Genomic DNA, 68666 nt, shown 5'->3' with positions numbered 1-68666 from the left:
AAGCGGGCTTCTTTAGGCACCCATGATAGGTTAACAGGAAATCTAATACAAGCCTCTGTCTGACTTTCCCTGTTGTTTTCCCCTACAGATGAGGGCCAGGTGTATGCTTTTGGCTCAGACTATTATGGCTGCATAGGCATTGACAAGGCTTATGGCTCTGAAGTGCTGGAACCTCTGCAGCTGGACTTCTTTCTCACCAACCCTGTGGAGCAAGTGTCTTGTGGTGATAATCATGTGGCAGTCCTAACCAGAAACCGAGAAGTGTACACGTGGGGCTGCGGGGAGTATGGTATGTGCAGCTACGCTACTTCCTCGGAGCTTTGAACAAATCCCAGAGAGAGGGCCTGGATGGGTGTACGCAGCCTAACCTTTCCAGGTGGTGGCTCTGCTGCAGATGCTTGAAGCCGGAAACAGGTGGAGAGTGCCTGGGGTACCCTTGGAGCCAATAAAAACTAAATGTCTCATGAGCCCTTTTTCCCGCCCCCAAGTTATAGACTGAGAGGTGGGGACTGAGCCCTTGAGATCTGTCCCTGGCAGAACTGAAGCAATGCCCTTTGTTTGGAGGAGGTACCCTGGGGAAGGCAGCCCTGTATCCCCAGAAGTAGGGCTCCTTACCTGTAGGGGATTCTCCTGGAAGTAGGGATTCCCCTCAGTCCTGGGAACACCTTGTTTGACTATTTCTCACTACAGTTTCTGTTGATATAGGGCGCTTGGGTTTGGATTCGGAAGAGGATCACTACACTCCTCAGAAGGTAAACTTCAGCACTCTCTTCCTGGAAAACCTTTTGGGCACTGATCCAGGTCGACATGAGTCAATTTCTGAACATTTGCTGCCAAAGGCTCTCATTCCCTTGAGGCATCCCAGAATTAGGAGAATTCCCTATTCCCTTATTTGCTTTACTAATCTTTGATTCCAGGAGTCATGGCACCTCTCATTTTTCCCGAGAGAGGATGTATTATTTCCACAAAGTCTAGAAAGGGGTGCTTCTTTGCGTCACAACTTCTAGCTCCATTGCTCTAACCTTGTTACAGAGATGGCAAACGCTGATTCTGAAGAATGTTCCATAAGAGAGCAGCAACTGCAGGAACTATTGATCACTGGTAAACTCCATGCCCCAGATCTCTAGAGGAAAATTGCATCTCTCTAATCTAGAATTCTTTGGTTAATTCAGTAAAAATAAGGGGGGAAAAAAGATCAGATTGATATAATTTGTCAAAGGTTAACTGAAATTAAGCCCTCCTGAGACGAGGTGAAGTTCTGTCATGGATTAGAAACCTGATGAGAGACAGAAAACAAGGAAAGGACAAACTTACTAATATGTCTAAAGGGAAAATTAATAAGTAAAGCTATTAATAAATAGTGCTATTATTCTGTGCTGTGACTGATGTTGCTTGATATGTTTAATGATCATGACTATAGGGATGGAGAGACATGATAATTGTTAGATGACACAAAGTGATGTAGTGAGTGAATACTACAGAAGTCTGAGGACCTTCTGGTGGTTCTAACAAGGAACCAGCATATGGTCTGAGCACAGCTCAAATGTTCTGTGATTAATTCCTCACTTAGAAAAAGGTCTTGGGCCTTACTTTTACCAAAAAGATACTACATAGAATCTTGTTCTCCCCTCTCCCATGTGGCTTCCACCAGTCCAAATTCAATAAAGTATCAAAGAATTACATTAAATAGAAAAGAAGATACCAAAAGAATTAGAACTGTGTGCGCTTTGGGAGTTGGTCTTAAACTTTGAGGGTATCTAAATCACTTCCTGATAAAATAACCATGATTTCTGTTAGAAGGTTTTAGGAAGGCTGGATAGGATGCAACGAAGATCAGATGTTTAGAAGCATGGGCTTCAGGTCATAAGCCAGACTTTGACAGGAGGAGGCAACTTCCTTTGTGTGCAGTTCCTTCTATGGTGAAGTTACTTGTACCTTTATCCAAAGCATCTGTAGTGGCTGTCAAGGGCATCACCTAGACCAAATTCACTGGTGCTGTAATACAGTCTGTATTTCCTGTGGTTTAGGTATGGGGTTTAGTCGCTGGCTTTGGCTCTACAGGCATCAGGATTTGATTCCTCTGGGGTCTGCTTTCATTTAGGTGGATGTTCCAAAGACGTTGAACATCGTTTCAGTCCACTGTGGCTGTGATGGGACCTTCCTGCTCACCCAGACAGGCAAGGTCTTGGCATGTGGACTCAATGAGTTCAACAAGCTTGGCCTGAATCAGTGCACATCAGGGATCATCAACCATGATGTAAGTGCCTCTGATACCCATGTACCTTTTCCTGGGTTGTTCTGTAGATGAGGTAGCATGGATTCTCCAATTATAGCAAGCAATCCATTGCCATGAATGTACCCATCCATAAGGTTCCAGCTCACAACTCCAGGTATCAAGTAGTATGGTAAGAGGAAATCATTTTGCAGCCTCAGTGCTGCTAATGTCTTTTGTCTCACTACTGTGGTGGTAAAGCAGCATGTTACCTACATTTGGGCAGTTTATATGATAAAAAGGAAATTTCTGCCTGGTTGTGTTTTCCAGTATTTTGTAAGGGGTGGCAGGGGGAATGGAGAATGTTGTGGTCTACCCTCACCTTTGTGGACAGACCTTGTCTTGTGAGTGTGTCCCTGGTGCTTGACTCTGGGCCTAGCTGATTGTCTGGTCTCTTTCTTCAGACTTACCATGAAGTGCCCTACACCACTTCCCTTACCTTGGCTAAGCAGCTCTCCTTCTACAAGATCCGCACCATTGCCCCAGGAAAGACGCATACAGCCTCCATAGATGGTGAGCCTCACTCACAGTGCATGGGCAGCTGAAGAAGAGCTCCACTTCCCCACACTCAGAGGAGCCCATTAGAGTTGTGTTTATATGCACAGACTGGGCTGTCTGTGCACATAATGCTAGTCTATGTTCTGTGATCAAAATTAGTGAGATGGCAATTGAACTAGCCCTGTAAATTGGCTGTGTACCTTTTTAGTCCAGCTACACTGAATGCATTAGTGATACCTGAAGCTCAGGTAGTGACTGAGATGAGTACTGGCCCCTCAGTACTGAGGGTCCTAGGTTGGGTCTGTCCCCCTTACGACTGGTAGAAGAAGTTCATGCTGGAACAGGTATGTATTTCCTGGAGCAGTGATAATCAGAGGTTAGTTCAGTCATCCTAAATGGAAGAGAGCTTGGCTGTGTATGGGGTAGGATAATACCTTGGCAAGCCAAGGTTTAGCTTTATAACATGATCAGGCACCTTGGTTTTGTCCTGCTAGAGTATGTTACCCAAAGGACAGGGAGGAACCACAGCACCTGGTCAAAAGTAGCGAGCAAAGAGAACGAATTGGGCAGGGGGAGTTTCCAGGATTGAAGTAATCTACATTGGCTAATGGCACCCTCTAGCATATGTTGGTTATAGGTGGATGTTGCCAGTTCTGTGCATACGTGGCTGCTTTCTTGTTTTGGGTTCTCACTGCCAGTATGTCTTTGTTCCTTCTCTCAGAACGGGGCCGTCTTCTGACCTTTGGCTCCAACAAGTGTGGACAGCTTGGTGTCGGTGACTACAAAAAGCATCTGGGAATTAACTTGCTGGGAGGCCCCCTTGGGGGTAAGCAGGTGATCCGAGTTTCCTGTGGAGACGAGTTCACCATAGCTGCTACTGATGGTGAGTGAGCATTTCTGAGGGTCCAGTAGAAGTGTCTGCTGGTTAGTCAAGAGACTTGCAGCATATTTAGTGTTGAGAGTGGTTGGTTTATCATTTGCCACTTGGAACAGCACTGAAGACAGGAAAGGGCAGTCCTCCAGATTTAGTGTCACTGGAGCAGAGTAGTACAAAGTTTTCACTGCTGCTGTCTTTAGAGCCACCAAGTACCACTGGAGATTCACCTGGTAGACTTGACTACACACATTTAGCTTTCCATTGGCAAGCTTAGGCAGGTAAGCTATTTGCTATGCCCGCTTTGAGGCAGTAATTATGGGAGAAGAGGTGGAAGTCTCTGTAATGAGCTTGGTATATAAGGGCCCCCCTGTGGGGAAATGAGGTATCTGAGGTCAGGCTGATTATTGCATTCCTTTTTCCACAGATAACCATATCTTTGCCTGGGGTAATGGTGGAAATGGGCGTCTGGCAATGACACCAGCGGAGAGACCTCATGGCTCAGATATTTGTACCTCGTGGCCTCGACCCATCTTTGGATCCCTGCATCATGTCCCAGACCTGTCCTGCCGGGGCTGGCACACCATCATCATAGTTGGTGAGTGTGATTTATAGGATATTTCTTAACACGGTAGGCAGTGTTCCGAGGCGGTGGTTCAGTAGGGTTTCCCTAACATGGGCTACAGTGGAGATGTCAGGATTGTTTTTGAGGAACTTTTCAGTGAGCCCATGTCAGTCCTGGTGTTGGAACCCTATTTTGGTTTGTACCAACTTCTACAGTTTCTCTAGACCCCTAAACTAAGGGGCTGTTCTTTCTCTCCACAGAAAAGGTGTTGAATTCTAAAACTATCCGATCCAACAGCAGTGGTTTGTCCATCGGTACTGGTGAGTAGCCATCCCTGAAAGTTGCATAGGTTGTTTGAACGCTGGAGTTGCTGGGTAGCAGCAATCTGAGACCATTTTGGAAAGTTGTAGGCTTGGGCAGTGGCCCTGTCAAAGGGATATCACTATGCAGTCATTTCCCATCCCACCCTCACTGCTTTCTCTCTGCATGGGGAGGGGGCTGGTTTGTCCCTTTTAGTGTGAGGAATTGGCTGATAGTTCGGGACCTTCTTAATTCATGGATTTCATGGTTTCTGCAAGATCCAGGCTTGTCCATGAAATCAACAAAAAAACCCCAACAACTTAATAAAGGTAAAATGCTGGCTCCCCCGTGGGAGCCTAGCTAGCAGTCCTCACTGATGGGAGGGGAAGGTACCAGCTGCCGGGGTGGCACAAGGAGCAGCAGAAAAGATGGCTACTTCCCCCTGTCCTTTCTCCTAATTAATACTAGAGATGCAGGAAGGGCAATCATCAATCAAGGTAGCAGCCTGCCCCCCAGGCCCCTCTGCCAATCAGCGTTGAGAGATGGGGCCACTATGAAAAGAAAAATTTATGACATGATCAACCCATGAAAACTGATAAGTCCCTGACCCACCCCCTGTGATTTAGGTAGACCCTGCTGATGGTTCTCTCCACAGCATGGAAGCACCTCTTAGAAACACCATGATGTGTTTCATGATGTACCCCAGTGTGATGCATGCTGCTTGTGTAGCTGCCAGCAGAACTCTTCTTGCAAGCCAAAGCAGGTTCTAGCCCGGATAAAATCCATGGAACTATGAGGACTGAAACTAGTGTAGCTGAAACTCCTGAGGAACAGGAGTCTGGCAGCAGCTATGCTCCCTGATCTGGAAGGGAAAGTGAATTGTGTGCAGTGGTTGCTTTTTTCTTGTCTGCTAGTGGCTCAGAGCTGCACAACAGGTGGAGGAGAGGAGGAGGAGAATGAACGGGAATCTGAGACACCTGATCCAAGCGGAGGCTTCCGAGGAACCATGGAAGCAGATCGTGGAATGGGAGGCTGGATCAGTGCCACCGAGGCTATGGGAAGGAGCAGTGCTGGCAGCAGCTCTTGCCCTGGCTGGCTACGCAAGGTAAAACTGCCTCACAGAGTTCTTTAAAATCCTAGGGTTTGAGGTCAAAGTTTGAAAGAAGAACAAGCTGCCGCTCCTTCTCCAAAGGGTCCAGGTCAGAGAGGCTAGCCTCGGAAGTCTCCACAGCCTCTGTTCTGTCGCACCATATAGCACAGGAAACACCCTCATCACCAGACTGACTTTCTCTGCCCTCTGTGTTCTGAGGTGGTGGCTGAAATGCTCTTGCAGGTGGGATCTGCCAGCCAGCTACCCCACACAACATGCTGAGGGATTCACCCCAAAGGATGACATGTCTGGGAGCCTACCACAGTTCCAAGCTTCTGTCCAGTTCAGAGGGTCTTCCCATAGGGTTACTTCAAACAATAGGATGTGCTGTGTGAGGAACCCTTATGTCAGTTGTTTTCAACCTTTTTAGACTCAGGAATGCCTCAGAAAATGCTGGGTGAGCTTTCACTCACTTTTTGACCGTGGAAAAATAATACAGCCAGTCTTCTATTGCGAAGAATTCAGACACAGCAAGTCAGAATGATTTTGACACTATGGGTTCCTGTCTGAAATATGTAGATTTATCTTGTGAATCATATGTAGATGTTTGCACACCTACCAGTGCTAATGTTGCATGACAGTCATACAGGGCACCCTGGTTGAGAACTTAAGCCATAGTCTTTTTCCACCACGAGAGGGTGCCGGTGTGCTAGCTGAAAGTTACAGGTTGCTGAGGGAAGTGAGACAGACCTGACACTACCCTGTTTTTTCCTCTGTGTCCAGGAGCTGGAAAATGCTGAGTTCATCCCTATGCCCGACAGCCCCTTTCCTCTGAGCACAGCTTCTTCAGAGCCAGAAAAGGAGATGTTCCCCTACCAGGAACTGCAGGGACTCAAAGTGGCCTCTGATGTGTCTACCGAACTCAGCAAGCCCAAGACAGAGGGCTGGGTAAACATCCACCTCTAGACCATGCCTCCCTTAATGAGTGACAGTGAACCAAGGGGCCATCAGTGGCAACCTTAAGAGTTTAGAGGGAAGGTGAAGAAAGAGCTGTGGTTAGGCTAGGTAATGATTGGATAAAAGAGGTAACAGGTGGTTGAAATTCAGATGGTGCTAAATTTGGAGGGACCTGCAAACACTAGTGAAGGAGAGAAGGGAATGTAGGCACTTGGACTGGAAATGAAATCCATTGTGGGGACATAGACCGTCCAGACATCCATGGAGGAGAGACCAGGTAAGCAGGAACATGTGAGCTGGAGAGGGAAGAGTGAGGAGGGTAGTGAGTTCTACAGGAGTTCCTCCAGGAGAACCTGTCCCTAACACACTGCTAATGACAGTTTCTGCTTCTGGGAAATGGGGTTGGGCAAACACAGACTTCAAATGGTTGGGAGGTGAGGCCAGCAGCTGAGAAGAGGGAAAGTAAAAAAGGTCATGTTCCAGGCTGAGATTGGGAGTTGGCAATGAGTAGGGTAAGTCTGCTGGCTTGCTGCCTGAGGCTTTAGGATCCTGGCCTCAGCTGTGGTGCCATCTTCAGTCCCTCATTGTGGCACAGGCAGGCATTGGAATAAGGTTTCATACACTTCAGGCAGATGCAGGCTCATCTCCTTTCTCTGTTTCTGTAGCCCACCCACGCTGAACCAGGCCTGCCCTGTGATAGAGTGAAGGCAGCAACTTCAGTTGCGGGTTGCATGTGCAGCACGCTGCAGGCTGAGGTGAAGCGGCTGCAGAGCTTGGTGTTGCAGTGTCTGACAGAGCAGCAGAAGTTGCAGCAGGAAACTGTTCGTCTTAGTGCCCAGCTCCAGCTGTTCTGCAAGGGGACAGAGGGAATGCAGCAGGTGAGAACACTCCTTAGGCTCAGGCAGTCAGACTGCTGCTTCAGGCTGAGGGCCCTTGTGGTTCTTGGTAGGTAGGAGGGGACAGAGCTCTGATACAAGATCTATTTAGGCTCTGGAGGTTGGGAAGGGGAAGGAGCTCTGAAACCAGTCTGAAGTCATCAGGTTGTCCGGCAGAGCCAAAGGTTGTGGGGTTAAGATATCTTGTACCTGTCAGTCTCAGCTGACATGCAGCTACTCTGCCAATAATCTAGCTGTAATAAAGCCAGGCTGTTGAGTCTCTGGGGCACCTGATTTCTGTGGGTGAGGAGGAGTGGGTAGTTCCTGGCAGCATGCCCAGCTTGGGACTGTTATAGTTAGAGTATTTGTGTCTTGTGTGGCCATTAGCTGAACTGTGGTGGGGGTTACTGACGAGTTTTGTCTGGACATCAGGAGGCTCATTCCAAAGGAACACAGACAGCCAAGGAAGAGATGGAAGTGGATCCGAAACCCGACTTAGATTCAGATTCCTGGTGTCTTCTGGGAACGGACTCGTGCCGCTCCAGCCTCTAGTCTCCCAAGCCCACTGGGTCCATCCAACTTCACAGCACACTAACTGAATGCAGAGAGCAGCTTTCCTGGCTTCAGGTCACTCGCAGATAAGGAGTGAGGCCAGAGGCTCCAGAGCAGCACCCATGTATGTTCGGAGGGGAGGCACCTCCTTTAGATATGAACTAGGAGTGAGTTTTCAGAGGGGCAGGGCCCTGAGCTCCAGGCCACAGCCAGCTCAGTGATCCAAGGCGGCGGCAGCAGCTCCTTTCTGTACCTCATCTGTCAGTCCTACCCGTGAGGCAAGATGGCCCCATCATGGCAATGGCTCCAATAGCAGCTTGTTGCCCTTTCATTGTTTCACTGCTTCCTGGGAGTTGCCTTTGGGACCCCAGCATTTATCACTGTACCTCTAGATGAGAGAAGGAGAGCCACTGTGTACTGAATGCCAATGCTAATCTCCGTGGCTTTAGAGGAGTGAGGAACTCCAAGACCCCCAGCCACTTTGACCTGGGGCAGAGCCCCAGCCTGTGGGGGCAGCTCATCTCTGCTGAGGGGCAGAGGGAGCACTGGATGCATCTCACTCTGGATCCAGTGGAGATCTCCTCAGCGGGAGATGGTGGCAGATAGCATGTCCCTAGCTTGAGTTGAAGCTTCTGGCCATGCAGCTGTGTCCTGACCTGTACAGATGGGGTCAAAGGCTTTGTGCTAAGAGCCTAGCACTCACCAGTGCTTCCCCCTCCAGGCAGAGAATTGAAGCAGGTGTTATTTCCAGCTGTAGCAGAGGGAACAGTCTGAGATGGAGTTTCTGGTTCTCCATTTCTTACTAGCTGCTTCATAACCCCATACAGAGTTATCTATATCTCAGACTGAGGCATGTATTCATTGCTTCATCTGTTGAGCTTGTTTGGGGTGCCAGAGCTCCTTTTACTGGCAAGTTTCTCAGAACAAGCCTGTAGCTGCCCCTGCTTAGTCTCTGCTCTGCTCTGCTCAGCCACCACCATAGCCAGTCTCTGTGCTGTGGTGGAAATAGTCAGTATTTCTTTTTTTTCCAGTGTTTCAGTGAAGCTGGGCGCAAGTTCCCCCTCAGAATGGGTCTTGAATGCTGTTTATACAGACAAGAGCATTCCCTGTGGTCTTGGTTCTGAGTGTGCCCCTTCTCTAGCAGCCCTGGTTTTGTTCTCCATGGGGATGTGGAGTTAAGAAGAGGCAGTGGTCTGCCACTCTGGGGTTTCCCTTTCCCAGATTGTTTAGCAAATTGCTTTGGAGTGAGCCTTTGTGGTGGGAGGGGCCTCGATGGGGTACCTACTCCTTTCCCCTGCCTTAGGATAGGGCATCCAGGGAGCACAGGTCTCTCCTGTCATTGGTGGGGGAAGGCTGTGCTTCCATTATCTCCCAAACCATCCTGGTCACTGGGGTGGCTAGTATTGCCTTGAATCTTTTAGCAAGGGCTATTCTACCACCTCCCTTAGCCTCTTCCTTTTCTGTAATCTTGTTCTTGGGTGCTAAAGTTTTCCTGATGGTTACTCTCTATCCAGGGATGGATGCCAAAGCATTCTGTTTCTTTGGGCCTTCTCTGGGGCCTAACCCATCTCAAAGCTGAATCAGCCTTTACCATGCAGTATCCTGGGAAGTTATGTACCAACTTTTCAATCCTGATTGCTGTAGGGAGGGTAGGAGAGAGGTGGCCTGAGGAAGTCCCACATGCCAGGACTCCTAGGGTCACTGTGTTGCTTAGTTGCTCATGTGACTGCCCTCCCTTCTCCCTGTGCATTGGAGCCAGGATTCTGATGTTGCTGATGTTGGGAGAGGAAGGAACATACTATGCTGCAGCAGTGGCTTTGAGAAGGAGTGAAGAGCTGAGGCTGAGCCATGTCTGATTAGCAAGCACTGAGCTGATGGGAATTGCTGCCCTGCAGCACACTGCTATCCTCATTTCTCAGTGCTCTGCAGCTGGGAAATTAGGAGCACAGACTGGATTTCCCTTGGATCTAATGGAGGGTTTGGTCCCCAGCAGGGGGTGGCCTGTGCTCCATGATGTCACATGTGCCTTAGAAGATTCATGCTAGCCAAGCTGTGCCTGTTACAGACCACAGATTTCACCAGCCAGCTATGCAATCAAAACAAGTTTTAACCCAGCACCACGTCTGGGGCAGGGAAGTGAAGGGCAAGTGGGCAGAAGTGCCTTTGAACAGTTTCAAAACTGTTTTCCTCCCCTTCTTGCAGTGCTAGCTCCATTTGTCAGTCTCCTGCTAGTATTGCTATTGAGTTATTGTAGTGGAATACACCTGCTCTGACACTCTGGCTGAAGAACTGGGTTGTCATTGTCTTTGAAAGGTTAAAGGGTGGAGTGGTTTGGAGTTTCTGTTTAAATAAATGTTTAAACTCATTTTTCTGTGTCCTGACTCTGCCAGAAAGTTGGAGGGGAGGGGACAGGGGTGGAGGGAAAGGAAGGGAATGTATTAAAGCATCAGTTAGATGCAGGTTCCTCTCCAGGTGGTCTTTCAAACTGTCCCTGTTGAGAGGAGGAAGACGACAAGATGGCAGATACTCATGTTTGGGGTGGGTTTGCAGAACTTCATTAAAAGAGGCTGTTCACTGGAGTTGTTTCTTGATTCTCATTTTCTGATGAAGATGTTTGTACAATATGGGGAATATATAGTAGGAAGCACTGGGCTCAAAAAGGACAAGAACTGTTACTTAGAAGAGCCTGCAGTAGTGTTCAAGCCTGTGGAGACAGCCTGGTCTCATGGGCACCTGCTCAACAGCTCTAACACTGTTACCAGTTGATTCCCTTTCTGGGTTTAATCAGATGTCTCTGGAATCCCCTAGGCGCAGGACAGCATGTGTTTGGGTTTTTTTGTTTTTCTCTTTTAGTTTCTTGCTTATGAGAGTGACAAACAGTGATGTCTGCCTGAGAGGTGTCTGCTCTGACCTTCCTAGTGATTCAAGTTGGCTTCAGACTAGCTGACTGGGGAATATGTACACTGCGGTCACTTGTGTGACTAATGTAGTCCTGAACTAGTGTTTCTAAACAACCTGAACCAAGAACTCATCAATAGGATGAAGGTGACAAGCCAATTACTACTGCTGTAATTCCATCAACTCCAGTGGGGTTCACCCAGCAGACCAACAGCCTGCAATTTAAATGTCCCTTTTGACTTTTTGGCCTGATCATTATGCGAGCGGAAGCTTTTATTAGATATTTATCCCATGATCCCAGCGCGGAAGCCCCATTATCCCTACACTCTTGCCATAGCCACCAGTTTCCTCCCTCTGACTTGGTTGCAATTAGGGGTCATCAGTAAAAACACCTTTGGTACATTGAGAGAGAACAGGGTACAAGATAAATTAACTTAATTAAAAAATTCACAGGGGCCTTGGGCTGCTCCTGTGATGGCCCAAGGGTGTGGGACTTTGCCTACTTTTGTTCAGGGCAGATTTTCTGCTTCTCTTGGGAGACTTCTACCTGTCAGAGGCGAGAGTGATTTCTTGTATCCAGCTCTTGATTAATCCGGTTTAATCTGGCCCACGTTTACCTTCTCCAGGCTGCGCTGAGTTGGAAAATTTGCTGGGGTTTAATTTTCCTACCATGTCTTCCTTGTTCTTCCGGTCCATGCTCGGATTGTGTGCCCTCCATTAGCACTGACTCTGGTTCTTGCACAAGAATGCAGGGGCAGAGGGAAGATATTGCCTTGCCTGGCTGCTCTCCAGGCATATATGGAGATGGGGAAGAACCTTGAAAGTGTGTGAGTTTTAAGTATCTCAGGGTTCCCTAACTTAATAGATTTCATAGACATTAGGGCTGGAAGGGACCCTGTGAAATCATCAGGTTCAGCCCCCTGCCCACGGGGCAGGAAGTCAGCTGGGGTCAGATTGACCCAGCTAGATAAGCATCCAAGTGTTTCTTAAAGGTATCCAGAGTAGGTGCTTGCACCACTTCTGGGGGGAGTCTATTCCAGATCGGAGACTCGGATGATAAAGAAGTTTTTCCTTATGTCCAGTCTAAAACAGTCTTCCAGCAGTTTTGTCTTCGCTTGAGGTGCCCTGGTGAATAGACGTTCTCCCAGTTCCTGATGCACACACCTTACATACTTACCGGCTGCCACTAAGTCACCCCTGAGCCTTCGCTTCTCCAGGCTGAAGAGTCCCATGCCTCTCAGCCTCTCCTCATAAGGCCTCAACTTCTGAGCAGCTGGAAGCCAACCACCACATGGGCTCCAGACCTGAGAGTCGCTCCCTGCCACATGGGCAGCTCATTCCAAGGAGTGGAGGCAGGAAGTGGAAACCAGAGGAAGGAGGGGGAGCCCAGAGATTCCTGGTGGCTGCAGCAGCACAAACCATGGGGGAATGGGAGCCAGGCAGGAACTTGTAGATGGCATGTTAACCCTTGAAGATTAGATAAAGTTTATGGGGCATAGGTTGGACAACCCTGGACTATGTGATTAAATTATTTAATGTTGGTCCTCGATCACCTGAAGGCTCTGGCCCAGCTCTGGGAATCTTATCAGTCCCAGGGGATGCTCAACCATGTGCATGTTGGCTGAAAAACTCTCCTCCAAACATCAGTATGTGCCTACTGGTGCTTGGCTCCCCTGCCTCCTTTCTGCTCTAAGCAACTGTTGCCAGAGCAGCAGTGAAGGGGTTTCCCCTCCCACCCTACTCTGGTACGGATGCAGTCAGGTAAACCATGTCAACCTGAGGTCTGTTTTTTAAAAACAACATTACCGATCCTCAGCCCAAGAAAGAGGCCCAGGATTTTCTAGAATTCCAGCACAAATGATCTGAAACCTTTGTTTGGCATAAGGCAGGAGCATGAGATGAGTCTGCCTGCTCTACTTTTGGTCCTGAAAGTGAATGGGACTAGGTAGCTGGGGGAGAGAGATGGGTCTGTATGAGCTGGCATGGAATTTATTTACATTATTTTCTAAATCAACAGTGTAAACTTGGCTGCTTATTGCCCTCTGAGAGGAAACTACCTTCCCTAGCTTTGCCAACCAACTGTATTACTGGTATTGTATTACCATCCAAGGTGGAAATGGGGACCTGCGCTCACCCCCAGCCCTTATCCCGTAGCCAGGTGCCAGTATCTATAGGTGGATAGGGCAATAGGTACCTTCAAGAGAACTGCTGGCAGTTACTTTCCTCAGCACAAGTATGATGCTAACACTGTGTCATGGGTGACTACAGGGCTCTGGGGGCCAGGCTTAGGGAGACGGGCGCAGGTGGTCTTTTCCTCCATCCTGGTCAGAGGTTGCAGTAGGCATCACTATGCTTGCATCAGAGAAGTCAACCTGCAGCTCAGGAGTTGGTGCCATTGTGCAGGATTTGGCTTCCTGGACCACAACCCACACTTCCTGGCAAGGGACTTCCTGGGACGCAATGGACTTCACCTTTCAGCAAAAGGTAAAAAGTCTTTTTTCCAACAGGTTGGCTGATCTCCTACGTCGGGCTTTAAACTAGCTCAGATGGGGGGCGGGGAGGCAGAAGAAGAACATCAGGAACCTGCAATCCATGGGATGTCCAGTACAGCATGGGTAAGCAATGAGCAGGTAAGCAATAAGGGGCCCATTGGGCATCAGAGCTGGAGGACAACAAAGGTGCCAGTCACAGGGCTCGAGTGCTTATACACTAATGCTAGGAGCATGGGGAACAAGCAGGATGAACTAGCACTCCTGCTTGCAGAAAACACTTATGACTTAGTGGAGTTAACAGAAACCTGATAGGACTCTACCCATGACTGGGCAGTATACATTGAGGGCTATAAGCTGTACAGAAAGGATAGTGTAGGGAGGAGAGGGGGACGGGTTGCGCTCTATGTCAAGGAGCGTTATACATCTACCCTTATCAAAATGGAATTGGAGGAGGAAAAAGTAGAAGGATTGTGAGTTAGGATATATGGAGGTCAAGGGGAAAGGGATTTGGTGGTAGGGGTCTGCTACAGACCCCCACACCAAGGTGAAGAACTAGATTTGGAACTCCTGAGACAGCTCTCAGAGACCATAAAGACAAGGGAAGCGGTAGTCATGGGGGACCTAAACTACCCTGACATCTGCTGGGAGACGCAGACAGCAAATTCCCACCATTCACACAAGTTCCTATCCTGTGTGCAGGACCTCCACCTGATGCAGGAGGTACATGGTCCCACTAGGGGGAATGCCTTACTGGACCTGGTACTGGCAACAGGGGATGACATGGTTGGGGACCTACAGATCAGTGGTCACCTGGGTGACAGTGATCACCAAATAACAGAATTCACTGTAAGGCGTAGAGTGGAAAAGGTAACTAGTAGGGTGGAAGTGCTAGACTTCAGAAAGGCTGACTTCAGTGAGCTCAGGCATTTAGTCAATAACAGACTGCAGGGTAAGAGATTTGGTGAGATGGGACCCCAGGAAGGGCAGCTGTGCCTTAAGGAAGCGATCCTTTGGGCACAGAGGGAGACGATCCTGATGCAGGGGGAAAGGGGCCAAGAGGCTTCCTTGGCTAACCAGAGAAATCCAAAGCGGCCTAAGGGCAAAAAGGGGGGCATATAAGCAGTGGAAACAGGGAGAAATTGCTGAAGAGGAGTATGCCTCCTCAGCACACAGTTGTAGGGAGGCAGTTAGAAAGGCCAAAAGTTACCATGGAGCTGAGGATGGCAACCCAAGTTAAGGATAACAAAAAATTGTTTTTCAGATCTATAGGGAGTAAAAGGAAGGCCCAGGGTGGTATAGGACCACTACTGAATAGGCAAAAGCAACTGGTGACAGGCAGGGGGGACAAGGCTGAACTCAATGAGTTCTTTACCCCAGTGTTCCTAAACAAGGGGCAAGACAAGTCTCACAATGGGATGGTAGAGAGACAACAGCAGGGCGCCAGACCACCAAGCATTGACCCTGAGATAGTCCTTCCAAGCGACTCTGCACTGGATGCGTTTAAGTCAGCAGGCCTGGATGAGCTCCATCTGAGGGTACTGAAGGTGCTGGCTGATGTCATTGCACAGCCACTGGCAAGAATATTTGAGCACTCATGATGCATGGGCCAAGTCCCAGAGGACTGGAAAAGGGCCAGTGTGGTCCCTATTTTCAAGAAGGGGAGGAAGGAGGATCCAGGCAACTACAGGCCAGTAAATCTCACCTCCATCCTTGGTAAAGTCTTTGAACAGATTATTAAGGCTCATATATGTGAAAGCCCAGCAGGAAAAATTATGCTGAGGGGAAACCACCACAGGTTCATACCAGGTAGATCATGCCTGACTAATATAGTCCCTTTTTATGATATTACAAAACACCTGGATGCAGGCATATATCGTTTACTTAGACTTCAGGAAGGCCTTTGATACGGTATCCCACCCCATGCTGGTGAACAAGTTAAGAGGCTGACTTGGATGATTACACAGTCCAGTGGGTGGCAAGTTGGCTACAGGGTCGTACCCAGAGAGTGGTGGTGGACAGGTCAGTATCAACCTGGAAGGACATGGGCAGTGGGGTCCTGCAGAGCTCAGTCTTTGGACCGATACTCTTCAACATATTCATCAGTGACTTAAACAAGGAAGTGAAGTGTACTCTGTCCAAATTTGCGGGTGATACAAAACAGTGAGGAGAAGTGGACACACTGGAGGGCAGGGAACAACTACAGGCAGACCTGGACAGGTTGGACAAATGGGCAGAAAACTATAGAATGCAATTTAATGAGAAATGCAAAGTGCTGCACCTAGGGAGGAAAAATGTCCAGCACACCTACTGCCTAGGAAATTACCTGCTCGGCAGCATGGAAGCAGAAAGGGATCTCGGAGTCCTAGTGGACTCCAAGATGAACATGAGTTATCAGTGTGACAAAGTCATCAGCAAAGCTAACTGCACTTTATCATGCATCAGCAGAGCATGGCAAACAAAACCAAGGAGGTGATACTTCCCCTCTATTGGGCACTGGTCAAACTACAGTTGGAATATTGTGTCCAGTTTTGGGCACCACAGTTTAAGAGAGATGTGGATAACCTGGAGAGGGTCCAGAGAAGGGCTACTCATATGGCTAAGGGCTTGCAGGCCAAGCCCTACAAGGAGAGACTAGGGCACCTGGATCTCTTCAGCCTCCGCAAGAGAAGGCTGTGGCTGCTTATAAATTCATCATGGGGGCGCAGAAGGGAATTGGTGAGGCTCTACTCACCAAGGCGCCCCTGGGGGTCACAAGAAATAATGGCCATAAGCTAGCAGAGAGCAGATTTAAACTGGACACAAGGAAGAACTTCTTCACAGTTAGAATGGCCAAAATCTGGAATGGGCTCCCAAGGGAGGTGGTGCTCTCCCCTACCCTGAGGGTCTTTAAGAGGAGGCATCTGGCTGGGGTCATCTGAACCCAGCACACTTTCCTGCCTATGCAGGGGGTCGGACTCGATAATCTATTGAGGTCCCTTCCGACCCTAACATCTATGAATCTGTGAATTTCAGTTGGCCCTCCTCAGACCTGGGACATCCTCTGTGGCAGGCCTGACGTGGATTATGAGGGAGCTTAGTAGCCTCTGTGTGTGACCTGCTATTTTCCAACAGAAAGAGCGAGCCCTCAGGTGAGTGTTAAACAGAATGCTGAGGACCAATTTGCTGATCATAGTTGGTTTTCCCTCCTGCTGCCAGCCTATAGCAGCATGTTCTTTTCCCTACCTATGAGACATTGTGCTCTTGGACTCTTTGTACAGTCACACAGGGAGGACTCTGGAACCAGCCAGGAGCAGGGGTGGAGATGGAAGCTGCTCTGACCCACTTACATGCTTAGGAAACTGCTGGCCGCAGCTCAAAGTACACAAACTTTAATACGCTGTCCATGGCTCCTTGTACATGGGACTATCTTATACCACAGCAGCCAGCTTGGCGAAGGGTGACAGCACAAAATGAGGCTGTTAGAGCAGCCAGGGCAGATCCTGGTGAGGCCAGATCCCATTTAGCAACGTCTCCTTTGGGGTGGGGGCGGGGGTCTGTTTTTGATAGTCTTGCATTTGGGAATGTGTCTCTCAGCCACTTTGGGTGCAAAGCGGCGGCTGCAGTGGGGGCAGGAGACGTAGTCTGGGTTCTCTACTGGGGACAGCGGGGGCAAGTCTGAGAGCTTTCCCCCTCTGGACAGCACCTGCTGCACCTGGCGGGCCTGGCGCAGGGTCCGGATGAAATACTCATGCTTCTGTCTCCAGTTGTTTGTCTGAGGTGGCTCATCCTGCAAGGTAGGAGGTGCAGTTAGTGCAGAAGGAAGGAGCAACAGCTGCGCTGGCTCCAAGTCCAGCCTCTACTCACCCTCTTATTGGGAGATTCCCCCTAGCCCTCGTGCCCCAAGCCCACCTCAGTGCAGAACTCCCTTTCCCCCAGTAGATTCAACATCCTCTCACAAAACTTCACCACAGAAGAGCTGGGGGTAGCTGCTGCTTCTACATGCTCCCTTCAGCTTAAGGGTCTCACAAAAGGAGCAGGTTGGAGCTTAGGGGCAGTTTGATGGTGCTGGTGCTACTGTCACAGCTGTGAACCTGGGGCAGTTACATGGGCATAGAGAAGCAAACGGCAGAGCACTCAGTAGATCACAAACAGAATTTCCCACTGCTAGGGAGTCTGCAAGACTGCCCAAGGATATACTTCCCCAGGGACTGCTCTGGCACATTCACAGTGAAGGGAGAAGGACTGAGGCATGCTTCGGTGCCTCAGGCCCAGGTGCTAGGGACCACACGAGAAACTCAGTAATGAGCAAGAAGGCTTCCCTGTGAGCAGGCTGTTTCATAGCTGTACCTTGTGTGAACAGTACAGACCCCACTTTCAAGGTATTGCTGCCATGAGCTATAACCTTGATCTGGTTCATTGCCAATTTCCCCAAGAAAGGGTTAGATGTCAAGGAGCCTGAATTGAGGGGGTGGGATATGCTACACATTATTAAACAAGTCTAATTCCAGGTGCCTTACTGCAAGACCTGAAGGAAAGGGGAGTCTGAGCAAAGGCAGCCACAGAAGGGTGCATGTTACCTGTGGGATGTCTGAGGCCTTCCATTGCCTAAATTGCTCCAGTTCAGTGCCCTTGGCTCTGGCCTTGCTTGAGTCAAAAACTTTCCTTTTGGAGCCCTGATTTTTGCTGCAGATGTTCATGTGCTTCTCCAGCCTAAAGCAGAGAAATTGGCGCCTACAGAGACCACATTGTCCAAGCTCCCCTTGCTCTGCAGCAGTGGGGGCCTGCACATACAATGGCTCTGCTGCTTGGTAATGGCTTAAGTCTTGGTGGGAGAGAGCTGCTGCAGATGGAGCCTGGCTATAGTTCAAAACCAGCTCTGGGCGGGAGGCCAAGCTCTCCAGAGGGATGTGGTCTCGAATTTTGTTATTGCTGGCTACCAGCCGTTCTTTCTTGAGTCTTTCCATGCCCAGTTCCCAGGGAAGGAAACTGATGCCAGTCATAAGACTGGCACCCTCTGGAGACTGCCCCTGGTTATAGCAACCCTCACTGGGTCTGGTAGTAGCTCTGCAAACATTTTCCTTTCTTTCAGGCATCTTTCGTGCCTCTGTTGGCACCCCTGTTGCCTTTCTCTCCTCCACCTCCACCTGCTCCCTCTCCCTCTGGATCCTCCTGAGCTCCTCCTCTGTTCTCTTTAGCTTCTCCCAGAGGAGGGCCTCTTTCCTGCGGATCTCCACTTCCATGCTCTGTCCAGCTGCCTCCAACCTTTGAATGTAACCCAACTCTGGTCTGTCCAAATGAGAGGCTGAATGCTTAGGGTCTGCTGACCAAGGTGATGCCTCTGTATCCAGCAGGGCCCTGGCTGTTGTAAAATTCCCTTTGTTCGCTGAGCTAGACCTGCTACTGGGAGACCCCTCCATGACTTGGGGACTTCTGAGCTGACCAGCACTTGTCACTGGAACACTTCCAGCCTTGCGGTAAAAGACTGGTTTCAGGGGGTATGACCGGTCCACTCCTCTTCGCCTGGCTATCCATTTGCAAGGCAGAGTATTGGCCTGATTGGTAGGGTATCTGCTGTGGGGTCCTGCAGAGTAGAAGCTGGCCTGCCCAGGGTCCTGTTGTTTGCTCCCAGCAGAGAGAGAGCGTGAATAGCTCTGGGCTTCGTGGGTGCACAGACCCTTCAGCCTCTCCTCTTTGTCATGGAGGAACTGCTGCTGAAAGTTGTTCTTCAGGTGTTCAAGCTGGGTCTGATGCCCAAGGGGCTTGGAGTGATACCTCTCCTGCCCTATCAAGGGAAGACCAGGAGACGCCACCACAGAATCCACGTGTGTATACAAGGCCAGCTGTAGCTGAGCCATTCAGTGGCTGTGGTAGAGCCTGGGGGCAGAAATAGAGTAATTATTGACTGGTCAGATTCCCAGTTAGTGCTTCTCCTGAAAATGTACACCCTAGGGGCAGGGCACTGACCAGTTCTAAAGGAAATGAAGGAACCCATGGACCTTTTTCCATTTCTCTATACTCTGAGACTCTATTCACTCCCTGAGCTCCTCTTCTGGCTCAATTGCTTGCTAATACAGTTGGGGATAAGGGCTCCTTGTTCCTCTCCAAGCCTGGGTTTCATCCCAGTACAGAGGCAGCAGGAATTAACTCAGATGTCAGGTAAGTCTTGCCTAATAAGATCTCATAGGGCCATGCCACACATTCAAATTTAAGCTGGACAGAAACCAGCTATAAAATTGTTAAACTTTTTCAAGCACTGACTTGATAGCTGGTTGGCTCTTGTTATAGCTAGATAGACATTTTTATGATAAGGTCATTACTTTGCACATGTGGCCAGTCTACAGCTATTACATGATTCATCAATTAATTGCATCATATATGAAACCTAGCAGGGGCCACAGTGCCCCTCCTGAGAGCTTCCCCCTCACACTACTCCCCCAGGAGGTTGTTGTCCTTAGGTTCTCCCGAGGGAGACCCATACATCACTGCCAGGTGTAGGGTAATTATTGTATTTGTACAATCATTTCAACCCTTGGATGATGCACAATAGATAATACTAAAGTGTTCAAAGTGTAAGATATTTTTTAAGGCAGTTAAATGATGCAGCATATACAAAACCCAAGTCACTTTCAGGGAATCGTAACTGACTTTCAGGTTCACTGTTAGCACTTTTGTATGACTGCTTGCCTCAAACTAAAGAAATACTTTGACCCAGTTCTCACTCACTGTAGAGTTACAGTGAGCAATACAAATAAGATTTATTTGCATACTTTTTTTTCAGTGTATGATAGTTTTTCAGAAAATACAATTTGAGCTTCCAATATGGTAATTTCATATTTAGCATATGGCAGTGCTGGGCCTATATGTAAGAACGTAAGATCTGCCATTGCCTGGGTCAGTCTATCTTGCCTGGTCAACTGGCACATGGGGGCAAAGGGCAGGTGCTGAAAGGAGGAGTGAACTGGGTCTGACCCGGCTCCTCTCTGCCCAGCAACCTCCAGCATTCAAGGTCAGGCAGTTCCGATTCAGAGGCTCCCTCTTTCTGGGTGTGCCCCTCGCTTCAGTAGCTCCCGAGGCCCTTTTCTTCCAAGGATTTGTCCAACCCCTGAGGCTGGCTGCACTGGCAGGTTCCACAGCATCTGCTGGCCACGAGTCCCACCAGGAACTGCAGTTGGGCTCAGCATATAGAAATCCTGCAAAACTAGGAAAGGCAGCTTCTGGCACACCATCCCCCCCGCGCTGCCGGACCAGGCACCTGCGCCCTTCAGGGCATCCGGCACCGAGGGCATGTTTGGCACTGGAAGCAGGAGCGCGGCCCGGAGTGAGACTGCGGCGGGAAACAGTGGGGACTTCTGTTCCTTTCGCAGGGGGGGCCCTGGGGCCACGCGGCTGCAAGCGGTGCGAGCGCAGCCCGGTGCCCCAGGCGGGAGGGGGCGGCACTGCGGTGGCCCCAGTCCTCCGTGCGGCCCGTCCGCAGGTGTCAACCCGCCGCACGCGCTGCCCTTCTGCCTCGGGCTCGCTTGAATGTCGCTGAGCCGCTGATTGGTGGCAAGGGATTGTGACGTGACGGCGGGGAGCAGGCCAACGCCCGCTGGCTCCACTGGGCCGGGAGGCAGGAAGTACCCGATTGGCTCCCTCGGGGCCTGCCTGGGATGAGGGGCAGGCGGCGGCGGGACTGCCCCGCTCCGCTGCCGGTTCCAGCTGCTGAGTCCGTGGGCCGGGGAGGTGATGCCGCGGCTGGAGGCTGGGTCCTGCCGCACCCGCCCGCGCGGCCCCGGCACCCCGGCAGGGACCTCCATGGGGTGAGGAGACGTCCTCACCTGGGTCTGCGGCCCGCTCCCTGCAACCCCGAGCACGGCGCGCGGACTGTTTACTACAGTTGCCTAGGAACCAGGCGCGTCAACGCTACTTCCGACACGGCTCGCCTTCATTTCCGCTCTGTGCCTTGGCCGGCTTAGCTTGTCTGGTTTGGAGCCGCTCTGCCCACAGGCGAACTTCGACTCTATGACCCCGCGCCGGTAAAGGCTAGGCGCGCGGTGGGTGGCTGGGCGGGCACTGTGCAGCAGTTGGGGTGGTTGGGGCGGGTCCTATTGGCGGCAGGCAGGTGAGTGGGGCGGGGCGGCGAGGCGCCCGCCCCGTCACCATTATTCATGAGGCAGGGGTGCGGGGTGCTCCCATTGGGCGCGGGGAGGGTCCACGCTCTGGGTTCCTGCCATGGCGCTCGCGGGGAGCGGCTGGGGCTGGCTGCTGATGCTGTGTGTGGTGTTTGTGTGCCAGGCCAGTGCCGCCATGGACAGCCTCATTTCTGTGGACTACGAGGTCTTCGGCAAGGTGCAGGGCGTCTTCTTCCGCAAGCACACGCAGGTGTGGGTTTACCTCGCCCCGCCCTGGGTGCGGCTGCGATGGCGATGCGCGGCGCCGGCTCTAACGGCCCTGCGGGGCGTCCCTGTCTCTCGTTTCCCCGCGCAGGCTGAGGGGAGGCAGCTGGGGCTGGTTGGCTGGGTCCGGAACACGGAGCGCGGCACGGTGCAGGGGCAGGTGCAGGGCCCAGCCGCCGCCGTGCGGCAGCTGCAGCAGTGGCTGCGGGACACCGGCAGCCCCAAGTCCCGCATCGACCGAGCCGAGTTCCGCAACGAGAAAAAGGTGGCGACGGTGCAGTACGAGGACTTCCTCATCCGGAAATAACCGCCGGCGACGGGAGCGCAGCCTGGGTCGGCCGGGCCACCCTCGCCTGCAGGGACTGGTAGTGAGACCGGGTTCTTTGGGGAATGTGATATCTTGGATTAGACCGACTAAATTTATATATCACATTTCCCCAAAGGACCTTGTCTGGCTGTGTTGTTAAACCAGCAGGGCTACACCCAGACCCTGGGACTTGCATTTTGTTGTATCTTGTTACTGTATTGAAGGTATTGGTTTGTCATGCTGCTGCTAGGTGCACCCTGACACTTCCTGCATGTGTGCACATGGGAGAGTCGGACTGTGCTCAATAAAGGTCTCACTCAGACACCCAGCCTTTGCTGCCTGAATCTGTGCTGAATGCGTTGGAACAGCACAAATGGAGAATCAAAGACTCCAGGTTTCCATTGTGGTGCTGTTTTTCAGATGCTGCAACATGTAGTGAATGATCACCCAATTAGATCATTTAATGGGCTCTAAAATTAATCCATGCAGCTACCCCTGAAGCAGTGGAAGGGTTATCAGATTTGGATATTAATCTATGAATGTTTTAATCTTAAAGTGTCATATGAAAGAAAAACATTGGGACAGTGGTGAATGGGAGGGCCAGCTAGTAGGTCACTGACCCTCTGGAAATGTCACCCTTGACTGGGGAACTGAGACCTAGAAAGCGATAGATTAGGGATTTGGCTCCGTTCCAGTTGAATATTGTTGGAAGAGAGCTGCAAATCACTCATTTAATTTCTTTAAAAAAATCTTGCACTCCTTGGACATGACTATCTCTCTCCCCTCCTGCCAACAGGGATTGTGTCCAGGATTTGTACTGACTGCCTCATCTAAGTATTTTAGCAGCAGCATTGATTATTAGTAGTCCAACTTTCACCCAACCTGAAAAGGTTGTAAGAGGGTTGGTAGGAAATGCCACTGCTGCTGAGGCTGCTCTTGGTGTGGGGTGATGGCTTACATGGGATGGTTACAAGGTTTTGTCCCTTTAAAACTGGTTTAGTAGCAACCTGTCCAGTGCTTTACTGCTCTGAAGTAAGAGGAGACTTCAGTGTTAGGCTCTCTCTGAAGACTGACAAGGGACCAGCTAGACCTGTCAGCCGGATGGGTTTTGGAGCACTGGGGAAACTGCTGTGAGGCCTGCCAGCTTGTTTTGCAGGTGGAGCTGCCACAGTGAGTCTGATGTGAAATCAGGTTATTAGGGTGATCCTGAAGTTTTCCCCTTGCTCCTTTCTGTAAGTGATCCTGGGCTGTTGCTTCCAACTGTACAGCAACAGGTTTTTTCAGCAGCCTGATTTTTCCCCTCCTCTCTTTCCCATCCTGCATCATCCTATGGTAAACATCCATGATGTGTCAACCCTTGTCTGGGACATGGGGATGCTACTGTTTGATGGCCTGTGCTCGCTGGAAATACAGGGAGGAGGAGGAGAGGTGATGCAGGAGGGAGCCTGGTTCCCAGCACAGAGTTAGGGACCTCCTCAGGACGTGCCCTATTAACACAGCCCTGCTCCCTTCCCTTTCCACCCCAGCCCTTGCTAGACACCTCGCGCAGGCGCGGGAAGGTGACGGGCCGCTGCCGGGTCACCCAACCGAGACTGGACATCTACATTTCTTAACGTGCCGGGTCGCAGTGCCGTGCTGCAGCGCATGCTGGGAGCCGTAGTCGTCCCAGGCCGGCTCCCTCACTTCCTCCTTCCCGCACATCTTCACTGCGCAGGCGTCGAGGCTGCTACTGTGCGTCTGGCTCTGGACCGGGCTGCGGCGGTTGGTGTCGCGTCGGCGGTTGCTGTGGGGGCGGCCCCTCCCCCACCCATGACGGGCGAGGCGGTGTAGTACCCACTGTCCGGCGCAGCCGCCTCCTGTAGGTGGCTGAGGTGTTCTTGGAGCCGGCTTGGCCCCGGTGGGAGGCGGGGAGTTCCTTGCGGGCCTGTCACTTATGCGTCCACCGTCGCGGGCCCTGGCCCGGCCCCGGGGCACGTGCGGGTACCCACTTCCGGCCCACCTGCTTTGCGAGCGCTGTGACTGCGAGCCGTGTGCCCTGGACTCAGGCTGAGACCTTGGACATGGGCCCCGCTGGAAGCAGAGGGTGCCAATGGGCAGCAGCCCGAGGAGGGGAGCAGAGGGGCGCGGTGCTCCTCGCCTGAGGAAGAGATGGGGCTTTCCGTAGCTTTGCCCACAGGGGCACTGCACTTTTCGCTGGCTTTCACTTCAACACGTGGGGTTCAGGGGAAACCCTGCATCCTGTAATGACCAGTGGGTGACAGTGAATCCACGCACCGTAGGATTGCCAATAAAGACATAAGTTTGGAAAACAATGCTGTCTTTATTATTCAAACACATTACTTGATGCCCCACTGCCATGTGGGGCCTTGCTTGAGTCAGATCCATCCTCCACATAGGTGTTGGCTGGCTGTGGTGTGAAGGATACACTGAATCCACTTGATAGAACAGCACAATAAGTTCTTGGCTAATCACAAAGTGAAAAGGAATCTGAACTTGGCTTCTGGTGATTGATGTTACCAGAAACTGATGCTTTCCCTGTTCAGGTCACTGATAGCCTGTGTTTGGATTTTCTTTTAGCGAATGCGAGGTCTGGGAAGAGAGACGATACTAGTGAAGAACGTAGAAACAAAGAGTCTGATCCTAGGACTCTGGAGGTTTTGCCACAAAAGCACTAGCTGATGCGTCCTGGTAGTCAAGGGAGGGAAAGTGAGCCTAGACAAGCTCTTTGGGTATCAGGAAAAAAGATAATAAATATGGGCAAAAATAATGTATTTAAAAGATAGTGATTTGTTGCTATGTGGCAAATGTAGGAAACTTAAACTGAGCTTTTATGTGTTCTCCATCTCTTTCTTCATAGGGATTGTTTTAAAGCATGTGGAAGAATGGTCCCTGAAAATTTTTGAGTTCCTTACCTTTCTCTTTTGGCCATGATCAAATGCTTGGAGGAAGACGTGAGAGCCAGGTTACGCTCTGGAGTGGCCATCAAGTCTCTGGGCCAGTGTGTTGAGGAGCTTGTCCTCAACAGCATTGATGCTGAAGCAACATGTATGGCCATCAGGGTGGATCTGGACACCTTTAGGATACAAGTGGTGGACAATGGCTTTGGGATAGGGCAAGAAGACCTAAATACAGTGGGGAATCGCTATTTTACCAGTAAATGCAGCTCAGTAGAGGATTTAGAAAACCTGAAATTTTATGGCTTCCGAGGAGAAGCTTTGTCAAGTATAGCAAATATGGCCAGCATAGTGGAAATTTCATCTAAGACCAACAAGACAGTTAAAACCTTCACAAAACTGTTTCAAAATGGGAAACCAATGGAAGTCTGTGAAGCTGAACTGACTAGACCAAGTAGTGGAACAACAGTGACTGTGTGTAATCTTTTCTACCAGTTACCAGTGAGGAAGAAGTGCATGGATCCCATCCTGGAATTTGAGAGAGTAAGGCAGAAGGTAGAAGCTCTTGCACTCATGCATCCTTCTGTCTCTTTTTCCTTAAGAAATGATGCTTCCTGCTCTATGGTGCTTCAGCTCTCCAAAGCAAAAGACATTTGTTCCCGCTTTTGTCAAATTTATGGACTGGGTAGATCACATAAGTTACGTGAAATACATCATAAGTGTGGAGGATTTGAGCTGAGTGGCTATATTAGTTCAGAAGGGCATTACAATAAAAATCTGCAGTTTTTGTACGTGAATAATAGACTAGTTTTAAAAACAAGATTACATAAACTCATTGATTTTTTATTAAGGAAAGAAAGTGTTATTTGCAAGACAAAATCTAGCTTTGCTGGCAGACAAATGAGTTCAAGTCCTGCTCGACATCGGTGTGGTCCAGAGCTCTACGGAATATTTGTTGTCAATGTGCAGTGTCAATACTGTGAGTATGACGTGTGTCTGGAGCCTGCGAAAACGCTGATTGAATTCCGCAACTGGGACAGTCTTCTAGCTTGTGTTGAGGAAGGGGTGAAAGCATTTTTAAAACGCGAACACTTATTTATTGAACCGTCTAGTGAAGACATCAAAGAATTTAACGAAAATAATGACTTTTGTTTGTATAGTGCCACGATAAAACCTATGGTCATTGAAGAGACAAGTATGAATGACAATTTTAAGAAAGCATGTGAAGATATTGTGGATTCCTATGAAATAGTTAACTTGCAATCAAAAGACATCAAAAGAAAAGCACCTACTGGAAAAAAATCTTCAGATCCCATATATTCAAATGACAAAGCTGAGGAAATGGAAGTTTTCTCAGATCTAACCACTGCTGAATCAGCTAACTCATTTAAGAGTAGTAAAACTCAGACTCTTTCATTCAACAAAGATGACACTACTACTGAAATCCCAGAGCAAGATCCAGAAGAATTTAACAGTTTCCAAATGGCATCTGGTCACAAATCTTCAGAAAATTTCTGTGGAGAGTCCAGATCAGAAATAATAGAAATAGACAATTGTGATGAAACGCCATGTTGTACTGAAAATTACATACAAGTTGCAAGAAGCTGCCATGACAAAGCGGGTCCAAAAAGCAACAGCACCATTGCTTTCAGACATTATGTCACTCAAGGGCAGCAGAAAGGAATGAAAATTTCTGCTGAAATAGCTGAAGGGCCAGAAATCCTTGTTGGAAGGGCATCCATGGGAATATGTACTACAACAAAAGAAAGCCATGGAAATACTAAAAGAACATATACCTCTTGTGGACAAAATGTAATTAGATCAGGACTGTTAAAGTTGTGTTCCACAGGGCTTATAACTCATGTTGTGCAAAATCAGTCACTACCTGAACAAGCTGAAATGAACTGTTCATTAAGCATGCCTTTTAGACCTGGTCCTGTAAGTGCCAAGGATATATTTGGAAACAAGACTGCTTATTCACTTCCATCTCTAAATATTCAAGATGTTTCTAGTAGTCTAAATAAAGACAATCCTATCCTATCCAATAGAGAAGTGTGCACAGCAAATGCAGATGAGAAGTTGGAAAATGAGACTGTATCAAATCAGAGGAATAAAGAAGTAGCTTTCTGTATAGCAGGTAGTAGAAGGGATTGTGTGAGATCACACGCTAATGAGTTGCCTCTGATCACTTCCTCAGGTGATGTTACAAACTACAGAAGGCAAATGGTTGAGCTCTCTGAGTGGTCTGTACCCCGAGCTTATAAGAAGCTGAGTTTGTCCACACAGGCAGGATCATTAGAGAGATTTAGGAGACATTATGGAAGGCCCAGGAGTGAACCATCAATATCTATTTCAGAGAAGAGGAGTGAATTTGGGCTCCGAGTTGAGTTCAGTACTCCAATTGATCTTGACACTTCCAAAAATCAGAATAATAATACTGAATGCTTTAGTATTTGTGAAACGCCAACTGTGGAACACACTCATTCTAATAATAGTTGCCAATCTGGTTGCTTTTCTTCCTTGGAGAGGACTCAGTTCTGTGGTACAGGCGTTTTGTTAGACAGACAAACTTGTGAGAGAGAGAGTCCTTTGACACTGACCAATTACTGTCAGAGTAGAAGAAAAAATAAAAGCAACAGTAGATCTCCAGGGTCCCTGGCCTCTAAAATATCTAGAATGAAAGGGGACCATGAAGAAGTTTTAGCTCCAGAAGTTGTGGGGCAGCTTGAGCAACAATCCCAAATGGATTTAAGCAGAAAAGATGATACCGGGAAATTTGTGTCTAAAAATGAAAGTGATCATTTATTGCAGAGTTCTAATGAAATGTGTCAAAATTCCTCACAAGAAGCAGAGGTAGGTGGGCATAGTTGCCTCTCTTTAGCCTCTGTTGAGATGAATATTCCCCAGAAAATAGATTGTCTGAGGGCAGGGGCCATGGAAAATACTGTCAACCACACCAGCAATGAGGCTCCATCCAGTGGCTTGGCATTGCCTGGTAAAAAGGTTTGGTCTCAAGATGCTTGTCAAGATCAAAGTGTTTTACATGTGTTTTCAGAGCAGAATTTGAAAGCTACTCAGCTTCCAAGTGTGACCTTACCAGATAGCTTGGCAGTCTCTCCAGATGATACAAACATGGCTAAACCTGTGAATGAGGATTTGTTATCATGTACTTCTGACTGGTTGCAACATTTTGATGTTTCCTTGGGTAAGACAGTTTACATCAACAAAACAACTGGCCTAAGTACCTACAGCACTCCTCCCACTGAAGAAGTTCAAGCTGCTTGCACAAAAGATATAACTACTATGGCTGTGAACGTTGTCTTAGAGAGTGGTAAGAACATGGTGCTTAATTTAGTTGCAAAGCAAGAATAATGCAAACTGCATAAAGACTCACATATGCAAACTGTTAAATTACACTAATTGATTGCAGGTGGAAGGAGGTGAGAATAATGATGTATCTTCTTAAATCTGTGATACACACTTAGCTCTTTAATTTCTTCAAGTAAATACATTTTGTTATTTCATTATTGTTCCACAGAGAATGGGGGCCTGAACTGTACCAAAGGAGATTGGATGAAATGTGTACCGTGGGCTGGAGGTCTAGGTCACTTTCTATCCTAATCCTGGTAATAGTGTGGGGTCATAATATGCTGCTTAAATCACTCCTATAAGGATTGGAACAGGCCGTTGGGCTAATTCTGGTACTTCGCATAGTCTCAGTAACTTTAACTTTCCATGAGCTTATTCATGGACTCTATTTATTTGTTTATTATTATACAAAGTGTTAATATGAGTAACAGCAAACTGATAGTGCCAGTTCTCCTGAATATGGGGTAGGAATGGGCATTTTTGTATTTGGTATATTGGGGGCTTTTCTATGGTTTTTTCTGTCCTTTCAGAAAAATACTTTCAATTGCAACCGTTCCGGAAATAATCCTGATTGATTAAAGGAGTAACATGCTCTTAAGAATCCCTGGTATGCAGACTCTCCAATAATGTCAGCCATCTCAGAAGTATTATTCACTTTTATGTCTGTAAGCACAGGGCACCCCTTGCTTCCCTGAGACAGCACTGGTATGTGTAGCAAAGGCCAGAAAAGAGGCAAATTATTTCATATTTTGTAAACCTCTGGTTTAAAACATGTACTGATGATTATTGCCCTGTTTCATATATATAGAAGGTTATTCAGTACTCTCAGGTTATGAAATTTGTCAGGATGGGGCTCTTACTGAGGTCAAAGTTGAATGGTATAAATTAAGGTAAAGAAACAGATGTCTTCTGTGGAGTGTGATCAGCTATGCTGTGATATGTCATGGCACAGCTGATTGAGCTCCACACACATCCCCGTGTGCCACGCCACAACTTATAGCACATTTGCAAGCACGGAAAAAAACTTGCAGACACACTCCCCCACTACCCAACATATGAACAAATATGTATAATTTTCACCATACTTTGCATTGGAAGGTATTGTATTATGAATCTTAATCTTCATTCAAATCCTTCCTCAAAATGTACTTTTTCTACCAAATTGGCCAGTGTTTTCCCAGTCACAGTAGAAATGATATTAGGTAGCTATATTTGTTTATTTTTAAATGCATTTCCCAGGACTGACCTCTGGCTGGCCATTCAGAGCATCCAGCATGTTTAGTTGTTATTTTTCCAGTTTTAACTGCAAACTCTATGGGGCAGCACAAGGCCTGCCTCTGTGTTGTACAGGGATGAGCACACTAATGTCTTTGTTTATAAATATGTGAATACCACAGCCCTCTAAATATTTCTTTTAGCTTTCTGCCAGCTGTTAAACTTGCTGCAGTAAATTTTTGTTGTGTATTCAGGGTTTCAGTGCAGGTGCTATCCCTTTAGAAGTGAGCTTGTTCTACCCTTCCTTCCTAGACCTCGAGAAGAGAGGATTCTAGCAAGCCAGCATTCCAGAGGTAGGGTCATTTTGCCAGGACATAGAGTACTATGTTAAAAACAAACCCAAGAATTCTTCCAGCTGTCCTGACAGGAACTCATTGTTACTCAAGGTCTGTTAACAATGGGACTGTGAGTCATTTTGTGTATGTCTGAAAATATACTAAAGAATTAGAGTTGAAGTCTGTTAGGTGGTGCTTATTTACAGGACAAAGTGCCCAGTTCTCTGTAAAATCATGTTAATAGTTTAAAGAGCAGTTATCCAGCCAGAGAACAGAAAAATGGGTTTTATTCTTTGGATTCTCTTCCCTAACAAGGGGTGAAATCACCACTTTGGTATGTGTCTTTATCCAGTGGGAGTGAGTAGCTGAGGTTTATCCATCTTTTTATTTTTTTCTTTCCAGGGAGTGTTGGATTGTGCTGCAGTGTGTATTGAAATCAGAGAAGTTTCCTAGAGTTCTAGTCCCAACAGACAGTAAGAAGGCACAATCCTGCATTCCCTTGTTAATCTGTTTTCCTCAAGAATAAAAAGACTAATGTGAAATTGGGGGGGGGGGGGGAACTTGGTAGGAGTGAACAATGAATACACCTTCTGCTGACATTCTTTTCTGTGCCTATGAATCCATGTTTTACATATGTTATCTCCTAGAAGCTGAGGCTGATTCTCTCCAGTCCTTGTTGTCTGGCTGGGATAATCCCATATTTGCTCGCTACCCAGAGGTAGGTATTATTTTGCATCCAGAGTTGCAGGGTGGGGTCATCTCATCCTCACCTTCTATTATGTTGTGACTTTTGAATCAGAATGGCAAGTACTAAAATCACTGTGCATATTTAGTCTGTTATACATGTGCCTAGAGACTTGATTATGCAGATGTTTATACAGTAGTCCCATTTTTTGAATTTATCCAGATTAAGACAAGCTAGTATTATGGATGATCCTGTACCTCGTGTTTTTGGAAACGATAATGTTGTGTAGGCTATGTCTTTTACTACAGAAGTCACAGCATCTGGTGAAGAGCTTCAACTCATGAAAGCTTGTACTGTGTATATATGTGTTTACAGAAACACACACATTTTGGTTAGTATATAAGGTGCAAATCTACCCTGCCTTCTGCTTGATTACAGACTAACATGGCTAACTATTTCTAACTACAGAACTAGCTATCTTGATGAAAGATAAAATGCTGTTCCATAGCACGATTTAGGATAGTTTCTGTCCTTTTTAGGGAAGAGAAAAACAAGCAAATTTATGTTTGTTATATAAGTAATAACTGGGTATCAAAAACATATTTGACTTGGGTTATTTTTATAGTATTGGCAGGATGATAATATGCCAGGGAAAATAAAAGTTGGAGCTTTTAGAGCTACATCCTGTGTAGTTATGGGGTAATGTCATCTTTAATCACTGTGTATGTGTGAACATACAGTTTTAGTCAGGATGTACAATATGTACATAACTATTTCCACCTGTATACATTTGAGATGGAATAGCAAACTACCTGCTGCTAGGTTTCCGAAAGGGAACAATTCTTTAGCAAATTTGTTACAGTAACATGAATTCTTGCGTCATTCTGGGATAATTCATCTTCCTTCATGTGCAACGCATTTAATGTGTATGTGTAGGCTGATAACTAATTTCAGGTTGTCTAATGGCTTTTCATTGAAATAGCTCTTATTATCCGGATGTGTGTGAGTGCTGATATGGGAGCAGAGGGACTGCCAGATGGTATTTTGAATTAGTGCTGTTCTTATTAGAAGAATCAGTGTACCAGGTACAGAGGAACCCATTTCTAGATTGGTCTTACTCAAAGTTGGCAATATGATTTTTGTGACCTTAAACTCACAAGTCATGCTTGTATTCTAAAAATGATTTGTGGTGTTCTGTTTCATAGGTTGCTGTTGATGTGAGTAGTAGCCAAGCTGAGAATCTGGCTGTGAAAGTTCATAATATCTTGTATCCCTATCGTTTCACCAAGGAGATGATTCATTCAATGCAGGTAATGTAAGAGTGGATAAGTGCTTTGTGTAAACAGCTGTATTTCAAAAGCCATGGCCAAATAGGATGTGTGAGACTTTCCACTGAGTGGGAGAGACAGAGAAATAAATAACACCCTTTATCTGCAAAAAAACCCCAACATTTTTTATTTGTGTGAGGAGAGGCAACAGATATGCTTATCAAGCCAGATCTTGAGACCATCTTTTAGATGACTATAAACAGTTATCTGTAGAGTGATTCTAAAGTGGTTGGGTTTAAAGCTAGTTAAAACAAGAAGCAGCCTTGCTATTGCTGCTTTGTAATATGCAGTATTATCACTGGCATTGTTTAAGTAATGTATTATCTGACAGGTTTTTAGCTACTTATTATGGCTATTTGCTTAATTTGTTATCTCTGATAACTGCGTTTTGTGCATTTTCAAATGATTTTGTCTGAACGATGTTGACCTTCAGCTGAGCAGTTTCAGTAACAAGTCACAGATCTCAAATAAGGACTTTAAATTTCATCTTAGAGTGTAGGTCAGTCAGATTCTAACAAAGGCATCATAAACGTGGAGCCTAACCATATCTCAATGATTCTTTATCAAAAGTTTTGTTTGTAAACTGAAAAAATTAATGCTGAATACACTCAAATCTAAGGCAACCCTGAATTTAAGATGACCCCCTGTAATAGTTTATATATATGGAACGTGTATAAATTTGTTATAATTTTCCAAGCACCAAAACTAATTATTGGAGGGTTGTCTTGAATATGTCTCCCCTCTGCCACTGCTACAGCAGGGAAAGCAATAGCTACGGGTTGCAGGGACGTTCAGGTTGCCACCTGCTCTGCCCCCTCACTTCTTCCTGCAGCCTTTCTGTCCCCCCTGCCACCTTCACCTGCCCATCCCCAGCTCCCCCTGGTTTCTAACTCTTTCCCCCACAGTGCTGTAGATATAGTGTATCTGGCCTTCAGCAAGGCTTTTGACAAGGTCCTGCATGATCTTGTAAACAAATTGGACAAATGTGAGCTAGATAAAACTACTATAAGGTGGATAGACAACTGGCTCAATAGCCACAAGCAAAAGGTACAGTAATTATTAATCAGTCCATGTCAGAATGGCAGGAGGCTTCAAATGGAGTCCCACAGGGATCTGTCCTGGGCATGGTGCTGTTCAGCATATTTATTAACAATTTGGATGCTGGCATAGAAAGCTTCATGAGTGAGTTTGCAGATGACAAGGAACTGGAAAAGATTGTGAACATATTGGAGGATGTGAGCAAAATTCAGAAGGATCTTGACAAATTGGAAAGCTGGGTTAGAGCTAAGAGGATGAAATCCAATGTGGACAAATGCAAGGTACTACACCTTGGAAGGAATAATCAAAAAAACAAATATAAAAGACACCTGACTGGATGGCAGCACTATGGAAAAGGACTTAGGAGTCTTGGTAGATCACAGACTCAGTGTGAGTCTGCAGTGGATGCAGCCACACAAAAGGCAAATGCAGTTTGGGGCTGTATTGATAGAAGCATTATGTGCAAGACTTGGGAGGTGATAGTGCCTCTATTTGGCACTAGTCAGGCCTCAACTGGAGTACCATGTGCAGTTTTGGGCTTCATGTTTTAAAAAGGACATGGAGAAGTTAGAGAGGGTCCAGAGGCAGGCAACAAAGATGATCAAGGGCTTGAAAGGCAAGTCATATGAGGAGAGGCTGAAAGAACTAGGCATATTCAGGTTGTGGAAAAGGCGTTTAAGTGGGGACACGATAGCAGTCTTCAGACATTTGAAGGGCTGCCATAAAGAAGGAAAGCAGCTTTCCCCTCATGTTGCAGAGAGGAGGACAATAGCTTGAAGTTGCAACAAAGTAAGTTTAAACCGAATATCAGGAAAAATATTCTTCACTGTTAGAACAGCAAGACAGTGGAACAGACTGCCTAGGGAAGTTGTGGACTCTCCATCATTGGAGGTGTTCAAGAAGAGGTTGGACAGCCATTGGTGAGGGATGACCTAGGCATAGTTGTGCCTATGTTCTACTATGGGTATTTCCTGTGCTTCTGGGCACCCCTTTCTGCTATGTGTTGGGGATTTTTTAAGCCTTCCTCAGAGGCATTGGGTGTTGGCTGCAGCCAAGGCTAGGGACTTTGACTAGGGTGTGACAGTGCTTCTGTTGGGATCAAAGCTGGAGGTTCCTGGATAGAGGGTCTTGCCTTTTCACTCAGGGTCAGACCAATCACCATATTTGGGATCAGGAAGGAACTTTACCCCATGGTCAGATTGGTACAAACTGTGGGGGTTTTGCCTTCCTCTGTAGCAGCTGACCCTGTACCCAAGGTCTTTTTAAATATATCTTCACAGCATTTCATGGAAGTGGGATATTGGTTACTATGGTTCCCCTGCTTTACCTGTGGCAGGTTAGGTCTGTATTGTGTCAGGGTTGACCATAGTCTTATGTAGAGTTTAGCTTATAGATTGTATAGGATAGTTTGGATAAGGATAATTCTCCCTCAGTCAGGAGGTTGAACTAGATGACCTCTGGAGGTCCTTTCCAGCCCTTTTCTGTGATTCTTTGAACTACACAGTCTCTGCTTCTGCCTCTTCCCCTCTTTGGCCTGCCCTCTTCCACACTCCCCTTGGTGTCAGAGGCTGCCTGGGCTTTATTCACTCCCTGGAGCACAGCAAGTGGAAGAGCCACCATGCAGCAGTGTTAGTGCTGCTGATTGGTTAGGAAGAATTACCATGTGATCTGTGCTGGGGTGGGTTGTGGGCCTGACTCTGGCCTCATGCTGATTGGCAGGGGATACGTCATTTTATATTTGAGCAAATACAGTCTATATTTTTTAGTTGCGAACTCTGTGTGAGCTCTGAAAGTCACACTGGGTTCTTTCTGTCTCCTACATCTAATCTGGAAAAGATTCAGCAAGCCAAACTATATTTTTGTTTACCCTTGTACAGCTACATTGGCATGTAGGAGTTGGCAGGGGTGCAAGAAGAGTCTGTTGATGCAAAATGGGCTGTCCAGCTTCTGGGCAGCTGGGGGATTGCAGACCCATGGGCCATGCATTGAGTAGGTGGGTGGGCAAGTGCTCTCTGTCCAGAATCTGCCCTCCCCACCTGTTGCACACACAGCATGGGCAGCTCAGTTTCCCTTACTGCCAATTGTGAAGGCTTCCCAGCAGCCCCTCTGCCACACACATGGCATAAGCAACTTGCCTCCCACACTTTCCCAGACGTTTATGTTAGGCAGCCCAGCCACTGCACCTCTCTGCAGCACAGGCAGCCTACCTTCCCATCTTCCCTCCCACAGCCCATGAGCAGGACATCCCCTGTTCCCAGCTATGTGCATCACTTAGAAAGTCCCCCACCACAGCACAGGGTAGCTTGGCTCTCTTCCACTGCACATATAGCACCCACTTTTCCTCTTCCACCTGCACACACTACCCAGCTGCTGTGCACACAGCTGGGGCACTTCAGCCCCCTTCTGGCTGCTGGGACAGGAGCAAATGGGTGGAGGGGCTAGCAGATGGGTGGGAGCCCATAGGCCTCATGCTAATGCTTTGGGGGCCTGCCCTGATCCACAGTCTCCCAGTTAGACAGCCCTGATGTATAAGGTGGACTAGAATCCAGGTCATTTACTCTTAGCTGTGTGGCCTCAGAAGGACTAAAAGGAATTTAAAAACATTGTCAGAAAGGCAATAGATAGTCTGAAACACATGGGAAAGAAGATGTTGCAGCATGAAGGTATCATCTTCGCATTCACTTTTATAGGTAGGACTCCATTCTCCAACTTATTTAATGATTGTGAGGTTAACAGATGGAGAGGAGAGTAGTTTTCTTCCATAAAGATGTATGTCTGCCTTCTGAAAATGGTCTTGCCAATAGAAAACGGTTATTTTGAATTATGTTACAGGTTCTTCAGCAAGTGGATAATAAATTTATTGCTTGTTTAATCAATACTAGGAGTGAAGTGAATGAATATTCAGGTAAGAAGACTGTTAGTACTAGCCATTAGCTAGCCTTCAAGTCCAGTTGCAGTGTACCCTATCGTGGCTGTACACTGTTATAGTTTAGAATCGGGAATTTTAAAGTGCTTCTAAAAAATAGACATTTTCAAGAGTGTGGTTTTTTGACAAATCTCAGTGTTGTTTGACAAATGCAAAATCTATGTCAATAATATTAAGGAAAGTCAACAATAGCCAGATCAAAAACAAAGTCCAAGAAGACTGTCTTTGTCTTGTGAAGCTGGCACAAAGCAATGTTTAGAAGAGTGCTAGCCTTCACTTGAAATATCTTGACTCTTTTTTCTGTTTATTTTGGACATTCCTGAAGGACTTGTTCAAATTGCTGGTCATATGCACTGGTAATGAGTGTGATAGAGAATCATATTGTATTTCAAATTAGCAAAGGTATTAGATTCCATTTTCAGTTAATGGACACCTTATGTATTGAAACTGGCATGAGTTAAACAAGAAAGACATTAAAAAACACAGTGGCTTCATATTTTCTTTTAATCTGTTTAAAAAAATTGGAACAGGACTGTACTTGACCTCCTTTTTAGATGTGGAAAAGGGAAATTAGCTGCAGACGTCATTACAAAATTAGAGACTCAGTCTGACCAGCCTAAGTGGTATTTCCTCACCTGTGCCCCAGATATCACTTTTGCATTATTTTATATTCCCTTAACCCAGCTTTCTCCTGGACTTAATTCTGTTAAAGAGATTGATCCCCACATGGTAAATCTGATCTGTGAGTGAGCCATGAGTGAATCCCATTCTTCTGCCCAGTTGGTGCAGGTATTTGGTATGATGGTACTTATAGTTAACCTCCTCTGTTACATTGCTAGATGGAAATCTGCTAGTGTTGGTGGATCAGCATGCAGCCCATGAGCGTATCCGCTTGGAGCAGCTCATTAAAGGTGAGAATTCACATGGTTCAAGATGAGCTATTCACTCCCCATTGGCATGCAACACAAATCTGTATATGTGAGATATTATGCTATTTTGGTTATATTAAGTGTAAAGGTCCCCAAGACATGCAGGAATCCTTTAGAATCCTCATCCTTCCTCCTGTACAAACCTGTAAGATCTTGCAATCATCCTGTATTAGTCAAAGTACTAGACACCAAATGTGTGCTAGGTGTCTTCCAAAGTATTTAGGAGGGGCAATTCTTGTTCCAGGTAACACAAATTTTAAATTGAAATAGACCAGATCTAAAAGGGTAATAAGGGTGACAGGAGAAGCAAAGGAGAGATAATAGAGTAATGTTAATGAGATAGTACATTATGGAAGCTATGACAGGGTCACAGAGTAAAGAGCTTGGGCAACATTGTTTGTGTTTTAACAAAATGGCATGCTTAGTACAGAAACCTAAAATCACTATGATTTCCAGAATTAGAAGAGCAGTTACAAGCCAAATGAAACAGTCACAACAGCTATAAGATGCCACACATCCACTACATAGCGATTTTTAGCCACAACAGAACCACTTTTGATTGCTATATGATTGGAAATGTAGCAAGTTTCATTTGACAGACTTAACAAGGATATCAAAACGCCTGTAGACGTCACTGAGCAGCTTTCCTGCAGGTACAGAGAAATATTGGTCAACCTAGAGATGTTTAAATTGCCTTAGAACATGAGTTAATTGTTCAAAGACATCATAGAGAAGTGCAGTTACTCTGTTGAGCTGGACACATGTGACTGGGGTGAACCGTGACCATAAACATCAGTTGGTCTGCTGGCTCTTGGAGGACCTGTGCACTGTGAAAGACCTTGTCAAGGCTACGTACACTAGGCCATATTATGTGGCCAGTATTGGAAAAATCTATAACTGTGGCAGGACCCGAGATGTAGTAGTCACTTGAAGTTACCTGAAGAAGAATAATGGTCTTTTCTCTGGCCTTCTTAGAGTTTGGCTGGAAAGCATAATGCCCATTCAATATTCACTTAAGATTGTTGACCTTCTCTCTCCTTTTTTCCAGTCTAAAAGCTTCCAGGAAAAATGTTTTGTTGTTGTTGTTGGGGTTTTGTTTGTTTGTTTTTGTTTTTTAGCTCTGTGGTAAAAATAACTAAAGATTAAGGACCCCTCTGGGAGCAAGGGAGAAATATTTAATGCATGGTATTTTGGTAGAGACTCTGCACTTGTTCCAGACTGTTCTGAGAACAAGTGGCCATCTCATGAGCTGAGATAACTGTAGCAACAACTCTGGCTATTTATGATGATTGCTTTTCAGTTCTGGGGGGAGATGCTAAGATAATATTAAACTGTTCTCTCCCCAGAAACCTTGCATCTCTTCCATAGTATTCCCCATGAGTCTTAGAAGGAAGAGTCTATGGCTGCTTAATCTAAACACAGAGGGCTACACTGGAGCTCTGACCCATGATAGGAACTCTTGTGAGGATAATACAGAAATAGATGTTTTAAGAGTGGTACTTTATTTTACAGAGTCATATGAGAAACCATCTGCAGTATCTGGTAAAAAGAAATTACTGTCCTCCATCATCTGTCCTCCATTGGAGATTGAAGTAACAGAGGAACAAAGGAGACTCTTACGGTTAGTAGTAACGTAGAGCTCCAGTATCTTGGACAGGGTTCCATTAAGTACCATAGCCTGGACTCTGTTTGCTGTTTGCATACCACAGCCATTGCTGAAGTTATTTACATTTTGCTTTTGGGAGGTGCATACTGAATTCCAAGAGCCACAATGTGACGGGTGGAAAATAGAGTATTATTGGGAAATACACATGGCGAGTCCTCAGAAATGACTCTTCCTTCTTCCACATGATCAAAACTGAAGTCACTGCATTGAATAAGCAGTGAACATATTTTTCCAGATATTTCAGAATGGTGGATTGGCTGCTGTCAGGAATTCTCACTTGTATAAGAATTTGGAAGAATAAAAGCAGATTTGGTTTTGACTCCTTAAACCTCTGTAGCATTAATCAAGGTTTTATTGAAAACTGCCCGTCTTTCCTCACACCAAATATCTTTGTGTTTTCTCCCATGCTACCCTCATGTGTAGGAAGAACTCTTTATAAACATCCATAAAGTTTCCTCATTGTCTTCATTAAAATTTCCCTGTGCTGATGCCTACAAAACACTTGGTAATGGTTAGGTTGTTGGTTTGCTAAGACCATTGCCTATGCTGAATAATATTACCTCATTATCCTCTTGTCTTCCATATGTCTAGAGCCACCTCTTGCCTTTTCTTTAGGTTGTGAGCTCTTTGTGGCATAGATTTTCTTGTTTTGAGTTTGTACAGCACCAAGCGTACTGGGCCTCTGGCCCATGTTGGGGACTGCCATGCAATATAATAATACAAAATAGAGTAAATCAAATAGGGTGGGTAATTACAGTTACAGGGCTTCCTCATCTTTGTGGTTGGGATGGACTTGCTTGGTAAATGGGCCTCTAGGAGCCAAAAAAGTAAAGGAATAGATCAGATTTTTCCTTCTAATGTGTATGCATTTTCATTTGTCAACAATTTCTTCTGTTGTTTTCCTTTCTTTTTTAGGTTCCTCTGAAGTTTCCCTTTTTTTATCTCAGTCCCAACTAATGTAAACTATTTTTATGTCTTCTACAACTTTGGGTACCTCAGTGATCACTGTCTTTTCTAAATGGTTAATACACAGATTTCAAAATGTTGCTTATAATGCAGAATTCTTGGTATGTTGAAAACTGACCTTTTCTTCCTTTGCTCCTTTTTTTCTGTTACACACTGTGGGCAGACATAACTATATACAGTTTTAGAAGATGTGTGTGTATGGAGATTTAGGGTCAGATTCTCTTCCATCCATTAGTTAGCTACGTGGACTTAGGCAGTTGGGTATGATCCTTTTCCATCCTGTTCATGTCCCTGAGAATCCATTAATGCATCTATTTTTATAAAACCTTCTCATCTTACACTTACAATTGCATCACAAAAAACTAATGAAGGGGAGGAGGATCCACCCACCTTTTTCATTACTGTTTTTTTCAGGGACTTGAGCCTGGAATGGAATCATTCTGGATTAAATGGGTTTAAAGTGACAGTGTTGTTACAGCTATACTTTCTACCAGTACAGGAACATAGAGACAAAACAGTTACATCGGTCCAGCATGACCCACAGTAAACTGGTATTATTTAAACCCAGTATATATTTTTTCTGTTCATGCCCTTAGCTTCTTTCTTACCCTTCAAGAAAATGTATTTTTCATTCTGTGGCTTCTAGCCACTTGTCCAAGGCACTGTCAGAGCTTTACATAGTTTTTATTAGCTAGTATTCTTTTCCTACATTTTACTGACCTACTTAGGGAATTCTAGCAGATTAGAGAGGTATAATTTTCTCCTTTGGAAGCTGGTTTGTCTACTTTATGTCACGATCATCTTGCTATTTTATGCTTGCTTTTAATTATTGTTTCAACGTATGTATCTGGTACTGGGATAAGATCCCACTAGTAAGAAACTGTTACTTACTTCCATTCCTCTGTTGTAATAGCTAATTATAATGAGAGTGCACATTTTTGCATATTGTGACCTTTCCATGCCCATGCTGCTGCAGAATTCTTGGATACTAGATGCTTATCTTCCTCAATTGGGCCCTTCCTGCTTGACAGTGCATTTATCAGTTCTCTTGCATGGTCTCTAGTTTTGCTCTTTAGAGTATCCTGGGTATTTATTTTTGTGTTTAACTATTTGTCCTTCAAACTACCGTTTAGCTTAGCAAACTGTCATCTACTTACTGTAGTTTATTTTTTCTGTTACCTTCCCTAGAATTTGATTTCACGTTTTTGGAAAGATCCCTGTTAGTTTTCAATATCATCTTAGACACACTCGGGAAACCCCAGTGGCTTTTTTGCCTTTCTGCTTTAATTTTTAGAATTGATGCTTGTTGTGTTTCTGTTATGGTTTTATAAGTAGTGTTCATAAAGAGTCTGATCATTTTAATTTCCTCTGAATCAACTTTAGTGTATCTTTGTTTAGCTGCTTCTTTATTTGAAAATCCTTTTAAAAGTTGAGTGTCACAATCTTGGTCCCTAGCCACAGTCCCTGAGGATTGTTATATAAAAATATATATCTTCTGTATTAATAATGTAGCCACTTTTACTTGAACCATTTCCTACACAAAAACACTACGTAGTAAAGGGAACTTCTGGGATCTCAGAAATGTAAAGTAAGCAGTTTACACAGACATCAGGGAGGGGAATATGGTGTGAAAGAGAGAGATTGCTAGGAAATCCCAAGAAGCCATCAGACAGGTGGTGGAGATGGGGAGTTGCTGTAGGACCTTCAGTAGTGAGAGTGCAGAAATGTCTGGCTCTGGAAACACTCCTGTTGGTTTTTGAGAAAGAGGTGCTTTTGTATTTTAAGACAGGTTTTCTTCTCAGGTGCTGTTACAGAAGCCTGGAGGATTTGGGCCTTGGATTATCATTTCCAGAGAACAGGAACCAGATTCTAGTGGGGAAAGTGCCCTTGTGCTTCATGGAGAGAGAGGCCAACGAATTACGACGGAAAAGACAACCTGTAGCTAAAAGCATTGTGGAGGTCAGTCGTGAACACAGGTTTGGGGTCCAGTTATTCTGTGATGGTGACATTCTGTTCTGTATTAATGGTGCAGGATATTGGAAAAGTATCTCCTCTGTGAGGCAGCCAAACACCAAAGGATCTGTGCTTTCAGCAAAGCTATTTATGCGTGACATCTGACCTTATGACTGCTGCCTGAGCTGGCGTTCTTTCTTCTTCATTAGGAAAGTAATCCCGACTGAAAAAGGAGAGCCCGACTTCCTAGCACTGTTCTTTTGTAACAGAATAAAACAGAAGAAAGCTTTACTTACTAATTGTGTCAAAGTCTGGTCTGGTGAATAGAGAAATGACTACTATTTTAATTTTAACTAAAATAAGACTTGTAGAGAGAAACCAGTGGTCACCAATGAAGACAGCAAGGCTGATTAGGGTGGATCCTCTATTTTCCCGTTTGAGCTGCTAGCCTCTTTCCCTTAGAGCAGTACTGCAGCAGAGTTGGTGGTGTAACAAATTGTCATGTGTTTTCTCCAGGGTGGAAACCCCTCCTTTCTGGGACCTTTTTATCATTTCAGCTAGGTGAATGGATTCTCAACTTGAGAGTCCTAATCAATTTGCTCTGGCTACCTTTTAAGGGAAACTGCAGTGAACTTCAAAGATTACTTTAGGCTGGTTATTTACCTACCTGTGGTACATATATGGTCTTCATCTGCTTACTGTAACAAAGTTGGTCATGCAGCTCCACCCATATGAGGAAGCAGAGTACTGTTATCCCCATTTTTTCAGGTAGGGAACTCAGGTGAAACTAAGTGACTTGTCCAAGATGTCTGTTGCAGGGGAGGAATTCGGTCTCTCTCAACCCAGGCTGGTACTCGGATCCCTCCATCTTTCCTTGTTTTTTAAAATGGGGAATACAGTAAACATAGCCAGGTGGGGCAGTAGAATGAAAACTTGAGAAGGGGAAAGAATAGCAACTGATTGTTCTGCCTTTTGTTTTCCAGGAGTTAATTCAAGAGCAAATTGAGGTAAGTAGCTCTCTTTTTTCAGGGAAGGATTGGAGGCTAGTTTTTCTACTGCAGGGGTGGGCAAAATGTGGCCCAGGGGCAGGATGTGGCCTGCCAGGCCATTCTATCCAGCCTGCAGGGCCCCTAAAAAATTTTGGAAATTAGTATTAATCTGCCCTGGGCTGTCTGTCATGCAGCCCTCGATGGCTTGCCAAAACTCAGTAAGCGGCCCTCTACCCAAAATAACTGCCCGCCCGTTCTACTAGAAGCCTTGTTTCTTGCCACAGGACAAAGCCCTGGAGATTAGCGTGCACTAGTCATCATCAGGGATTGACAGTGGGGAGATGGAAACTAGATGGACCATGTTAGATCTTCCTCATCCATAGCTTCTCTAATGCTGCAATTCTTCCTTCTTTTCAAACTAGCTGAAAAGTTAAGTCCTGTTTTCTTGATACTTTTAGCTACTGCAGACCACAGGAGGAGCACGAGGGACACTACCCCTGACATTTCTGAAGGTGCTGGCTTCTCAAGCATGCCATGGTAAGTGAGCATTCTTTACCTTTCCATTTATGCAGTGTACTCTCTGGGGCTGTGGTTTCAGAGAGTTCTTCCAAGAGTTGCAGGAGGCACATCATTAGACAGGGTGCCTCTTAAGTGTCAGGAAACAACTTCCCCTTTGGACAGCTTTACTTGGGGTAGAAGATGCCCTACCTGTTATGTGTGTGTGTGGTTGTTATCCACATTCCTGCACAGCAGAGTTACTGACAGTGCTGTCCTAATGTGCACCAACCGGTGTGAGCCATTGGACCACCAACCCATGTGAGCTATAGGACTTTCAACAAGCAGTCCATGGAGTGGAGGAGAGGGTATGAGGGAGGTCCTGCATCAGTGCTCTTTAACAGGCAGGGAGGACCTTAAGCAGCAGTACCCTCAAGCCATTTTGTCTGCCCTCAAATGGTAACTACTAGAAACGGCAGTGCATGGTGTCCTGGAGACCTGGCAGTGTTCTTATTTGGAAATACAAAGGACTTCAAGGGTTGTGCAAGGGCCCCAAAATAAACAGGTATCACGAATGTATGCAGCAGTGTTTTTAATCCCTTCATACTAGCTGGACTGTTGCATGCTGCATTAATTGCCAAAGGGCAAATGTGGACTGATTTGCACCACTTGACTCTCCAAATGGCAGAGGGTACATAAGCCTCCCTTTATCTGGAAGAGGAAGACTAAGTGCTATTGCTGAGTTGCAGGATGCATGCTGCTGAATATGGGATCAGAGATGTCACTCCTGATGTCTGTGAAGAGGGACTGGTAAAAGTATGACTCTTTTAGTAGCCTGCTTGTATTTAGTGCACTAAAAGCTCAGGAATAACTGGTGACTGAGGTGGTATTCAGCCTCTAGCATGCGGAGCTGATATTTAGTATCTCTCTGCTTTGGTAGCTCATTTGTGGAGTGGCCTTGTTCTCATATCTAGAGAAAACTGTTCATGTGGGTCATGTAAGTAACATCAGGTGGAAAGCAAGGAAGCTGTCCTACCATCCACCTGCCAAGGACCGGACAATGAAGTTTGTACCATGACAAAATCCAGTCTTTATGTGTTGGGAAGGCTAATTAACTGAAGCCAAATTCCAAATCTGTTACATTGTAGCATGGTCTTCTGATTTGTGGTCTCAGGGAGCTAGGAGGGTGATGCCCCTTATTTACTTGCTGTAGTTTCCAAAATCCCTGGTGAGGAGCTTGCTAGCTGAGTCAAACTCCTTTAGCCAGCACTTGCTGCATCTCACCTCTCTTTTCAGGAGCTATTAAGTTCAATGACAGTTTGACCATGGAGGAGAGCTCCCAGCTTATTGAAGCTTTGTCCTGCTGCCAGCTGCCTTTCCAGTGTGCTCATGGGAGACCTTCCATGCTACCCCTTGCAGATATAGACCACTTGCCACAGGAAAATCAGGTACAATGTGGAACACTGCAGGTGGTGCATCTTGGGAGGATAAATTCATCTGCCTTTCCAGCCAGGTTGCATCTTAAATCAGACATGCTCTGTATCTGACCAGACGTGTGATGTTTAAAGCTGTCATTCGTGTCCCTCTCCTACTGTTCTTGTATTAATCCCTGGTGCATTGTTTATAAATGGACGATGCAATTGGACAAAGGCCACTTCCCAAGAGCATTGCTTCCCCATTAATATTTATTTAGATTTTGCCTACATTAAACAATCATGAACTTTTTTATTTACTCAGACCTACAACTGTTTAGATTAGAGCCTGAAGTTAGGCTCCTGAGCCCATATGTAGGCACTTACAGGCACAAATCCCACTGACTTCCAGTGGCACACTGCTGGAGAAGCATTGCCCAGTCAGAGCAGTTCAGTATATCGGAATATCACATGGGTTGCAGATTGAGCCCATAATATTTGCTGATTAGTTTTGTGTCCAAATATATGCGCTTGGTTTTCTAGTGAGGCTAGTAATGAGGGCCCTGGACCTATGAGCACTTACCAGCATAGGTAAACATTATAGGTGTGTAAAATTGGATGTTCTATTAACAGTGAAGAAAGTTATGACAAAAACAGGTACAAAAGAATTGCTTCACTAATTTGAGACTATAAAGTGGGAAGAAAGCGGATAACCAGCAAAACGTGAATAAAAGTGACACACAAAATCATGACTTCTCTTGTTGCCCATGTGCTGTTTCAGGTTGCAAAATTGGGTCCTCATGCAAGTCATTTAGAATACACCTTTGATAAAGCACTTGAGCATCTCAGTGTTGGAAGGGGCTATGGTGGTCAGTGAAGTCCTTTTCTCTTTTCTCCTAGCAGCCTAAACCTAATTTGGCCAAACTGAGAAAAATGGCCCAAGCCTGGCTGCTGTTTGGGAAACAAAGACATCACCATGGAACTGAGAGCTGAAAACCAGAATCCCAGGAGTTCTGTTGTCACTCAATTCCTTTCAACCAGCATTCTGCATGGACTTGCCTCCTAAGCCAGAACAGAAACAGAGGTCCTGCCCTGATAGTTAATCTGCTGAGGAGCAGAAATCAGCCCTGGGAATGTGGCTTGAGAGGGCTGCTGTGTCTCAGGGAAGTGGCTTCAACATTGAGAATGATGGTTTGGAGCCAAGACCTTTCCTTTATTCAATACTCAGTTGTTCAAGGCTAGAATCTGCCTCCCACTTGCAGGTGCTGAACTCCCTTTTCCTTGTGAGGATGATTTTAGTCTATGTATTTACAGTGCTTTGGCTACATATTTATTAATAAACCTAAATACACTTTCACTTTCGTAAGCTTGCCCACAAAATGATGTAGGTGGACTGTGCTCATTCCAGCCATTGACATGAAACTAATGCAGAGGAGGCCTGGCTTTGGTATTTCTCTTCCTGTCTGCAGCTGCTGCAGTTTCCTGACTCATTTTACTATGCTGATGGAAGATTTCCAAACTAGAGCCTGATGATGTTGTCTCAGTGAAATACAAGCTCATATCATACTGCAATTTCTGTTAGATTGATGTTTATTTCTATGGTACTACAGAGATATTATTGATGTATATTTACTTACTCATAGGCAGCACCATATCATGCATCATTGCAATAGGTAAGTGCCTGAATTAGTCAATAATCTTATTGTAGCAATGCTTACAAGCTAAACAAAATGAAGTAGATAGGATACTTCCTACCCTAGACTAGTGTAACACAGCTGTGCACTATTAAAATTAGAAATGGTTCCCCCTTCCCAGAAGACCCTACAGTTTCTCCTAATGCAGTGCAAAGCTGCAATAGGAGAAAACAGATGCTTTTAAGTATCCTGGCAGTGCACAGATGTGGGAACTGAGGTTTGAGACCTTGGTCTGAAATAGGTAGAGCAGGGACTTAAACCTTGTTCTTTGACAGTGAATGTGAATGCATTAGCCATGAAGTTGCTGCGATGTGGGAAGGGGTCTGTTTGGTGTTAAGCAGAAATGCCATCCAGCAAGAGCACACACCAACTGCTGAAACTTCCTTAGCCTGAAAAAGGGTTTTTGAACCCGAAAGCTTGCTTAATAATTGTTTTCCAGCTATTTAAGTTGGTCTAATAAAAAGATATCAGATTCACGCAAAGAACCTTGTCTGCCTGTGCCCTTAGACCAGCACGGCTACAACTTACACCCTTGTTAGAACTAACACGGTCATTCCCATGTAATGTTTATTTCAACAAATCCACATTTTCCAACCAAAGTAGTTTGAAATTCCCAGCCAGCTTCAATTAGAATTGCTGTCATGGTGCCAGAGGCAGCTACTCCCAGGACATATCTCCAGCTAACTTACTGTGTCAGATGGCACTATGCCAAAATCCATGACTCTTCTCTAGGCACACTATTTCCCAAAGTGGAAGCAGGGTAGCCACCTTTGCACTGTGCTGCAGACAACTGATTAGCTCCACAGCAAAACTAATCAGTCCAGAAAGATAACAAGTCAGACAGACCTTTAGTCTCCCAAGTTGTAATAGAAGGAATATCAGGCTGCTACTAGCAAATTCTCATTTTTGGTAGTGATGATCAGCCTACTGCAACTTAAAGAATCAACTTATTCTTGCATGGAAGATACACTTGTCTCTTGGCTGTTGGTTTAAGCCACCTTTATTATAGCAGATCAAAGCAAGGCAGATTAGCTGCACCAAAAAATTCCAAGCACACCTTGGGCAGCACTGAACTGGACCTTTTGTGGGGATGGAACATGCAGGAAAGAACTAGCTGTTGCCAGAAATCAGGTTAAAGACTGCTCCACATGACATGTAACAGAACACTGGGAGCAAATCCGGTGCAAGAGCTTTGCTCACTGGTACTTTTTGGCTGGGAGAGGAAACGTTACACCAGGCAGGCACTTTCTGTTGAAGACTAAGTTAATTTCTGCCACAAAGGGCTTATTAAACCACTGTATCTTCACAAAGATCAAGGCAGGAAGAGTCTGCATAGTGAGGTGTTTTGAGTCACTGGAGCTCAGAGTTCATGGTCATCAGGATGATAAAGCTCACTCATGAGGCGATAGATATAGGAGGGTGCATTACCCCCAATGTTGGAAATGAAGAGAGTGATGAGCTCAGGTGGGACATAGTCAAACACAGGGCAGTGAACATTGATCTTTGTCAGGATCTCTCCTAAAAACAAAAACAGCCACTGTATTAGAGATGAATGTGGCAGCTTGGCCTCCCCCCTCGCCCTCTGAAACCAAACTGACAAGGCCCTACTGCCACCAGCACCAATATTTCACATCTTGTTTTGCCAGCTTGCCTTGCCAAATTAATTGCAGTAGCAGGTATACAGCAGTCTTGGGTAAATGACAGTATTTGGCCCAGCTGTGACAGTTGCTGGTAACAACCAGGACACCCCCCAGCTCCCCAGACTAAGGAACTGCAATAAGTTGAAACAAAAGCCTTAAATCTAAGTGATCCCATGCTGCTACTTGCAGGGTTCTGCCACAGAAGCATGGCTTTGGAAGACCGTCGCTACACAATAAGCATTGGAGCTCCTTCTGAAGATTGATCTTGCGTGGGAAGGCCAGTGACAGAAAAATCAAGTTATTTCTCAGCCAGCTGTAGTGAGTGACCCAGAGTCTACACTCTAAAAGCCACACTAGCAAGAGCAGAACAAGCAGCTAGCATGTTTTCTCTGCCAATGTGGTAGTGGTAGGCCATCTTCCATCTGGAGTCACCACTCACACCTCAAGTGTTTCATTACTACATGTAAATGGTAAAGTCCTTCAAGGCAGGAGCACAACAGCCAAGGTAGCGTGAAAAAATTTCCTCTGGCTCTCTCAGTATTTATAGAGGATTATCCTGTAACCAAAGGCAGGATATTTATCCTGTTAAGGTCCACATTGACTCTGACCATGGTCCTATCTCACTTTGCTGCTGGGAAGAACATTCAAAGGCTGCATTCTGGGGCCAATATGACTACACTCCAAACAAAAAACCATGCAAGGTGGTGTGGCAGGGGACATGGGACCAGTACCTTCTGTGAAAGGAAGTGCTTCCTGTGGAGAGACAAACTTGTGGAATGAATCCTCTTCATTAGGGAACTGGGAGAGAGAGAGAAATACTTAAAAGAATACAGATCACCCACCTCCTTATTCTACATGAAGGCTCAGCACAAGGGCTGAACGGGTCTAAGGAAAGGAAACAGCTTTCTCCTTCATCCATACTTTACAGCCTTGGTCTCAGTGGTTCTCAACTTTCTTAGACTCAAAGCACTCCTCAGCAGATGAGGCACCCCTTGGGAAATGCCGGCTCTTAATTTTCACTCTGTTTTTGACTACAGAAAAATACTAGAGCAATTCTTCTGTAGCAAAGAACTTAGAAAAACCCCAACAGGTCAGAATGGAATCATGTATGTGCATTAACAGTGCTAACTCTGTGTGGCACCCTTGATAGGATCTTAAAGCATCCCAGGGTGCCATAACCCCCTGAATGATGATCATTGCTTTATCTTGTAAAGCCATCCCCTGCTGCCTGCAACAGTACTACACACAGCTGCTGCAAGTAAAACCAGAGCAAGAGTTTTAGGCAAGCTGTATTTTCTTAGCTCCTTTACACTTACCTATGTTCTGGACACTCTACAACAGGGATGGGGAACCTTCGGGCCACCAGGGACTCCATTTACCAGCCACCTCTGCTCACGTGGTTTGTGCCAGACTCCATGGAGACCTCAGCCACACCAGCAGCACTCATGGCAGAACATCATGGGGTGGCTCCAGAGCTGCTGGGAACATAGGACTGGGGCAGCTTGCTTTGGAACCATGATCTGTAGCTTGCATGCTCCAGGCAGGGGCACACATGCAGGGGATTGTAGCTCTGCCCCAGCTTCAGACAGGTTGTCACTGCTACAATGAGCCGGGGCAGAGCCACAGTCCCCTGCACGCGTGCCCCTGTACAGAACGTGCAGGCTACAGATTGCGGCTCTGAAGCAAGCTGCCCCCGTCCCACATTCCTGGCTGCTCTGCCACACGTGCTGCAGGTGTGGCTGAGGTCTCCGTGGAGACCAGCACAAGCTGTGTGGGCAGGGGTGGCTGGGAAATGGAGTCCCCAGCCAACCGGATCCCAAAGGCTGGACATTCCCTATCCCTGCTCTACAAGAAAGTCCAGATTTGAAGAGGGCCACTGTTGCTGTAATCTACTCTCTGATGATGACAGAAGACTAGGCCTATTTGACTATATTGAAGGAAGCAGAGCAGGAAAGTCCTAATACTGCTTCTTTCCGCTTCCCTGGTGGATACTGGCAATGACCTTTCATCTCCAAAGATGTGTTTCAAATCCCTACAGGATTAAATATAGTAATGTTGACAGTCTTGGTCTCTGGTAGATGGTGGTCAACATCCTAAGTCCCCACCCCAACAATTCAGCATGTTTGGCAGTTTGTGCTGGAGGAAGGAAGATTAGAATAGTGGAAAGACCTGAGGGTTTCATTGGGCTAGGATGGAGGTACATCATCAGGGCTGGTTGCCCCATTTGAACCTGGACCAGTTGGTGCTAACCATCCCTTGCTTTCATAACTATTCGAATTCCCCGATTCTGTCTCTGACATTACAACAACTTTAGAGGGAGCAGATGCTGCCCCTACCTGTGGTGAAAGCTTGAACATGGGGGCACAGACAATGAGGGGAGTGGAGTGGTGTTTCGCTGCAAGTGCCAGGGTGTGAGTCCCACTGACGGCAATCAGTGCACCATTAGCCAAGATAGTCTTTGTACCAATGATCACCTGCCAAATATAAATAAGCATTAGGAGCGACTTAGAACAGGAACTTCATATCCACAGCTGCTGCTTCAGACTACCAGGAGTGAAGACCTTCAGGTTCCTACCACCCTTTAAGAAGAGACAGGAGAAGAGGCTGGAGTGCCAGAGGTAGTAGGATGCTCAATCCAGTCTGTCTGACTCTACATAGAGATTTTTCCCTCTGGCTAGACCAAGACTTCACAACTTAAGGCCAGTTGGAAGTTAGAGCACTTGTTTGCCCTAGTGGCGAGAGCACCAACCTGGAACTCGGAAAGTCTGTGTATTAGTCCTGTCTCTGATTCTAGCCTAGTGCTTGTCCTTCAGCAAGTCACTTCACCATTCTATGCTTCACTTTCCCCTTCTGTAAAATGGGGATAATGATATTGGCCCCCAGTGTAAATTCTTGGATCTCCTAAGGAGAACCGGTAGAGTTCAGGATTCTGACATGAACCTGTCACAAGACCATGGTGTTGTATTTTCAACTGTGCAAGACTGAGGAATATAAAATTGTAGTCAGGATGCCCAGCAGTCATATTTTCATACCACACCTTGTCCATACAGCCTTCTGCATGACTTGTGATCTAGGCAAGGGAGTCCTACCCCTGTCCCTAGCCATTCTAGAGTCAGGCAGTTTTGTTTTCATTAGAAGCTCAAAAAAAAGTTATAACTCCTTGCAACTCCCCCAGATACAAGCACCTGTTTTCAAGTGTCTGTTTCCACTCAGTGTCACTGGGTTTTGTAACGCCTCCTCCTTGGAAGAGGGGCAGCTGGGGATAGAATATGTATAAAAGGCTACCAGTGGAACTGTCACTATGTGGTCAGTCATCATGCTGGCTGGTCTCTGCTCTCCCAGCCCTGTGTGGGAACTAGAACTATTCCTACAATGTGGAAACATTAAAACCCTTCTGGGACAGAAGTAGTTCTCTAGTTCCTGCTTCCCAGGTTATCTGGGCTTTTGACAAAAGCCCATCCATCCCTCACCACTGCCTCCAAAAGGGACCTAACAAGGTCTGAACATCAGCAATCCCCTAGTGTCCTCTCTCAAACCAACCTTATTGACTCGAGACATAACAGCGAAGATGGATGCATCACTCATGACGGTGGTTTCAATGTTCTCTTCAGCCAGACGGATGGCCATTTTATGACCCTGTGTTAGAGGGAGATTCTGGTCAGTCAAGGGAGGGATTCTCTTGATTTGAGCTGAGTGCCACAGACACTTACCTGAAGTCAGGAGCTACATTCTGGGAACCAGAAAACAAGCCAAAAACAATACAGCACACACACTGTCCTGTGATCTGGTAACCTGTGGAGGAGCAAGGAGCCTGCCACAGGCTCTTTGCCAGTCAGTTTTCCTACACCGTTCCCTGCGGTAGCCTGGCTATTCCCTCCCAGTTAGCAGCAGTCCATGTTATCCCTGCCCCTGTTGTTCTGGAGGCAAAGCTCTGTGGAAACACTACCCAGTGCAGCTGAGCCGAGGGGACTAACAACCAGGGCCTTACCTGGCAGAAGGGTGCACACTCTGCCACAATCACTTGGAATTTCCGCTTGCGCGCTGCCTCTTTCAAGAAGGCTTCCACGGTGTGAGAGTAGCCAATGGTCATGATCACCTCATTGGAGTGGATGTGCTCCAGTGCCTGCATTGCGATGTTCTCCGTTGTGCCCTCTGCAAAGGAAGGAAGCCAGCAGGAAGAGGAATGTCAGGATCATCAACTGCCATGCTGAAACCAGCACCAGACCAATGCCAACAGGAAAAAACACAAGCCCACAGCCACTGAAGTATGCCCCAAATCATCGCTACGGGAGTAAAAACCCCCGCACATTTTAGAGTTTGGGTCTGACAGCACACCATCATTTCATCTACCATCCCTTGAGGAGAGGGAACAGTGTCTCTTGCCCCAAAAGGGGCTCCTGGTTACCTAATTTGGCAATTGTGCTATCCCCAGGCCAGGCTCCACATCGCCCTTAGTTCAGACAGCAACACTGGCATTTGTGCAGCAAGAACTGCTCAACTTCCCATGGCCTTCATCTAGGACCCAAGCAGATACTGGTTACATGCCCTTGAAGCAAAATGGAGACAAAGCACCCTGACTTTCACAGGCCCTCTGCCTGCTCAGGGAAATGGGATGTGTTGAAAAGTCTCATAATTAGGGGAGTGAAAAGGACAGCATTAGCTCTGGCATCAGTTCTAGCCTAGATGGCTGCGCAGTCCACAAGCTGCCTCCTGGTCTGACAGCACAGCATTTGTGAGGCCATCACAGCCTGCCAGCACTAAGAGGGAAGACCAGGCAGTGTTGCTGGCCCCCAGCAGTGATGAGCTGTGAATAAAGACAACCTGATGGGCAGAGCAGAGTCTGAGAGGCTCCTAGGAAGCGGGTGCTTTGGAGGTAGTCCACTCCAGCAACTCCTCTTGGCTGACTCCAGAGCTACATGCTTGGCTGCAGGGACCATCCCTACAGTGCAATAGCAAGGGAAGGAGCATAGTTCATTCAGTCTCTGTGGGGCCAGGCTGTCCTGAGCACAGCAGAACTCAACCTCAGGCACTGCATGCAGGGAAGATTTTATATTCCTGCAGACAGGGGTTTGCTCAGATCTTCCCATGGGCACAATCTCACCTGTCAACACCTTGTGGGTCCCTCACTGTTCCATTCTTTCCTCAGGACTAGATGTGCGCAGATTCTAGGATGCACCTCGCCTGCAAGACTGAGCCTCACAGCTCCCCACCATGCCCATGCAAGCTGGGAACTGGGTCTCCCTGCTTCTCCTTCCCTTCCCCATCATCCCATGAGCAAGCCACTCCAGTCCCAACCTGGAATGAGAAAGTCTTTCTGCATTGCATACCCAGCTCTATCAGCAGCTCATTGATAGCTTCAATCACGTTAGCCCTGAGTGGGGCAAAGGGGGTGCTGAAGTCCTCACTGAGTCCCCCAGAGGTCAGAAGCTTGTGCAAGGATTCTTGCTGGTCACTCTCCTCACTGCGCCCACGGAGCCTGCAGAGACAAAGTGGCCATAAGACTAGGACGGGAGCAGGACAAACCAACTAACCTGACCAAAAAAAAAAAAAAAAAAAAAACTTACAGGAGGAGCTGGTTTGAACCACGCTGCCCCATAGGACCAAGAACCAACAAGCCTGATTACTGGGAGCACTGAAGAAGGGAGCTGCGCCCACTCTCTCACAGCTCCCCAACTGCAGGGTCACCCGAGGCTTTGCCAATAAGCCATACCCTCTAAAAGCTCAGTGAGCCAGTTCCAAGAGCTGCAGCAAACACAGGGAAAGGCCTTGCGCAAGGCTGCTGCATCACCCAGAAAACTCCCTTGCATTTTACTAAGTGGGGAGAGAAGTGTCAGATCACAGCATTCAGGAGTTTGCATGGCAGCAACATCTACACTGAACAGAGCTTTGAGAGGACATGCAGTCAGTAACTGGGGAACCACAGGGCTTGCTAGTGTTACCAGTGGTCTCACAAGAGGAACTTGGTAGGTTCACCCTTAAAAGGAAAAGATTTTGTGGGGAGGGAGGGCAGAGATGTGCATCTTGTTTGGACACTTGAATGAGTCCTGCAAGAGCAGAAGGAAAAGAGGATGGTGCCCCTTGGGTCCACAGGACACTATCAGCTCCTCTCCCAAGTTGACTGAGGGGAAGATGCACAGGCGATGGGGGTGCAAGGACTTCACCTGCCATACTCCTCCCTAATGATCTTCAGCACTCGTCGCACCATGTTGCCCACCGTGGTCTCCGATGGCTGGGCTACCGTCATCCTCTGGCCTTCCTTCCGAATGAGGCCCATCAGCTCACCTGAAATGAGGGCACAGCTACGCGGTCACCTGGCTGCAGCTTCATACAGCTCCATAGCTGCTGGCCCCAACACAAACCTCCAGCTCAGCAACCCTTCAAGCAGCTCTACAGCCACCAGGCCCAGCCCGTGCCAGGATCTCCAGCAAAGCGATGGGGCAAATGCTGAGGAAATAAAACAAAGCCCTTGGCCCCAGACAGCAACGGAGCCAAAATGAGCAGGGTGCACCAGCCTGTCGGGCTCCCGGACCCTGCAGACGTGCAGCTGAGCAAGATACCTCACACTGCCTCTGGCCAACTACCACATGTCTGCCTCGCGGGCGAGACAGGCAGTGCCGGGGCCGGATCCGGCCCGTGGAGCGGTGCCGCCCGGCCCTGCCTTGGCTGCGGGGGAAGGGGGCAGGGTCCCGGGTCCCGGCCCGAAGTGGGGGGGAAGGGGCCTGGGCCTCTCACCGGCTTTGCCCCAGCGGCCGCGGGCGATGATCTTGCGCAGCAGCCCCAGCGTCTGCCGCGCCGTCTCTTCGGAGCGCGGCCGCTGCCCACCCCGCTTCAGCCGCACCACGAAGGCCTCGATCTCCTCCGACAGCTCCGACTGCTTCTCGGCCCCGCCCGGCATCTTGGCAACTGGGACGGCGGAACTACGAGACCACAGCTGCTACCCCTACCCGGACCCTGCCGAGAACAGACTGCTTCCGCTTCCGCCAAACCCCGCCCTCCCATTGGCTAAGGAAGCCCCGGTCAGCCAATCCGGAAACCCTCTCTCACCGCGGCGCAAGACACATGAGCGGGTTCGATGATGTGTCACGTTTCGAACTCTGGCTCAGCCCCGCCCCCCACGTGTCCTCCCGCGGTGGCGCTGGGAGTGGCCTGTGCTCGGCGCTGCGGGTTCAGCCGCCGCCAGCGGGATCCGCCGGAGTCCCCGTGCGGGGCTCGCGGGGGCAGCGCTCGGGCTCCGGCTCCTGCCGCGCCAGTTCTCAGGGCCTCTGTGCGGTTTCCCGGGAACCAGCCGCGATCCCACGGCTCCTGGCTGCAGCGTCCGGGGGAGACATTCCGCGCTGCGGGCTGGCCGGGCTCTGCCCGTGCCCTCGGGGCAGCCCGATTTGTCCCTGGCTCCCTCGGGGCCGTGGAGGCGATGCCGCGTGGAGCCGCTTCCAGCCTGGCCGCCTGCGTCTGCCGGCTTGGAGTCCCAGGCTCCGGCTGCAATAACAAAGCATTTGCGCTCAGCACCCCCCGCCCCCCCGCCCGAGTTGTTGTTTCAGCTGGGCCGGGGTGGGAGCAGCAGTGGGAAGAAAAATCTCCAGGGCAAACGGCCTGAGAAAGCCCAGCTGGTGGCTTCCCAGGGAAGGCAAGTGGGGCCTTGGCATTGGCCATTCCTGTCCCTCGGAGGGGCACGAGCTGCAGCCCCATCTCCACACCCCAGTCCTTCATGTGGGCACCCTCCTCCGGTTGCCCAGGGTGCGTTGCTGCAGCCTCCTGCAGTGCTGAAGTAGCAGGTGAGAAATTGCTGCTCCTGCTTCCCAGATAAGCACCTTGCCAAGGTCACGCTGGGCTTGAGCCAGCACCTTTACCCCATGGTTTTGGCAGCCTGTTTCTACAGAGCTCTTGCCAGGTGTCTGGAAGGGGCCACCCAGCATGATGCTGGCAGCAGGTAGTTGTGGGTGGCTGCAGCTGGGAGGCACTGTTCCCATTGTACTTGCCCTGGAGCTGGGAGCACCTCCCAGGCTGCTCCGGGGTGGAACAAAGGGGACAAAGCAGGGATTCCCACTTAGTCCTGTTGGAAGGTGTGGAGTCTGTCCTTGTGAGGGAAGCGGTGAGTGCTGGCAGGTTTGAGGCATGGAATGGGCTGGCCTCGGGCAGAGACGCAGCATGCACTCTAGGCTGCCCTGACCACTGAGGCCCACAAGGCTCCATCCCAACAGGCATCCGAGTGGCAGATACAGATTAAATGAACCTGGATCACGGGAGCAGACAGCTGGGTCTGGGCAGCCGGTGGAAGAGAGGTGGCTGCCCTCTTAGGAGCGGATCCCACGTGCTGTGTCATGTCCTGGGCCTTGAGTAGCTTCTCATTGGGGAAATTCCCCCTCTGCAATGAATGTGAGATGGGGTGTGAGAGGGAAAAATGATTTTGCCCTAAATAGGCGAAGGAGCTGGTTGTAGAGATGGCAGGGGTGTCTATAGGGAGAGTACATGGTTCATGCCATGCCACAGGTGCTTGAACCATGAGGGGCTGGGCATGTGGGGAGCAGCAGGAAGAGTCTGTACAAGGAGAAGGAGAGTGTCTGAGCTGGAGCCTGTGCTGGGAGGGAAGGGGAGGTTTGCGCTGCACAGCAGCAGGAGTCTGGAGTGGGGCACACAGCGTTTACTTTGGACAGTGCAATATTCTAGAAGCTTTGAGCCAAAGCAAATGGGTGGGGAAAGGAGCAGCTCCTGGCAGCTTTGCTGTCCTTGCTGGTGAGGCCAAAACCTACCCAGCATAAGGCAGGAATGTTACTCCTTTGTTTCCAGTTGTGGGAGTGCGGCGTCCACGTCTTGGGCAGTCGCAGCAGCACAGTTCTCATCCCAACTCCATTCCACTCCCAGGCCCCACCTCTGGTCATTAGCTTATAAAAACCAAACCATATGGATCTGTGCTAGAAGTACCCGGGAAACACTGGCCAGGGACCCCCTGGATGTTCCTTTCTTCCAATCCACACTTCTCTGGTCCCATTATGACTTGCTCCCCTACCAGCCCCCTACACACTTGAGTATCTGGGGCCAGGGCAAATGACACCAAGGCATAGAGTGGAGCAGAGCTTGAGAGGCTGTGTCACAGGATGATTAATCACATAGAGCATCCAGACTTGCCACTTTTCACTGTCTGACAGCCCCCCACCCTCCCACAGAGCTTCTGAGGGCCTAGAAGTCATCCCTGAAGGGAAAGGGGGAAGACTGAGATGCCCAGAAGAGCAGGCCTTTGAGTCAAGAATCTGCGCTGGAGTAGACTGGCCTGGCCACCCTGGCTTGGGCAGTACATAGGGTTCCACACTCAGGTCAGGCAATGGGGTGGAGGGAAGCACTGGCCTCCCAGTGGGTTTTTTGTCTGGGTGAGGATTTGGGGGCTCACTCCAGAAGCACCTGGAGTCTCTGCAGGCACCCCAGATACTCCATGCTGCTGTGACTGAGCCTGGCTTGACAACCCCCTTCATATGCCTACAGAGAGTACACCCCCTGTGCAGAGCCCCTCCCTCGCCTCTCCCCCCACCTCAGGGAGTCTTGAGGTAGACCCCACCTTTTGCAGTAGGAGCCATGCATGCTGGGAAAAGCTGTGTGGCCTGCCTGCAGCCTCAAGGGGCTCAGGGAATTGCCTTGACTGGTTGGTGCATGCATGTATATGTGTGCATGTGTGTATGCATACACCTGAGCATCTGGGCTTGGCTGGGTCTGTGTGCGGGTGCCAGGCTGGTTCTGGGTGAGGACTGGGCTCCTCTTTGGCCCCCTGCCTCCAAGCAATCACTTTCATTAATAAAATGGGGTTAAATGAAAGTCATTGTTCTACCTGGCTCTTGGCTTAGGCTGTATCAGCTTTTTGCCCAGAGATGAGCAAGGGCGTTTTGTGCCCAAAAACTTGTCTAACATCTCTCCCAGCTATAGGATTTGGGAGTAGTATCTCTCCCAAATTCTGCTTGTCCAGTATTCCCTGAACCATCACAGCTACAGGAACCCAACAATCCTGCCTCCGTGTCATCTATGGCTGCCCCAACCACTTGTGAAATGCTAATTGTACAGGTGAAAATAGTTACACGTGCCAGCAGCCATGCTGAGCCCCTGTGCATCATACCAAATGCATCTGTTTGCTGCTGCTGCCTGTTTCCTGTAGCTGTCTGCATCCTCTTGTCTTACACTTAGCTTGGAAGCTCCCTGGAGGGGATCATTTTTCTGGTCTGTGTTTGTACAGCGCTAGTGCAATGGGCCCCTAGACGACACTGCAATCCCATCCATGGATATCAACACCAGGTGTGGGGCTGGACTGAGCCAAGCCTGCTGCGTCCAGGCATGAGCGAACGTCTCTGAGTGCCTGTCTCTGCCCATGTGTGTCAGCACCTGTCTTGGTTTCTGTGCATGCCTGTCTGGGCCTGCCTGGCTCTGCAGACTCTGTGTGCTGGTCAGTGCTGATGTGTGTCTGTGAACGGAGGCTGGGCCCTGGGCACGTGGTAATGTGGTCAAAGAGCCTAGCTTTGGTGCTTTCCTCTGTTTGTTTACTTTTCTCTGTACTAAACAGTGCAGCCCTAGGGATTAGGGAACAGGGAGCCAGAGGAAGAGAAACCGGACTCTGAGGTTATGACCTCCTGGTGGATGCTGTGGTGTTTACATTCCTCTGCCTCAATCCCACAACTACTATAGGGCAGCAGCTTCTCAGAGTCTTGCTGGCGGAGGCTGGCTCAGCAGTAGTTGGGAGCTTCCTCACCAGCAGATGCTTCTGCCTTCTTCCCTTGCTGGAAACTCCCTCTCAACCAGTGATCCTCCTGTCTCCGCACAGCCCCTCCTGCTGGGAGCTTTCCCCCCGGCTCCTTACAGACCCTCCAGAGCCAAGAAGTTTGGTATTGCCTCCTGTTAGCCAGAGCCAGAGCAGACGCCTGGAGGGAGCCAGAGCCCCATGCACTTCAGGGAGCCAGAGTCCAGCCCCATGAATATGCTGTGTCATTTTCATGAATGGAGAGAACTTGAATGGGGATTTCAAGAGCATTTTGCCCCTTGGCTCCCAAGCAGTTGGCCTGGGCCAGAGCCCACGCTCTTCTGGGGCCAGGCAGGGAAGTACAGGGTTGTGAGTGCCTGGAGGCAGTGTGGCCAGAGACATCTGGTTGTCATTAGTGCAGAGCAACTGCCAGGACCCAGCCGGCCGTAGGGAAGTCGTGCCCAGGGATCCTAACAGAGGAGGCGGGGAAGGGAAGTGCCATGAGGAGAAGAGGGTGAGGGGAGCAATGGGAGGCAAGGAGCACAGGGTGTAGGGTGTGAGGTCATGGGAGGGGGATACATTTATCCAGCACCATGTCTCCTGGCCTTAATGCCCAGCCCTTCTGGTGGTTCCTAAGCTGCAGGCAGCCACTTGGGTGGAAAATGCTGCCCGTGGCAGAGGCACAAGCAGAAGGGTCTCTGGGAGCAGTACTGACATGGAGCCTGGGCTATTCCGTTCTGCTTCCCCTCTCCTGCCACCCCAACTGCTGCAATAAGGCAGCCACAGTGTGGAGGGTGACTGGGCTTCTGTGTGGTCACAATTGCCCCCTTCTGGTCCCCCGAGCCTGGCCTACAGACCTCCCTCCCACCACCCACCCCTAGATTAACCCCGGGGTGGGCTGGGGGAAAGACTTAGCAGCTTCTCCCAGCAGTGTCTGCACATGTCCCCTGCTGCCTGTGCCAAGAAGGTGAGGGAAGGAGTAGCCTGCTGTAGTAGGAGACCCCCATAGGCAACTGGCTGGAGCGCCACATCTGAAGGGGGCAAGGTGAGGGAACCCTGGTAATAGTCATCTGCTCTTTCAGGTCATGTCTGTCTGGCATGAACGTGGTGCAGGCCAGGGCCCACTCCCCAGCAACTGCCACTGTAGACTCTGCTCCTTCCAGGGAAGGAGGAGGGCTGGCTGTGTTAGAGCTAGTGCCGTTGTAAGTGAGGAGAAGCTGGAGAGTGGAGAGCCACTGGCCAGGGGAGCAGGGGAAGGTCTGGGGTCAGGGAGCAGTAGAACGTCCTGTGCTGAGGGAGTGTTTGGATGAGATGCGCTCAACAAGCTGAGGACCATCTGATGGGCAGGGCTTTCAACCAGGACAGAGCACTAGGGAGGGGGGGAGCTCTAGTATGAAAAAACAAAAACCCAACATCCAGAGGAGCCAAACGAGCCAGTTGGCAATAGGAGACAAGATACAGATGTGTCTGTGCTTTAACCCAGCTAGCACAACAAACAACAAGACCCAGCCGAGATCCTAAATGATGCTGGTGAGGGTCTAGCAGGAATACCACCCCAGGGCGGGGAGAGGTATAACAGGTATGGGATAGAAAGCATAGATAGGGACTACTCCCTGTCCAAATGACCTGCTGTGAAACAGTAGCTTTGGGAAGGAATTAGGAGATTCAGTGAGTAAGGAACATTGGGATGCAGCCCTGTACTCAAGCAGCACAGGAGGAGGCTAGAAAATGCTGTAAGGAAGAAGTCCATTCCTCAGAGAGAGCACTAAGGCCTGATAATGTCACTTCATGAGGAAGCAACTCAAAAGTGTCCCAAAAGATCCTGTAATGGAGAAGAAGGGAGGGACTCTTACACAAATGAGGAGTCTGTCAGAAACTGAGGAGGATGTGATATCGAATGCTGCCCAAGGGCCGAGGAGAATCAACAGTGACACCACCTAGATCTTACAGGCTAGACTCAGTCAGCCAGTAGGAAGGGGGTGAAAACAAGAATGGTTCTAAAATGGCCAAGGTGCTGGACTCATTTTTTAAGACCTGGCCTGCCAGAAGAACAAAGCAGCATGGCTAACGATCAAGTGTAAGGCAAAGAGTATCTGGGAAATTCAAATGTGCAGACCAGCAGATCTGGATGAATGCACCCTCCTGACAACACATCTGAGCTCTTGACTGCATTGTGAAGACATTTAAGCTGGCTTCTTGGCAGAGTGACTTGCCCTATGTTCAGCTCTGAGCTGCTGCTGGCAGCTGAGCTTGCTTGTTTATAGGCTACAGCTAACAATGTAGACATGTCCTGAGACACTGGAAATTGCAGCATGTTTGAAATTTGCTGCTGGCTAGACAGGTGCCAGCTGGCTAGAGAAAAAACATACCCATTTTTAAGAATGGTGGGGGAGGCATCCCCAGGCTGTCAGTCTGTCATTCTAATAAAGACTGAAGCAGGTATAAGGCAGAATGGATCTGCAGCTCTCTAGCAGAGAATGAACAAGGAGCAGTAAGCAACAAGTAAGATTTGTGCAGGACATTCTCCAGATGGAGATGGAGGTTCCCTCAACCCACCTGGTGGCAGGTGGATGAAGGGAAGGCTGCAACCTTGGTTCAGTGCCTGTGGATTTAGCAAAACAACTGATACATTTTGTCACTTCAGAGATTAATTCAATGTGGCTTTAGCTTCCTCTTATCATGTGGCCTGAACAATGGGTGGTGTCCCACAGGCATCAGTACAAGAGGCCAGGAAACAACCTGAACCTACAGTGAGGCCCCAGTAGTATCTCCCAGACAGTACATGCCCCATATACACAATTAATAGGTGGGTCTTGGGCCAGTTCCCAGTGGACAGGTGTCCATGTCATAAAACCCATCAACAGAACTGCCCCTTCCTGCCTTTGCTGACAGTACTGCTAGAGAAACTGAACCCTGTGAATTCTCTGGGGTAAAGAGGACCCTGTCTGTGTATATGGATGGGGCCTAGCAAGTTGTATGTCACTGGAATAAAAACTAAAGAGGAGGGTTTGACCAGGCTATGCGATGGCCGTGCAATCCTGCCTTTGCTAGGGTCCCCAGAGCAGAGACGGTGTGGCTTGCTGCAGAAATCAATTTTGCTACTGTCTATGAAGCTAGTGTCTCTGGAAACAGGATGTTGCCCATGGGCATGTCTTTCCACCACACCTCCTATTGCTGAAAGTACAAGAGCAGCTGGATAGATGGAGCTCAAGGTCAAGACAAGACAAGCAGGCAGGAGATGATGAGACTAGGGGAAGTGAATGATCATCTTGTAGGTAAGTAAGTCCAGCAGAGGCATGAGAAAGCATCATACAGGGTCAGGTCCACAGGCCACGGAACAGGGTGGGCCACCTGGGCTGTGGCCTTACCAATTTTTAACACGTTAATTTAGCTAGCTATGCAGTTAAAAAATTAGCTATACAGTTTTAATCAGGATGACAATTGCACATTTGTTGGTTATATAAATTAACATGCTAAAAGTTGGCCCACCCCATTCTGTGGCCTATGGTCAGGTCAGAAAACCCCAGGCACAAATGGCAGCTCAGTCGCAGTTTGTGGGGACCTTTGTGCTGTGACGGTCAGAGCTCAATGGTGGCAGGTTTGGTCTGTACTTGGACAGAGACACTCATCCTGGGGGAAGTGCTGAGTTCTCAGGAATCATTGCAGATGAGTCTGCAGGAGGAGCTTCTCCTGTGAATGTTTCCCAGCCTGGGGCTGCAGGAATTATGGCCTGTGGGTGAAACAAAGCAAGGCCCAGATACTTTGTGGTCACTAAAGAGTCCAAAACGTTAATAGTCTGCCCTGCATCCTAGTTATATTCTAGCTCCACACAACTGCCATCAGTAATTTCCTTGTGAAATGCAGGTGGTCAGAAGATTTCCTCTTCACTCTCTGGTCTGTGTTATTGGTGGTATGTGCTGTTTGCCTGCTGGGTCCCACCCTAGAAGAGGCTGCATTTGGGGGGGAGTTGAGCTGTCCCACTCTCCATATTCTGGACAGTTCCTTAGGATGAAAGCTTAGGAACACAGGTGTGTGTCCTCACTAAGGCAAGCCTGAGATAAAGCCCCATGTGTAGCTCAGGAAAAGCCCTGTATCAGCAGGTCTGGTGGCAGGGCTCTGTGTTCCAGAGCAGCTCAGACTTCAGCCCCATCCTGCACAGTAGAGGATCCCACTTCTATCCCCATCCTCCTGTTTTCACTTTGGAGTCAGGCAGAATCCTGCCTTCCCTGCCGTACTGCCCTGTGTCAATATTATGAGAGCTAAAGCCAAGAGAACTGCATCCACATGATAAGCAGTCAGAGGCGCTACGCTGGGTGTGGATGTGCCTGACAGCAGCTGCCCCATGTTCCCTGGATTAGGAAGGCAGGACTAGCAGGGCGGGGCAGATTGGGAGATAAGTATTATCCCTGCCTTCCTACTCCCAGACAACCTCCTCAGCTCTCATCTCCCTTGTAGGGGTGACACAATAGTCATGCCCTTGAGGGAAGGGGACTGTTCTGCTCCTGGCAACTGGCTCCTCTCCCTGAGCAGCTCAGCACCATTCTCAGGGTAGATAGTTTGGTTCAGCTCCCAGCATGATGGTTCCCACCACAAGCTCTTTGGTGAGCTTCTGGCAGCTGCCCTGGCAGCTCCCCGCCTCTACCTGCCTCGTGTTCTCAGCTCTGTCTGTGCTGCACAGGACAGCTGCCTCTCCAGGGACCCCTTACTCTGTCATTGCCATGGTCGTGGTTGCACTTGCTAGCTGATGCTTGGAACCTGCTCTTTGTTTTTATCTGTGCACAAGGCTCTGCAGCTGTTCGAATGAAATTTCCAGGGCACCCGGTACTCCTCTCCAGACCCTGTGCTAAGGCACAGTAAAGAGGAAGGGCAGGACCATTGGCTGCCAGGAGGTGCACAGCTGAAGAGAGCAGGGCAGCAGTGGCAAGGGCACTATGGTCCCCACTTCTCAGTCTACAGCCTCATGGCAGAGGTTTTTCTGGGGACCAGAGAACCCAGCACCAGGCTGGAGTCTCTCCTCTCAGAGGCTGGGCTTCCAGTGAGGCTGCTGCTCCCCAGGGCAAGCCAAATCCACCCAACAGCTCCTGAGTAACAAAAATAAATAGCGGCATTCCGGCCACGTGCAGCCAGGGGTGACTAAGGGCCTGGCGCTTCCTGCTGCAGGCGACAGCAACAACAGCAACTTTGGTTCACAATGCACCAGGCAACAGGGATGCACCGCACAGCCCACTTCCCCCCATTGTCAGCCTCCTTCTCAGCAAACAGCTCCCCCTGCACACCTGGACCGGGAGGGAGCTTTGACGCCACAGGAATTCACAGCAAGGAGAACAAGAACATGCAAACACGGATGCCACTGGGGCAGGAGCTGGTGATACCACACTTGCCCTTCTCACTGCTGTGAATAGACTCAGTCCTAAAGAGACATGAAAAAGCAACAGGAAAAGCATGGACATCCCTCTCTCCCCTCTCTTCCCCCCCAAACACACACACACACTGCACCTTTCTCTGCTGGCAGCACCCTAGCTATTCCAGCTCCTCTGTAGAGCTCTGCCCACACACCTCCCTGGAGACCTAATGCTGGCTAAAGAAGGCCAATGGATCAAGTTAATCCCTCTGTACCCCATAAAGGTTAAATGTACAATCATGTTTCTTGTCCCAAGCCATCATGCTCTATCTCTTGCAGTTCTTACAGCTGCTTCAAGCTTGTGCTGACCTCAGGCATCACTGGATGGATCACATAATCTGTATCTAAATTAGGGTGCAAATTCTTTGAGTTGTGGATCATATGTCCTTATAGATCCAGGCCCTAGAGCACTGTTGGTTCCTCATAAATCCTTTTATTCCTTTTGCCCTGAGGGGCTAGACAACATTTAGGGCCTTGCCAGTTTGTTTCTTTTCAGAAAAAGGTTGAGGGTAAAAGTCAACTGTTTCCTTGGTGTGATTCTGTTAGTTCATTACTATAATTCTATACAGAATGTGCATAAAGGCCCGTTTCCTAGAACACAGTGGAAGCAAACGAGTAGTCAATTTCCTTGCTTGGAAATCCAAGTCTGCCTCTCCAGAGAGTCCCGTACTCAGAACTTCTCTCTCTTGGCTTCCTTCTTTTGGCTCACAATTACTTTTCTTGTGGTCTGGTCACTCTTTCCCTCATGCAGATGTGCACAGCTGCAACCAGTCAATCCCCAGGCCCCTTGTGATTCTGCAGCCTGTCTCAGAGAAACCTCTTACTCTCCTTCAGTTACCTCACTGAGGACAACTTAGAGGAAAACTGACCATGTATATTTCAGGGCTGACTTTGGACTACAGAATTGAACATTTGCTAATATGGTATTGGCAGAAGACCAAAGAACCTAATTTCAGGAGTGAGGAAAGTATTTGAGCTTAGCTAGAGATTAAATATTACTGTGCTGGGATAAAGATAAATGTGTGGGACCAGTACAGCATGTTTTTGTGCCTCTCTGGCCTTTTAGATGTTAATACAGTACAAAGTAAATGTGGACTGTGATGGGGGCATGTCCAGCCTGCAGCCGTCTCTACCTGCTTCTGCTTCTGCTTCATTAGCAACTATATGGAGGCGCAGAGCTGTTTTACTGACCCACCCAGGCTGACAGGACCAGGTAGGTTTGATTTTTTTTTTTATTAATATATTTAATGTTCAAGGTCAAATTAGCCAAATCAGTTCCAAATCATATTGATTGATCAGAACTCAGTCATTCCAAAAACCATATCCATTGAACAATTATTCTAAACACCATGTATGGCAATACAACTGGTGAGCATCCTCCATCCCAGACTCTCATTCGGGGACTTCAGATGCTCCCAAATCCATTTGCAGGCATCCTACATGCAGGCCCAAACCCAGAGGTCTTGGGATTCAGATGTTCCCAGATACTACAGGCAAGCGTCCTCCATCCCAGACTCTTTAGTCCAGGACTTCAGACACTTCCTACACTCGATCTTAGCCCATCAAACTTTTATCAGTGTCATTCAACAGTAACAGTGCCAAAATAAGTAGACTGGAGCCTCAAGAGCTGCTCTTTGCAGAAATAGTGAACTGGCTGGAGACGTAGTCATGGTAATATTCACCTCAGAAGGCAGGTTGGAACAAATATATATTTTCATACAAGATTAAGGGCAAGCTTTTATGTGGGGGCTGTGAGGGAAAGGTACACATGAGAGGATCTTGCTCTTAAGAAAAAAATCTTACAGAAAAGTAATAAATGCATGGGCCTTTCAAGGCACAGACTGGATTTACCAGAATGGGAATTTAGCCAGCAGAAAGAGGCTTGTATTTCTGTGCCTATAAAAAACACTCTGTATCAAGTGCCTGAGACCTTGAGTATTACAGTGAACTCAAGCAGAGTAAATGCAGGATGGTCACATTCCCCATCATTGCTGGGACAGTCCTGTTTTAAACACCTGTTTCGGGTGTCCTGTTGATTTGGTCAAATGGCTGCTTTTGTCCTGATTTCAGTGGGACACCCAGGGCATGATCTTGACAGCGGTTTGTCCCAGCAAAAACAGGATGGTTCCACTTCCCTTTATTCTTTGGTGCTCTCAGCTGAGACTGGTGCTCAGAGACAGGTGAATGCACTAGAGAGTGGAGTGTCCCCATCTGAAACCAGGTAAATATGCTCACCCTAAGTAAACCTTGAGTTTGCTGCTATTTCTGTTCCTGATAGATGTTTGCTCCCAAATAGAAGAGGCCAAGTGTTGGAGTTTGAACTCCTGGAGACCTGCCACTGAAAGGAGGCCTCATCACTCTCCTCCCTTCTACCTGGCCAGTATGTTTCTTCCATTCTCTTCCTGCTCCCCTTTGCAGCTGATCTGATGTGCTTTCTCTCTACAGAGTCTGCTCCTGGCTCTGGAGAATGCCTCTGGAATGGGAGTTATCCAAGGGAAAGATCAGGCTCAGTTTCACCACAGCAGACTGAAGCTGGGTAGGGGTGGGAGAAAAAGCTGTCTGCTTATCCAGCTACATCTCTCACCAGATGCTGTGACAGCATTCTCCAGACACTAGATGGGTTTTGCTCTGCAGGAACCAGTTTGCACTCAGCAAAATTACTTTGTTTCCTTTGTGTCCCTAGTTTTTTTCCTGAGTTTTGTACATCCCAGAAGTGGACAGCACCATTTCTCTGTGTCTTGTGGCAGCCAGCCTGTGAGATACGACATCTAAGTTTCCCCTGCAGCCTGGGAAAAGAAGGCAAATCCCAGGGGAAAGCGAGAGAACAGGAGGAAGAGTGAGCGACTGCAGCCCTGAGCCAGCTGGATTTTTCTCCCATTAGCAGGAGGTTTTTGTGGGTCACAGATTATCTGGTTCTAAATATTGTTCCTCTGTTGACGTCTCCATTGCACAGAGGCTGTAGGATGAGATTCTCATCCCTGGAATGTAAACTGTGAAGAAATAGCTGCTGCTTCAAACCAGTCACTGGACTATTCTCAGCAGAGGGCAGGTAAAAGGATGCCCCCTCCCCAACCAAGGCATTAAGGGCCTGCCCATATCACATCAGACTGATGGAGGGGGTGTTGCTGTGAAAGCAGGCCACCTCCATCCACCCCCACCCCTTGGGCGCAAAATGTCCCGTGGATACTCCTTGGTGAACACCCGGCACTGCTCTCTGCCCCCTAGAGCAGTGACATGACATGTTTTCGGCATTTGTGGAACACAGAGTGGGAGTGGACGGGTCTCGCTTTCATGGCAGCGCTCCCTACCACAGCCAGCACAGTGTAAGCACATGCCTTGCTTCTTGTGAGGAAAACAGACCTTTTTCACAGTTGGATGCCAGGGCATTAACTCTGTGTCTAACATGAAGCCCTCAAAGGCCCTGGCTGAAGTCTTTGGGATAAGAGGATTCCTTGTTTTAAGTGAATCTTTTTTATGGGAGTTCAGTGCTCAGGGCAGCTGACCTAGGAGCAATGTGGCCTTGGTTGCACTAGTCATCCTGCAGGAAAGCAATTCCCTCTGCCTCCTTCATGGTTTCTCCCCACCCCAGGATTCCTCCCTGGGGAAGCTGGTGGGTGTCAGCCTGGGTCCCTGCATGTAGGTGTTCACAGCAGGAATCAGGCAGCAGTGTTAATGCCTGAATGGGCCATGGGGATTGAGTGCTGCTGAAGCAGTCCCTTAAATAGCCATGATGTGCAGCACAACATGGGGCAAAGCCAAAAGATACTTGCCTACCCTGCCTGTATTGGGACTTTTATGCTCTTCATTATTTCTCCATCATCTGGCTGTGAGTTTGCCAGACCAGAAAGGGAAGCATTGTCACCATCTGAGCTCAGCTGGGATATGCCTGGAAAGTGCAGATGAAATTTAACACCTGCTGACAAATGATTCATTGCCACCTGGATGTCCTTGTGAGGGCAGGGACTCAGACTGGGGTGGGCTGTTCCTGGGTTGTCCCCCTACCCGGGGAAGGGCTGAGATGTAACAGATCAGTGGGGGAGGAAGCAGGCTCTGCCCCAGTCTGGTACTGACAAGAATGTGTGTCTGCTAGAGCCACATTCCAGCGCCTGGCGCACCCGCCTGGGAAGAGGAGCCCGGAGAGTGGCCAGATGCAACTCAGGACTGAGGAATTCCAGTTTGGTGAGGGCCTCTCACCCCTCTCCGCTGGCCTGTGTGAACTCCCTCGTGCAAAGACCCTGGGGAATCCCATGTTTGTGTTAGTTGGGGGGGGAAGGGAGGGAAGGTAGGACTAGAAATACTTTTTGAAGACCTGGGGGTGAGTCACCACAGCAGAGGAGAGCCTGTCTCTGAGGACAACCTTAGTTATCTGAATCCTGGCATTAATGCCCTGGAGCATGGTGCCCATTGTTTTGCTGGCAGGTACCACTGGCCCGGGAGAGCCCATGGCACAGACACATACTTACCTGGCAGGGGAAGCAGCGTGACCACGTAGGCGAGCTCCCCAGGGTACTTGTCTCTGATATGTCCTCCATAGGAGGTCTATTTTGAGCAGATTCTTTTTGGTATTGGGTGGCGGAACCGGAGCGTGCTCCATCCACTCCATGCATTGACCTGGTATTGCAGTGCTTCCAGGACCGGTGCAAAAAAAACAGAAAAAAAAAACAAAACAAAACAAAAAAAAACCCTGGTCTCTGCTGCCTTCAGGTGCCCCTTTCCCTTCTATCTACCATAACTGCACCTGTTCCTAGACCCTCTGGGTTAAGCACAGAGCATAAAGGTCCATGTTGAGCCAGGGAATTTATACCCGGTGGCTGAAAGCAGAGTTTGTTTCTGTCTGCTTTGGGACAATTTCTGATAATGGAAAGATAATAGTTCTGTCTGGCTCTGCCTGACAGCATCTTCAGATGCTTTCTACATGGCTGAGATTTCAATGTTTGGAAACCAAACAAGACATTTACAGCACATTATCAGTGGCCCGAGCTTGCA

General features: G+C 48.0%; 5 protein-coding genes and 1 pseudogene across 11 annotated transcripts in view; 4 read left to right on the top strand and 2 right to left on the bottom strand.

Annotated features, from left to right (window-relative positions):
* Positions 1-10348, top strand: part of NEK9 (NIMA related kinase 9) — a 34455-nt gene extending 24107 nt beyond the window's left edge. Inside the window, exons 12-22 of one of the 2 annotated variants that reach the window (XM_019551816.1) lie at positions 89-289; positions 706-752; positions 2102-2257; positions 2677-2785; positions 3492-3653; positions 4072-4242; positions 4470-4529; positions 5424-5614; positions 6383-6547; positions 7222-7434; positions 7864-10348. In XM_019551816.1, the coding sequence (XP_019407361.1) occupies positions 89-289; positions 706-752; positions 2102-2257; positions 2677-2785; positions 3492-3653; positions 4072-4242; positions 4470-4529; positions 5424-5614; positions 6383-6547; positions 7222-7434; positions 7864-7983 (1595 nt within the window). In that variant the 3' untranslated portion in view covers positions 7984-10348. The other variant, XM_019551817.1, reaches the window with a different exon arrangement.
* Positions 10349-16719: 6371 nt separating this feature from the next.
* Positions 16720-21239, bottom strand: ZC2HC1C (zinc finger C2HC-type containing 1C). 2 transcript variants are annotated; one of them, XM_019551809.1, is made up of 3 exons: positions 21170-21239; positions 17930-19226; positions 16720-17139 (listed from the first exon to the last, which is right to left on the bottom strand). In XM_019551809.1, the coding sequence occupies exons 2-3, from the start codon at positions 19205-19207 to the stop codon at positions 16873-16875; spliced, it is 1545 nt and encodes a 514-aa protein (XP_019407354.1). In that variant the 5' UTR covers positions 19208-19226; positions 21170-21239; the 3' UTR covers positions 16720-16872. The 2 variants fall into 2 exon arrangements, with proteins under 2 accessions (XP_019407354.1, XP_019407356.1); XM_019551811.1 differs by having other exon boundaries at positions 17930-18062; positions 21170-21228.
* A 45-nt stretch (positions 21240-21284) lies between these two features.
* ACYP1 (acylphosphatase 1) lies at positions 21285-22363 on the top strand. Of its 4 annotated transcripts, none has more exons than XM_019551814.1 (3): positions 21285-21367; positions 21627-21713; positions 21819-22362. In XM_019551814.1, the coding sequence occupies exons 2-3, from the start codon at positions 21639-21641 to the stop codon at positions 22032-22034; spliced, it is 291 nt and encodes a 96-aa protein (XP_019407359.1). In that variant the 5' UTR covers positions 21285-21367; positions 21627-21638; the 3' UTR covers positions 22035-22362. The 4 variants fall into 4 exon arrangements, with proteins under 4 accessions (XP_019407359.1, XP_019407360.1, XP_019407358.1 ...); XM_019551815.1 differs by lacking the exon at positions 21285-21367 and adding an exon at positions 21447-21453 and having other exon boundaries at positions 21819-22363; XM_019551813.1 differs by lacking the exon at positions 21285-21367 and having other exon boundaries at positions 21473-21680; positions 21819-22363.
* Positions 22364-24222: 1859 nt separating this feature from the next.
* Positions 24223-28898, top strand: LOC109321264 (annotated as a pseudogene).
* Positions 28899-29750: 852 nt separating this feature from the next.
* Positions 29751-45591, top strand: LOC109320854 (DNA mismatch repair protein Mlh3-like; the record flags this gene model as incomplete). Its single annotated transcript, XM_019551134.1, has 11 exons — positions 29751-29865; positions 30495-30565; positions 31738-31842; positions 35731-35803; positions 36664-36735; positions 38266-38374; positions 41188-41344; positions 42322-42345; positions 42786-42864; positions 44119-44270; positions 45135-45591. Coding segments are annotated over 11 exons (1050 nt in total), but the record flags the coding sequence as incomplete, so codon positions are not given.
* A 1422-nt stretch (positions 45592-47013) lies between these two features.
* On the bottom strand, positions 47014-54512 carry EIF2B2 (eukaryotic translation initiation factor 2B subunit beta). Of its 2 annotated transcripts, XM_019551807.1 has the most exons (8): positions 54301-54508; positions 53730-53850; positions 52896-53044; positions 51557-51720; positions 51109-51204; positions 49905-50042; positions 48300-48366; positions 47014-47446 (listed from the first exon to the last, which is right to left on the bottom strand). In XM_019551807.1, exons 1-8 carry the CDS (start codon positions 54461-54463, stop codon positions 47289-47291), a joined length of 1056 nt encoding a protein of 351 aa, XP_019407352.1. In that variant the 5' UTR covers positions 54464-54508; the 3' UTR covers positions 47014-47288. The 2 variants fall into 2 exon arrangements, with proteins under 2 accessions (XP_019407352.1, XP_019407353.1); XM_019551808.1 differs by lacking the exon at positions 49905-50042 and having other exon boundaries at positions 54301-54512.
* Positions 54513-68666: the final 14154 nt, after the last annotated feature.

This window comes from Crocodylus porosus, unplaced genomic scaffold, assembly GCF_001723895.1.
Source record: "Crocodylus porosus isolate Cpor-Errol unplaced genomic scaffold, CroPor_comp1, whole genome shotgun sequence".
Classification (NCBI taxonomy): Eukaryota; Metazoa; Chordata; order Crocodylia; family Crocodylidae; genus Crocodylus; species Crocodylus porosus.
Note: the sequence above shows the minus strand (reverse complement) of the source record. Positions and strands in the feature narration are given on the sequence as shown.

Excerpts from the sequence above, each read along its gene's own strand:
- ZC2HC1C (XM_019551809.1), bottom strand. The coding sequence starts at position 19,207 with ATGGCTCAGCTACAGCTGGCCTTGTATACACACGTGGATTCTGTGGTG. Across the intron at positions 17,140-17,929 it reads AGGCCTCAGACATCCCACAG|GATGAGCCACCTCAGACAAA; the intron begins GTAACATGCACC and ends CCTACCTTGCAG.
- ACYP1 (XM_019551812.1), top strand. The coding sequence starts at position 21,564 with ATGGCGCTCGCGGGGAGCGGCTGGGGCTGGCTGCTGATGCTGTGTGTG. Across the intron at positions 21,714-21,818 it reads TCTTCCGCAAGCACACGCAG|GCTGAGGGGAGGCAGCTGGG; the intron begins GTGTGGGTTTAC and ends TTCCCCGCGCAG.
- EIF2B2 (XM_019551807.1), bottom strand. The coding sequence starts at position 54,463 with ATGCCGGGCGGGGCCGAGAAGCAGTCGGAGCTGTCGGAGGAGATCGAG. Across the intron at positions 51,205-51,556 it reads AGTGTGCACCCTTCTGCCAG|GGTCATAAAATGGCCATCCG; the intron begins GTAAGGCCCTGG and ends CCTCTAACACAG. Across the intron at positions 48,367-49,904 it reads TGTTCAAGCTTTCACCACAG|TTCCCTAATGAAGAGGATTC; the intron begins GTAGGGGCAGCA and ends TCTCTCTCCCAG.